The sequence below is a fragment of the Choloepus didactylus genome, chromosome 16 (assembly GCF_015220235.1).
Source record: "Choloepus didactylus isolate mChoDid1 chromosome 16, mChoDid1.pri, whole genome shotgun sequence".
NCBI lineage: Eukaryota > Metazoa > Chordata > Mammalia > Pilosa > Megalonychidae > Choloepus > Choloepus didactylus.
Genome location: NC_051322.1, coordinates 85688585 through 85759612, shown reverse-complemented (window position 1 = coordinate 85759612; position 71028 = coordinate 85688585). Strand labels below are relative to the sequence as shown.

The 71028-nt window shown below is 53.0% G+C and overlaps 1 protein-coding gene across 12 annotated transcripts; it reads right to left on the bottom strand.

Annotated features, from left to right (window-relative positions):
* Positions 1–11141: 11141 nt before the first annotated feature.
* On the bottom strand, positions 11142–61777 carry LOC119511160 (serine/threonine-protein phosphatase 2A regulatory subunit B'' subunit beta-like). 12 transcript variants are annotated; one of them, XM_037805621.1, is made up of 13 exons: positions 61332–61777; positions 44910–45024; positions 25569–25672; positions 25223–25325; positions 24654–24894; positions 22292–22378; positions 21413–21569; positions 18373–18421; positions 17976–18025; positions 16955–17130; positions 16566–16684; positions 16327–16433; positions 11142–11401 (listed from the first exon to the last, which is right to left on the bottom strand). In XM_037805621.1, the coding sequence occupies exons 1-13, from the start codon at positions 61760–61762 to the stop codon at positions 11254–11256; spliced, it is 1887 nt and encodes a 628-aa protein (XP_037661549.1). In that variant the 5' UTR covers positions 61763–61777; the 3' UTR covers positions 11142–11253. The 12 variants fall into 12 exon arrangements, with proteins under 12 accessions (XP_037661549.1, XP_037661550.1, XP_037661548.1 ...); XM_037805622.1 differs by having other exon boundaries at positions 24672–24894; XM_037805620.1 differs by having other exon boundaries at positions 17888–17977; positions 24685–24894.
* Positions 61778–71028: the final 9251 nt, after the last annotated feature.

Below are 71028 nucleotides of genomic sequence, written 5' to 3'. Positions count from 1 at the left end.
AGGTAACCTGGGGGTGGAGAACCACCAGCCTTGGGGGGCTGTCCACCTGTGATTCCCTCCCACTCCCTCGGTGTCCACTGGGGCTCCCTGCAGGAACCCCCTTTTCTGTCCATCAAGCCGTGGGGAGGCAGCGCATCCTCCCTGTGGGTGTCGGCCCCGGGGTAGGGGTCCCGGGGCTCCTGAGCATGGGTGGACCTGCAGTGCCCAGCCCAGCCCCAGCCCAGCCCCAGCCCAGCCCCAGCCCAGCCCAGCCCAGCCCAGCCCAGCCCCAGCCCAGCCCCAGCCCAGCCCAGCCCAGCCCAGCCCCGCCCCAGCCCCAGCCCCAGCCCCAGCCCCAGCCCCAGCCCCAGCCCCAGCCCCAGCCCCAGCCCAGCCCCAGCCCAGCCCCAGTCAAGCCCCGTGTCCCTGCTGACCAGCCAGATCCACACGTCCAGCCTCTGGCCCCTGCCCGCCCCCTGCCCGCCCCCTGCCCTGCCCTGCCCTGCCCTGCCCTGCCCTGCCCTGCCCTGCCCTGCTGGACTTTCGGCTGCCTCTCCAGGCCCCAGCCCTCAGTGTGGGTTCGTGGGCTCATGGAGGCAGTGGCCTGGCCGGCCAAGCACCCCTGGCTCGTCCTGGATGGTCGTCACAGCAGCTCTTGGAGTGGGGGAGGGGTCTGTCATGTCTCCAAGACCATCACTGGGTGTCGGGGCCGGGCGTTGGGCTGGGGCCTCTGTCGCCCTGCGGGCCATGCACGTGCTCTTCCCACGCTGCTCACTCACATGCTGTGCAGCCGCCCTGCACACACCTGCACATGGGCTGTGGGCTCAGCTGGTACAGATGAGCGGGTCAGGGCATGTGGAGACACACATGTACTCAGGGCACGTGGACACAGACACAGGAACAGTCATGTACGTGGACATGCCAGGTGCACTTGCACACACAAGGATGTGCAGGTTGCACTTGCACACCACACCCAGGTGTGTGCACAGGTCACACGGCTGCGTGTGCACTGCCGAGGAGGTGCCTGGGTCAGTGTGCTGCCAGCACGACTGTCTGGAGCCCCGAGTAGCAGAGACGTGTCCCAGAGCCAGGCCACCGCCCCCAGGTCCCAGGAGTAGCAAGGAGGAGGACATGGAGCAGCAGAGTCCCCTGAGTCCCCTGAGTCCCCTGAGTCCCCTGTCTGGAGCAGGAGCGCGCTGCCGTGTTCTGCCAGCTGAGCGTCTGCAGCGTGCTGGGGGCTCCCATGGCAGCCGCCATCCACCAGCTCCATGTAAAGGTCTCCACGTCTCTCTCCCTTTGAGAATGGAATTCACGCCGCTACCTACTCGTTTGTTTTTGTGGTTTGTATTTTCCTGCATAAGATATACAGACTTGCAGTAGAAGCAATTTCCAAAGTACAGGAAATGTAGAAAGGAAGTATAGAAGTACGGAAAGCCGTGGTCTCACAGCCTCCTGTCGTCTGTGTGTTCTTTGTTGTCTTTCGTGTTGATGGAAGGTCTTGCTCATTGTGAACTATGTTTCCCCAATACTGTTTTTATAAGCACGTTTGTGTCTTTGAAAACGCTACCCAAGCCTGACTTTCGGTGCATGCTGTTTTCACTCATGGCATCACCTGCTGTCACTTGCACATGCTTACTTTTTCAGTGAAAAATGTTACTTGCGTTCTTTCATTGCTACTGAGATTGATCAGAGAGAAGGGTGATTTCACTGGTCTGATTTGATCACTGCTGCACCCCCAGTGCTTAGACCAGTGTGTGATACTAGGCAGTGCTTGGGAAAGCTCTGCAGGATGGAAGGACGAGTGGGTGGACAGGCGGGTGGGCATGTGGGTAGATGGATGGATGGATGGACAGATTCATGGATGGGTGGGTAGATGTTTGTCTGGATGGATGGAAAGATAGATGTATGGATGGACAGACAAGTGGGTCGCTGGGTACATGGACAGATGGCATGGTGGTCAGGAGGTCGGCTCTATTATCTTTTTTCCTCGATTGTGAACTGGCTTTTATGGAATTTCTTCTGGTGTCTTTTCCTGTACTATAACGAGGACATTACCCCTTTGTTTTCTACTCATGTGTTGATGGACACTTGTATTGTTTCTGCCTTTTGGGCCACTGTGCATGCTGCTTCTGCTTGGTGAGCAAGTATCCATGTCTCTGCTTTCAGATCTTTTGGGAAACACCCACGAGCACAATTGCTGGGTCATATGGGGATTCTATGTTTGTTTTCTGAGGAACTGCTGCACCACTTCACAGTCCCATCAGCAATGTACGAGGGTTCCTGTTTCTCCACGTACTTGCCAACGCTTGTTTTAAGTTTTCTAAACAAAAGCCATCCTAGTGGGTATGATGTGGTGTCTCACCATAGCTTTAGTTTGCATTTCTCTAGTTGCTCATGAAACTGAGCGTCTTTCATGGACTTATTGGCTATTTGACTATCACTGGAGAAGTGTCTGTTCAAATCCTTGACCTATGTTTTAATTGGACTCTTTGTCTTTTTGATGTTGAGTTGTAGGTCTTTATATATTCTAAATATTAAGCCCCTTTTTGTTCTACTTTTTCCAAATATTTTCTCCCATTCTGTAGGTAGTTTTTTCACTTTCTTGGTAATGTCCTTTGTACAAAGTTTTAAATTTTGATGAAGACTGATTTATCTACTTTTTCTTCTGTTGCCTGTGCTTTTGGTGTAAAACCTAAAAATCCATTGCTTACTTCAAGGTCAACGTTTCCCTGTGTTTTCTTGTAAGAGTCTAATGGCATTTCTTCTTATATTTAGGTCATTGATCCATTTTAAGTTAGTTTTTGTGGGTAGTGAGAGTTGGTCCACATGCTTCCTTCTGCAGGTGGATTTCCAGGCATCCCAGCACCATTTGTTGAAGACTCTATTCTTTCCCCATTGAGTGGACTTATCACCCTCGTCGAAAATCAGCCAGGTATAGATGTGTGGATTTAATTCTGGACTCTCAATACTGTTCCGTTGGTCTGTATGTCTAACCTTATGCCAATGCCACACTGTTTTGATTACTGTAGCTTTGTAGTAACTTTTGAAATCAGGAAGTATGAGTCCAACAGCTTTGTTCTTTTTCAGGATTGTTTATCTTTTCGTGGCTCTTTGTGGTTACTTAGGAATTTGCGAATCAGCTTTAACAAGGCTGCTGGAATTTTGATAGAGATGGTGTTGAATTTGCAGATCACTTAACACAGAATTGACATCTTAATAATGTTAAGTTTTCCAGTCCATGAACACGGGTTGTCTTTCCATTTATTTAGGTCTTTATTTTCTTTCACCAATGTTTTGAAGTTTCAGTGGATGAGTCTTGCAGCTCCTTGGTTAAATTGGTTCCAAGGTATTTTACTCTTTTTGATGCTGTTGTAAATGGAACTGTTTCTTGATTTCCTTTTCAGATGGTTCATTACTGGCTTATAGGAACTCAACTGACTTCTGTGTGTTTGTCTAGTATCCTGCTACTTTGCTGAGTTACTAGTTCTGGTAGCTTTGTTGTAGATTGTTTGGAATTTTCTCTATATAGGACCATGTTATCTACGTACAGGGATAATTTTTCATTTCTTTCTTTTTTTCCACTGTGGATACCTTTTATTTTCTTTCTCACCTGTCTGCTCTGGCTAGAACTTCTAGCACATTTAGTAACAGTGGTGACAGTGGCATCCTTGTCTTCTTCCTGATGTTAGGGGGAAAGTGTTCAGTCTTTCCCCCACTGAGTAAGATGTTAGCTGTGGGTTTTTCATAAATGCCTTTTATCACGTTGAGAAAGTTCCCTTCTATTCCTAGTTTCCTGAGTGTTTTCATCATGAAAAGGATGTTGGATTTGTCAAATGCCTTTTCTATGTCAACTGAGAAGATTGCTTGGATCTTTTCTTTGTTTTGTTTGTCTGATGTTTGACGTTGATGGAGTTTCTAATGATGAACTGTCCTTGCATTCCTGGAATAAATCCCACTTGGCTATGGTCCATAACTCCTTTAATGTGCTTTGGATTCCATTTGCCAGTGTGTTGTTGAGGATCTTTGCAAATGTGTTCATACAGAATGTGGGTCTGTAATTTTCTTTTCTTGACTTTGACTTTATCTGACACTGGCTGCATTGAGCAAGTTAGGAAGCAATTCCTCTTTTCCTATCTTTTGGAAGAGTGTGAGAAGGACTGATGTAAATCTTTAAATGGTTGGTAGAATTCAGCAGTGAAACTATCTGGTCCTGGATTTTCTTTGTTGGGAAGTTTTTGATGACTGAGTCAATAAATATTGAGATTTCCTAATTGTTCTTGTGTCAGATTATAATTTCCATGTTTCTAGAAATTTGTTCATTTTATCTAGCTTTTCTAATTTGTTGGCATATAACTGTACAAAGTATGCTTTTATAATCGTTATTTCTGTAAGGCTGGTAGTAATAGCCATACTTTCATTTCTGATTTTTCTTATTTGTGTCCTCTCTTTTTTTGTCATTCTGGCTAAACATCAGTTGATTTTATTGATCTTTTTTTTTTAAAAAACAAAACAAAACAGCTTTTGGTTTTGTGGCGATAGATGAGAAATAATAGAATCTTTTCTAATATTTAATCTTTCCTTGTTTCTACTAACTTTGGGTTTAGTTTGCTCTTCTTGTTCTAGTTTCTTCAGTGTGAAACTGTTACTGGTTTGTGATCTTTCTTCTTTTTTTAATATAGATATTTAGAGCTAATAATTTCCCTCTGAGCACTACCTTAGCCACATCCTGTAAGTTTCGGTATGTTATGTTCTCTTTTTCAATTGTCTCAGTTGATGCTTCCCAGTTTCCCTCATGATTTCTTTGATCCATTGGTGGTTTCATAGTGTGTTGTTTAATTTCCAAACATTTTTAAAGTTTCCAGTTTTCCTTCTGCTACTGATTTCTAATTTTATTCCATTATAATCTGAAAAGATATTTTGTATGATTTCAATCTATTTAGTTTTATTAACATTGGGTCTTTTGTTGTCATTTGTTGCAAATACTTTCCCTAGAATGCTTTTTTTGGGGGTGGTGGTGGTGGTTTCCATTCATTTATTTTTATCAGAGAATTTGTGGGTTTTCACAACAGTCCTGCATAAAATACAGGATTCCAATATACCACCCTACTATTAACACCTTGCGTTTGTGTGGAACACTTGTTACAATGAAAACATTTTTATCCTTGTACTATTAACTGCAGTCCGTGGTTCAACTTAGGGTTCACTATCTATGTACAGAAGTTCCATGGATTTTATTTTTAAATTTTTATTCTGTTATCATATATACAATCTAAGATTTCCCCTTTTAACCACATTCAAATATGTACTTCAGTGCTGTTAATTACATTCACAATGTTGTGCTACCATCACCACCAGCCATTACCAAAACTTTTCCATCACCCCACATAGAAACTACAATTTAAGCTTGAACTCCCTACTCCCCATCCCCACCGCATCCCCTGGTAACCTGTATTCTAGATTCTGACTTGATGAGTTTGCTTATTCTAATTATTTCATATCAGTGAGATCGTATAGTATTTTTCCTTTTGTGTCTGGCTTATTTCACTCAACATTTCCTCAACTTCCATCCATTTCGTTGCATGAATCACAACTTCCTTTTTATGGCTGAATAATATTCCAATGAATGTTACCACATTTTGTTTCTCCAGTCACCGGTTGATGGACACTTGGGTTGCTTCCATCTTTTGGCAATAGTGAATAATTCCACTCTGAACATTGGTGTGCAAATATCGGAGGCCCTGCTTTCAATTCTTTTGGGTATGTACATAGAAGTGGGATTGCTGGGTCCCATGGTAATTCTATACCTAACTTTCTGAGGTACTTCCCAACTGTCTTCCACAGCAGCTGCACCATTTCACATTACCATAAGCAATGAATGAGTGTTCCTATTTCTCTACATCCTCTCCAACACCTAGTTTCTATCTTTTTTTTTAAATAGCAGCCATTCTAGTGGCTGTGAAATGGTACCTCATTGTGGTTTTGATTTGCATTTCCCTAATGGCTAATGATGTTGAGCATCTTTTCATATGCTAATTGGCCATTTGTATGTCTTCTTTGGAGAAATGTCTATTCAAGTCTCTTTCCCATTTTTTAATTGGATTGTTTATCTTTTTGTTGTTCAGTTGGAGGATTTCGTATATATTCTGGATAGTAATCCTTTATCAGATATGTGGTTTCTAAATATTTCCTCTCATTGTGTAGGTGGTTGTTTTACTTTCATGATAAAGTCCTCTGAGGCACAGAAGTTTTTAATTTTGATGAGCTCCCATTTATCCTTTTTTCTTTTATTGCTTGTGCTTTGGATGCAAAGTTTAAGAAACCATTGCCTAACACAAGCTCCTGCAGATGCTTCCCTATGTTTTCTTCTAGGAGTTTTATATTCTGGTTCTTATTAGGTCTTTGGTCTATTTTGAGTTGATTTCTGTGTATAGTGTAAGGTAGGGTTCCTTCTTTTTTTTCCACAAATGGAAATCAGGTTTTCTCAGCACCATTTGTTGAGAGACTATTCTTTCCCAGTTGAGTGGTCTTTGCCACCTTGTCAAAAACCAGTTGGCCATAAATGTGAGGGTTGATTTCTGAGCCCTCAATTCAGTTCTACTGGTCTACATGTGTCCCTGACCCAGTGCCATGCTGCTTTGATTACTGTGGCTTTGTAATAAATTTCAAGATCAGGAAGTGTGAGTCCTCAGACTTCATTCTTTTTGAAGGTGTTTTTGCTCTTTGGAGCCCCTTACCCTTCCATATAAATTTGATAAATGGTTTTTCCATTTCTGCAAAGGTTGTTGGAATTTTGAATGGGATTGCACTGAATCTGTAAACTGCCCTGGGTAGAACTGACATATTAGCAATATTTAGTCTTTCAATCCACAAATGTGGAACATCCCTCCATTTATTTAGGTCTTTGATGTCTTCCAGCAATGTTTTGTAGCACTGTCAAGGCTGCTTTTTAATTTTGAGCTTTTATTTTTGTGAAGGCTGTTCTCTTGTATCAGCCTGAGACCCACCTGATATTCTTTGGTGTGGGTGTCAGGGGAAGCCCCCCGGTCTCTCTGCCAGCCCCCGTGGGCTGGGTTGGGCCCCGTCTCTGTATTGACCCCCTGTGGACTGGGCTGGGCCCCCTGTCTCTGTGTTGACCCCTGTGGGCTGGGCTGGGCCCTCCTGTGGCAGTTACCTCCACAGGGCAATGCTCAGGGCCTGAGCCCTGGAGCCAGTGTCTGGACGTCTTTTTTGCTTCTGAGAAGCTGCCTGGCCTTGGCTGGAGACTGCGCAGATGGGCCTTTCCCACCGTGGGAGTGTTTCAGTGCAGGGTGGCCCAAGCCTCATCCATAATTGCTGCCAGGTGCGCCCCGTGGAGGCAGGGTCCTCCCGACTTGAGGGGGTGGACACGGGGGTCCCGGCTCAGTTGTGTTGCAGGTAAAGCCAGCCTGTCCACGAGGAGGTGGGCTCACGCCCCCAGCATGTCCCCAGGGGCTGTTGGCACACAGACCTGGTGGCCCAGAGCCAAGCCCCCCAACCTGGGGGCCCACGCCCCAGCTGTCCCCCAACCCTAGTTTGTCTCTGAGCACACACCGGCTGGGATGATCTCAAGCGAAGATGATGGTGCTGGGTTAGGGTTAGGGTTGGACTTGGAGTCGTCACTTCTCAGTGTTGACAACAGTGTGCTGACACATCTCGCTGTGTTTCAACGAAAGTGTTACCACAATTTTGGAGACATCATCAAGGAAACCATGGCCAGGACAAGGCAGACTGACCCACTGTGCAACGTGGCCTCCCTGCTCCTGTGCTGCGGCGGGTGAGCAGGGGGCCCCCAGCCCTGACCTCCCACCCTAGGGGCAGCAAGCTCCTACCCCTTCAACTCACAGGCAGTGAACCCCCCTTCCTTTCACCCCATGGGCACTGGACTCTGACCTTTCACCTCAAGGCACCAAACCTCTGACCTTACACCCCATGGACACAAAGCACCTGACCTTTTACTCCATGGGCACTGAGCCCCAATCCTTACACCACAGGCCCTGGGCCCTGACCTTTCACCCCAAGCTACTGAACCCCATGACCTTTCATCCTACAGGCTCCAAGCCCCATGACCTTTCACCCCGGGGTCCATTCCAGTAGGGTCACCCCATCCCCAGGGTCTCTCCTTGTCCCTTGGGGTCCCGCCTGCTCCCTTCGCCCAGTGTCCCAGGCACTCCCCTCCCCACCGGTGGTCTGCGCCCTCAGACCTCAGCTGCTGGGTCTCGGGGAAGCCCTCAGCCCCATGTGTCTCTGGCTCCGTCTCCCTGAGCTGCTGCAAGTACCCAGGCCCGGGCCATCCATGCTGTGGGTTGGGTCAGGGGACGTTGGCAGCTAGGCCTGCAGCTCGGAGGTCCCCATGTTCCCTCATCTCTCTAGACCCCCCTTTCCCTCATGGAGAAACGAGAGGAGTAAGTGAGGTGCCGGCCGGTCCTCCGCAGGTAAAGGGGGGCGGCAGCTCCGTGAGCCTGTGGGGCCTCCACCATCCCATGTGGTATCCAGGTACCACGGGGGCTGCCGGCTGTGTCTGGGGCCGGGGCTCAGTGGAGTGGCTCCTCCTTGGCCTGCGGGGAGCTGGGGGCCCAGGCACCCCCGACACCGGCCCTGGGCTGCCTCGGGGCTCGTTCTGGGCTGGTCTGTCGCGGGGTGGACACATGCCCCAAAGCTTTGCCTCCAGCAAGGGGTGGCTGAGGGTGACCTGCCCCTCACTCCAGCCCTGGGGGCTGCATCTGGCTGAGCTGTAGCTGGCGTTTTCCGCTGCTGGACACGTTTCCATCTCAGGTTTGCACTTTGGGGGCCTGTGTGAGTTTTCTGGGGGCTTCTGTCACAAGTCACCCAAACTGGGTGTCTCAAAACAGAATCTGTTCTCCTGCTCTTCTGGGGCCAGGAGTGTGACATCAGCGGGGTTGTTCCCCAGGGGAGGGGGGCTGAGGGAGGGTCCGCCCGGCCTCTTCCAGCCCTGGGGGCCCCGGGGAGCCGCTGCCTGTGGCTGTCCCGTCTCTGCTGTGGCTTCACGCAGTCCCCTCCCCCGCATCTCTCCTCTGTGTCCCTTTTTTCATCACCCCCGTTGGGGTCCACCCCTCCCCACCCCTCCCCACCCCAGTCCTCTCTTCCTTTAACACACACCATCATAGAGGATTTAGGGTGCACCCTGAGCCAGTTTGGCCTCGTCTTAACTAGGAACGTCTTCTGAGACCCTCTTTTAAATAGAGTCCGTTTGTGGGTTAGGGGTTCAGCAGACGGAGATGTGTCTTCCCAGGGGTCTGCCAGGGCCCAGGTGGTGAAGGGCCAGCAGGTGAGGTCCTGGGAGGGCCTCGGGGGCAGCGGAGCCCTGGGCAGGACCTGGGGGCCCCACTGCACGTGTGCTCTCTCTGGGGGGCTGCCCACCACCCCAGGGACATGGAAAGTGTGTGTGGGCCTGTGGGGGACCCTGCACAGGACACGGGGCTTCCCAGATGCAGGTGTAAGCTGGGGTGGGGTTGGGGATGGACTGGTCCAGGGAGGAGGCTGAGCTTGGGGCCCCTGAGGTTTCCAGGGAAGCGGGTCCTGTGCCCTGGTCCGTGAGCTGCCCAGGGACAGGGGAGACAGACGGCGAGTGTGCAGCAAAGTGGGTCCTTCTGCTGACGCAGGGTGAGTCAGCCAGGGCGTCTGTGTGTTCACGTGTGCGGACGGGTCCAGAGCACGGTGCGGGGCATAGACACGAGCATGGGGGGGCAACTCCCACGGGGCAGATCACGGGGGCGGGCGGGGCGCACGCACTGTGCATGGTGGAGATGCTCCCCACGCTCGGGGCGCACGCACTGTGCATGGTGGAGATGCTCCCCACGCTCGGGGCGCACGCACTGTGCATGGTGGAGATGCTCCCCACGCTCGGGGCGCACGCACTGTGCATGGTGGAGATGCTCCCTACGCTCGGGGCTGAGCTCCTGGAGGGGACGGGGCCGGGCCAGGCCCTCGAGGGCATGTGGCCCGTGTGTCCTGGGCTGTGGGCTCTAGGGGCCCAGTCTCAGCCGCGTCCAGAGGTGCCCGTGCTGGGCCTCGGAAACCCCGCGATGGAGCGGCTGCTTCACCAGAAGTGTGTTTCCTCTGCTTTTACCCCCAACGAGGGAGGGACCTCTGGTGGGGAGTGGCCCCAGGGGTGGGGGATGTGGTGATGCACCAGCACTGAGCCTGCAACCTGCAGACGGCTCCCTCCACTGTGGGGGCCCAGGTGCCTGGACGCATACTGGGCTCCCTCGAGGTCTTGGACCTGAGGCTCCGGGTCCTGTCCACCGCCCCGCCCCCGCGTCCACCCCCCCCCCGACCCCGTGTCCACCCCCACCCCCACCCCCGACCCCGTGTCCACCCTCCATGTGGCATGCTGAGCAGACAGCTGAGTGCCCGGCGGCTCCTGGGGCAGCTGATGCTGCGTGTCCAGGTGCAAACTTGCTGAGTTGCTGCCCCTTGCCTGGGCAGCTCCCCGGGCCCGGTGTGAGTATCACAACATGTAGAGGCCACGAGGCAGGGAGGTTGCAGTGTCAGCACTGATGATTCGGGAAGTGGCTGGTGATGAGGGGTCCAGGCACGTGTGCCCCCATCGTGTCACCACCAGGCAGACGCTGGCTCATCCCTCTCCTGTCTGTCCATCCATCCTTGTGGGTCCAGGCGCCCTGTGGCATCTGCTCTGAGCCCCTTCACTGTAACCGTGGCTGCCCCACATCCTGTGACTTGCCCATGTCGGCCTGTCACCGAGCACGTCCTCCTTGCTCCCAGGAGACCCAGCAGCCCATGGAAGAGCTTCAGATGTGATCTCATAAAGCATGTTTCAATTATGTGTTTTTGCACGTTTACGTAAAACACTGCAATGAACTGTGGTGAGGACACCCTGTGCCCCCTTTCGAGCATGAAAGCGCCAACGCCCCCAGGGCCTGGGAGGCTCGGGGCAGAGTGCTCTGAGGGGTGGGGCTCAGCACTGGGAGCGACTGGGCTCAGCACGGCCCGGGAGGCAGCTGCCGGCTCCCCGTGGGGGAAGCAGCCACACTCAGGCAAGAGGGCAGCACTGCAGGCTGCAGCCCCTCGGGGTCCTGGGCCCAGCACATCTCTGAGGAAGTGGCCGCCCGGACTGGGGGTCTCAGAGCACAGACATCCACCATCAATGAACGGCCCTGGCCAGCTCCCGAGGTGAATAAATAATAAAAATTTATCATTCCATACAAACATGGTTCCCACTCACAAACGCAGTGACTAAATATAGTCTTTACAAGGCCCTGCTGTCTGCACACGGCCTCACAGCAGCTGCAGCTCATCCTCGCACTCGTAGTCGAACAAGTCAACAGCACCCAGGGCAGATGGAGCCTCCAGGAACGGCCGTGGGTCCAGCTGCAGATGCCGCCCGCTCAGCTTGGCGTCCACAGGGCTGAGCTCGGCCTCGAACCTATAAGGAGAGTGGCCACATGAGGGGTTGCCAGGGCCGGCCGGGGCTGAGGAGTGTCTGGAAAGCTCCGCCCCAGCGCAGCCTCTCAGTGAGCATCATCATCTCTCCAACAGCTGGAGTGAAGTCGGGTGCAAGCTCTGAGCACAGAAAACTCCGCCCGAGCAAGACACACTCGTGGACCCGAGACCCCCGAGCAAGACGCACTCATGAACCCGAAACCCCCAGGGTAAGGTGCACTCGGGAACCTGAAATGCATGGGCAGCTCCCAGGTGCCTCAGGTCAGGAGCGTGTACAGGAGGGAGGGCCCAGCGCTGTGGGCACCCAGAGGCCACGTCCTGGGGGGCTCTGCAGCTCATGCACCGACCCGGCTGAAGAGGCGTCTCCCTCAGATAACCCTGACCTCTCAGGAGAAACCCAGGACCCACCCCAGTCGGGATTCAGGATGAAAGGACTCTGGCTGCTCTTCTGCAAAGCCCGTTTGCTTCTGTCCCAGCCATGCCACCTAGAGCAAACCTCTCCGGTGGTGGGTGAGGCCGAGCACACTGCGTCTTCCTGCGACACGGGGACAAGGCCAGTGCACCTTCCTAGTTGGGTGTCGTAAAACCCCACAGTCATCCATGTGAGGCTGAGCAGGGAGGAGAGTACCGCATGCACAGATGGCCGACGGCACACGTGGGACAGTGTCGGCCCAAGCAGACCCCTCTGGTCACTCAGAAGACGAGCTACTGTGAGGCACCGCCACGACTGGGACAGAAGGTCACAGCGAGAGCTCACGTGCCCTTTTCTGTTAAAATTCTGGGGACCCATCGCACACTTGCTGACGTCCTACCCTAGAAGCAAACGATGCCCAGGTGTCCTGGAAAGTAACGGAAACTGCTCTCAAGTCTGTTGGCTGCTGTGTGGCTTCTCCTCTGTGCCTGTCTCCTCCAGTGGTAGGCAAGCCTGGACGTGGGCGCAGACAACCCCTGGGGGAGCAGGGCCACGTGGGGGCCGTCGGCAGGATGAGGGTACTGAGTGTTCAGGGACGAGGTGAGGCTTTATCTCCAGGACCCCGGGCAGCTGGGGGTTGGTTCCACCCTCTGCCCGGTGGAGAGAGAAGCACCACGTGCGGCCGGCACTCAGTGGGATGGCCGTCGCCCGCTCCTGCCCCTTCTCTGTCCTTTGCCACCACCCCGGGCGTCTCTCTGAAGGACCGGAGCGTAAACCCGCAGCCACGCACCATCCTCGCCCCCAAAGCACATCCTCCCACCGCAGGCGCCCTGCGGACCAGCACCAGGCGGCACCCAAACGAGGACAAGGGCGAGCACTGGCTTCCCAGCCTGGAAGGGGAGGAAGCAACGGAACCGGGCCTGGTGGACTCTGGGGTCCGATCGCAGGCAGCAAACCTCCCGCCACGTGGCTGCAGCTGCCCCCCCCGGGAACGTGGCAGTCAGGAGGGACAGAAAGCAAAGCTCCCTCCAGAGGAAGGAGTGACCCGGGCTGCCCAAATCTGCCGAAGCCTCCGAATGTGGAGTCAAAAACCCACTCAGGTGGCCTCCCTGGGAAATCCTACCAAACACATGCAATTCTAGAAAATGCAAACTAATTTTCCACTGTCAGAGAAGCAGACCTGTGGGGCGGTGGACAGGTTTGTTTTCCTGTTTGTGGAGGTGGTTTTTCTTGGGTGCCTGTGTGTGCATGTGTTAAACATTTGCATTTCATTGCACACCAATTATAATTCACTGAAGCTAAAAACCCTCCCTACCTAGGCGGCATTACTGGTGAATTTACAAAACGTTTCAGGAAGAAGCATCACTTCTACACGAACTCCTTCCGGACGTGTCCACAGCTGGCATTACCCTGGGCTCAGGTACAGACGAGGACATCACAGGAAAAGAACCCACGCAGCTGGGCCCTCCCTAACCGGACTCAGGGGGCACAGCTGGGCCTCCTCAACCCAGACTCGGGGGGCACAGCCGGGCCCTCCTGAACCAGACTTGGGACCCGCACAGCCAGGCTGTCCTCAACCAGACTCGGGAATTTCTGAGAAAACCTCGGCACGTGGACTCCACCATCTCGTACGGAACCCCAGGAACCAAGGGCAGTGGACAAGCTTCGCTGCAGCAGTGTGAACATCAGAAATGATGGCACCTGTGTATAGTGCACTGACTCCAATCAAGCTGCCACAAGGAAAAGACACCTTTTTCAAACAAGGGCGCTGGGACACCTGGACATCCAGGCAACAAAATGAACCTCCACCCCCATCTCACAGAAGCACTTCCTCAAACAGATCGTGGACATGAATGTACACTCTGAAACACAACTTCTAGTAAAATGTCTGTGGCTTTTCATTAGGCAAAGTAAAGGGTAAAAAAAAAAGTGATAAACACTTCATCAAAATTAAGAACATCTCTTTTTTGAAAATGTTAGAGAAGATGAAAAGACTTGCCACAATTTGGAGAAAACATTAACAAATTACGTGTCCGAGAAAGGACTTGTATCCTCAAGATATAAACAACCCTTAAAACAGTAACAGGAAAATAAACCACCCCAAATGAGCCTGAGACGTGGATGGGCACTTCCCACAGGACACAAGGCTGGTCAACAGGCACATGGACGAGTCAAGCCACCGTGAGATGCCACTGCACACTTGTTACAAAAATGACTGAGATCTAGGAAACAAGCCAACCCTGACCACGGAGTGCTGTCGGGAATGTGGAAACCTCACATGGGGCCCGTGAGAACTCCTGGGCACTGCGGGGCGAGCAGCTGGATGATGAGCCACAGACTGCAGGGTGGATTCCTCTGATGTTCAGGAGAAGCAGAACCACAGGGCAGGCAGTGTGAGCAGGCACCGGGGCCTGGGTGGGGGCGCGGCTGCTGTAGACGAGCCCCTGAGCCCTTTACAAACCTTGTGAGGGAGTGTCTAAAACTCCCCCGAGCAGGAAGCACCACTGGTGCCAGCTTGGGGTCCCATGTGGACACCCCCAGAGGTGGCTGGCGAGGGCTGCGTGACTCGACAGCCCTTGAACCCCACCAATCCCCATGTATACGGGCCCCCATGCCATCCGTGTAGATGTGTCCCCGTGCCGAATGCTTTCTGTGGAACCCCGTGCCGTCCATGTAGACGGTCCTCGTGCCATCCGTGTAGATGTGTCCCTGTGCTGAATGCTTTCTGTGGACCCCCGTGCTGTCTGGGTAGAAAGCCCCCCATGCTGTCCATGTTGACGGGCCCCTCACCATCTGCTCTCTGCCGGCGAAGCTGACCTTCCCAGCGCAGACCTCCCCCAAGGACACCTGCTGTCCGTGACTTGGAGGCCCCGTCTTTGCTCTCCAGGGTGATGGCTCATGAGAGCCTGGGGCTGGCCCTGGTCTGAAGGACCCCAGCCCGGGATGGGTGTATGGGGTGGAGGTCACAGGGGACCCTGGTGTCCCCGAGGTTCTGCCTGTCAGAGGCCCTGGCTCAGGAGCCGGCACCCGACTACAGGGGTCTATTCTCATGCCTGAAAACACGGTGACCTCCACCCTGGGCTAGGAAGCAGCTTCTCCCAGGTCCTGGAGGCAGAAGTGTGGGTGTGAGGCCCTGCGAGACGGTGGTGCTTGCCTGCCGTGTTCCTGTTGTAAAAAGGCAGGTGCTGCTGGCAACTATGCCGCATTTGGGCCTCCCTGCTCCCCCGCCTGCCGTGCCAGCTATCCAGCACCATCCACAAGCCTAGGCTGCAGCTAAACCCAACACGGAACTCACCAGGCCCCGGGCCTGTGGTGGGCTCTCCAGCCCTCGTTTCCAGCACCGGGACCCTTGCCCCATGTGGGGCCTGCTCTGCCCTCCCCCAGATCCCACGCCGTCTCCCTCCTGAGGACACAAGCTGCTGCGTCAGAGCCTCAGGACACACCACACAGCCAGCCAGCTGGATGGACATGCTGCAAAGACGCTGTACAGGTGGACGGCCACAGCAGTATGGCCGGATGGACATGCATATAGACGGCCAGAGACGGGGGGCAGGATAGGGTGTTGGGAGGAGGAGGCAGACAGTGGCTTGGCTCCCCAATCACCCTCGAGCCCTGTGGGCGTTCCTGGGGCCCTGGTGAGCAGCTCTCGGGTGGAAAGTCACCCTCGACCATGCTCGGTCTTCTGGTACCCGGCCAGGGGCCACCATGAACCTGATGCTGCAAGTTCAGTCAAAAAGGTTTAAAAAGCCTTGACATTGGCCTAAGGCTGTGACTTGGGCTCAGGAGCACAGCCCTCGTCAGTTCCCTCCAGAAAGCCCAGTCACCCTTGAGGCCAGTGCCCCCCCGGCAGGTAGGGGCATGGCCCCCACAAAACCCCTCTTCTGGCAGGGCCAACCCTGTACCCTGCTCAGGGGACTCGGCGTCCCTGGAAACGAGCCACGCTCCTGACTCACTCTGCAGATTGGAAATACACCCACCCTCAGCTGGGCATCCCTGTCCGCAAGAGAAAAGCCTTGAAGATTGAGAACGAACGGAGCTGAATCAGGGAGCACAACACGTGGAGAGGAGCCAAGGCACCCACAATACCCAGAGGAGTTCCCGGAGCTGGGGTTGGTGAAAGGAAAGCGCACCTGGGAATGCACAGATACACACACATGCACACGCACACCCCACGTGCACACGCACATGTGCACACACGCCCAGACACACGGGGTCAGGTCTGTCCCAGAAGCTTCCAGGTCCGTGTGGGCAGCCCCCGAGGCAGGGACCCCTCGGGAGTGGCCGGGCAGGGCCTGGCTGAGCTGAGTGTCGTCGTGGCCACACCCTGCGGTTCCAGTCGAAGTGACGAGGACGGAAACCTGAACGCATGTGGACCCGACGAAACGCGGGACGCCCAGGGCTCTGCCTGGTGAGTCTCTCTCCCCAGGTCCCAGCCTGCACCAATGGGCCCCCGCCAGCCCCCTGCCCCACGTCCCGAGGAGGCCCCTCCACCTCACCCGTCGTCCCAGGAGTCTCCGGCGGCCTCCTCGGCCACGAGGATGTCGTACTCCTCGGCAGCGTACTTCTCCCAGTCGGAGAGCTCGGGCCCGTCGCTGTCGCCCTCCTGGGTGAGAAACACACACGTCAGCCCCGGGGGATGGGGAGGGTGGAGCAGGAGGGACGCTCAGGCCTGGGGGCAGGGCCGGGAGGGCACGGGGCCAGCTGAGGACAGGCCCACGTGGCCGGGGACACTCACGCGCAGCAGGGACATCTGCTCTTTTTGCTCGTGGTCGAGGTACTTCTCGATGTTGAAAAATGTATCAAAAAACACATTTGCTTGTTTACATTTCTTTAGGTCCTGGAGAGTGATCTTCCCTGCAGGAAAATAAACACTTCAAAGATGAGTCGTGACTGGTTGGCACTTTTAGAGGACCACATCATGAGTGTTTACGATAACGTATTTGAAAACTCCCAATTCTCTGTCTCCTGACAAAACCAGCCCGACGAGGGCAGTGCACACGACATGGGGACGACGGTTCGTGGATGAGCAAGGCCTGTGAGGAAGCTGTGCGCCCTCACGCGTCGTGTGCGCCCTCACTGTCGCGCCCACCCCGTGTCTCCGTCCCCACCCTGCCGCAGCCACACCTTCGCTCTGGGGCCTGACCAGGTCCAGCATCTGGCAGAGGCAGTCCTCAAAGGGCAGCGCCTCGATGGCCATACTGTCCAGCCGGCGGCTCTGCTCCTCGTAGAAGAACTCGAGCTCGTACATGGACAGCGTCCCGTCACCGTCCAGGTCCATGCAACGGAACCAGTACTCGATGCTGTGGTGGGACCGGGCCGTGAGGCGCAGGGGGACACAGATGTGCACAGAAGCACACGGGAGCACATGCACGGCTTCATACACACCACACGGGAGCACATGCACCACACAGAAGCACACACACTACATGGGAACACGTACCACACAGGAGCACACGCACATGGGAGCACACATACCACACAGGAGCACATGCACGGCTTCATACACACCACACAGGTGCACACACACCACATGGGAGCACATGTACCACACGGGAGCACACACCACACAGAAGCACACGCACCACACGGGAGCACACACACCACACAGAAGCACACGCACCACACGGGAGCACACCCACCACACGGGAGTACACACATGGCCACATGCACACATCTGTACAGAACCCACACGTGCTGCTGCAGTGCTAACCCAGGAAGTACTGACCATCCCTGAGCATGCAGGAGCACGTGCACACACGTGAGTATACAACAGGCCCTGCCAACCCATCCATGCAGCAAAATGAGGACTCGGCTCAGTGGGAACATCGGGCAAAGGGCTGCATCAGGTCATGGGTCAGCACAGAGCACACGGGAACATGTGTGGCAGACGAACATGCAACCACAAGTGTCACCAACACAACTAGCATGGCTGTCCCCACAGCTGTCACGGTGGGTACCCCACCCCGGGATCTGCTGGCACTGGGGGAAGCCACTGCTGTTGCACGTGCTGCTAAAGTTTTGTGCCGTGTGATCCTCTGTGAAACAATCAACACCTACCTGGTTGGCGTTTTCTTGTCTTCTTCGGAGATCAAAAACCAGACAAAATCTGCATAGCTCAGTTTTCCCTCTTTCTGTACACGTTTACCTCTGAGATTCGGGGCCAGAACGAAGGAAAACAGGAAACGTCAGCCAGTGCTGCAGTTGACACCAAACATGAAGCATTTAGTCACTTTCACATCCTCGTCTCTCGCACACTGGGTCCCACTGGACGTGGCCAGGCCCGCACGTTGCTTCTGAACTGGGGGAGGCTAGACGGTGGGCACTGAGGACCCTCCCCTGCTGCGAGGAGGTTTGGAGACAGCAGCCCGGGCCAGCCCGTGTCCCACCAGGCCCCACGTGAGCTGCCACAGGCTGCTGCCTGCACACGGCAGAGGCTCCACCAGCAGGACCTGCACTGGACACTTCAGGCGTGTGTTAGCCTGGGACCCACGAGGGCTGATGGGAGAGTGTGAAAGGGGACAGTGCTGGCACCAGAGACTCACCGCGTCACCGCCCCCGAGAATATTCTGTCGATCATCTTTGTGGAGATGGCTGCAAACAAATGATCCAGTCAGTGGTGGTGTCCACACTCAGCGCCATGCCCCTCACTTGGCACTGTGCTCCCCCACTTGGCCCTGCACCCCCCATTCGGCCCCACACAGCCTCTTCTCAGCCACGCATCCTCAGCTGGGTGGATGCACACAACTGTGTCTGTAGCCGAGACCCTGGGGCCCACCCACCCCCTCCCTGCACGCGGCCTGCCCCACCCGGTGCTGCAGCTCCTTTCCGTCCTGAGACCTAGGCCAGGGCTCCTTCTGACCCTGAAAACTGTGAACATGGAGAGAAGTGCTGACTGTGGGCTCAGCAATAAGTGAAAAGCAGAACTAATTCATGCCTCCGCCAGGAGGAGCTCCACCACCAAACCCTCCGAGGCTGCTCAAGGCGACAGGAACAAACACACTTCACAGTTTCACCATCAGAAGGTGGGAGTGGAAAGCATGATTCCCACAAGGCTGGACCAGACCCCATGAAAACCGCGGGGTCATCATATCGCAGACACAGCCACAGAAACGCAGAAGCTGGTGGAGGAGGAAGGCTGCAACTCCAAGGCGGTTTCTGTCCCGTGGAACACACAGGGCTCAGCTCATCCTCACTGAGCTTTTGTTCCTGGGGCGAGAGCTCCGGCAGAGCGTCGAGTCCAGGGCCAGAAGCACCACGCACCCCATGTGTTCCCAGGAGCCCATCCTCAGGGAGCTCAGGCCGTCTGTCTGCGGCCGCCTGGGGCTGAGGCCTGAGGACACAGAGGTTCAGGTCGCAGCTGTCCACAGCCATCCAGCATCTGAGGCCGTCCACAGTCTGTAGTCTGAGACCTTCCATGTGTCCGTGGTCTGTAGGGGCCACGAGCCCGTCCATGCTTCTGTGACCATCTGTGCGTCCGTGGTCTGTGGCCCGAGGCCGTCTATCATCGGGCCATCTGAGACCATCCGTGCATCTGTGGTCTGTGGCCATGAGTCCGTCTGTGTGTCTGTCATCTGTGGCCATCTAAGTCCGTCCGTGTGTCTGTGGTCTGTGACCATCTGTGTATCTGTGGTCTGTGTATCCATGGTGTGTGGCTGTGAGTCCATCTGTGTGTCGGTGGTCTGGCTGTGAGTCCATTCATGCAGCCGTTGTCTGTGGCTGTCTGAGACCATCCGTGTGTCTGTGGTCATGAGTCCGTCCATGAGTCCGTGGTCTGTGACCATCTGTGCATCTGTGGTCTGAGTCCGTGTGTGACTGTCAGAGCTGCAGGGTCTGCGCCCGGGACGGCGGTGCAGAGCAGAGCAGAGCAGTGGGCTGGGCCCCAGAGCAGACGTGAGCTCCCTGCAGCTGCCTGGCACCCTCCCCAGCGTGAAGGCTACAAATATAATCTCCTTGTGAGGACTGTTTGAGATGGAGGAAGCTGTAGAGAACTACAACCCCGCAGCAGTGCTCACAGAGAGCCTGCACCCCAGGAAGCTGACTTCTCACGGGTGACGTGAGCACTGGCCGTCTGCTTTTGCAGTGTCCACCACGGGTTCCTTCTCACCGCCCTGAAACTGGGGCCCACCCTCCAGTGGGGGTCGGGGGCTCCTGAAGACTCGCAGGGCTCAGTCTCAAGGGTGGTAGTGAAAACTGCCTGAGGAAGACGCGCTCTGCTGCGTGTTTCAAGAGCAAGGTTGCTGGGACGGCCTTCTGCCATCAAGGCCTGCCCTAAACGCATGCCTGCCTCTGGGGCCTCTTCACGACCCTCCTTCATTGGCCCCAGATTCCACGTGCAGAGGCTCAGAATAGAGGAGCAGCCCTGAGCCTCCGGGGCCGGAGGCAGACCCTGGTGACTAGCTCAGTCCCCATGGGGCTGGGATGGGGGAGGAGCAGACGGGGCGCGGAGACCCCAGAGAGTGGCGACGGGCACCCCAGAGGGAGAGGGAGACCTCAGAGCAGCGGAATAGAACCCCGAGGGGCGATGGAGACCCCAGAGAGGGGCGACGGGCACCCCAGAGGAAGAGGGAGACCCCAGAGCAGCGGAAGAGAACCCAGAGGGGCGATGGAGACCCCAGAGAGTGGCGACGGGTACCCCAGAGGAAGAGGGAGACCCCAGAGCAGCGGAAGAGAACCCCGAGGGGCGATGGAGACCCCAGAGAGTGGCGACGGGCACCCCAGAGGCAGAGGGAGACCCCAGAGCAGCGGAAGAGAACCCAGAGGGGCGATGGAGACCCCAGAGAGGGGCGACGGGCACCCCAGAGGGAGAGAGAGACCTCAGAGCAGCGGAAGAGAACCCCGAGGGGCGATGGAGACACCAGAAAGGGGCGATGGGTACTCCAGAGCAGCAAAAGAGACCCCCTAGGGGTAATGGAGACCCAAGAAAGGGCATTGGGACCCCCAAGTGGGGAAGGAACCCCAGACAGGGGCAATGGGCACCCCAGAGGAGAGTGATAGAGACCTCAGAGTAGCAAGAGACCCGTGAGTGGTGATGGAGACCCCAAAGGGGGTGATGGGACCCCAGACGGGAGTGATGGAGATGTCTGTTGAGGGGTCCTGGGGTGGGTGAGGCAGGGCTCACCCCAGCGGACTTGCTGTGTCCCTGATGGCGATGGGAGCCCACAGCTCTGTGGGGAGCCCCGAGCCAATGGGCGAGGAAACATGGGGCAGGTGAAGATGGGCCGGCTGCCCTGAGAGCCGCTGCCCCACGCCCGGGATGCCGTGGAGGCCGTGGACACCCACTCCCTCCTGACAGCCAGTGCCAGGACCAGCACAGGTCAGGCCTGGTGGATGGGCCAGAGCACCGGGGGCTGCACGTCTCTGCTCCGTGGTCTGTCCTGTGGGGTCTGTGGGGCCTGTGCATCCAGCCTCTCGTCTGGCTCAGGTCTCGGCTCTGTGGGCCTGTGGGGCCTGTAGGGTCTCTGGGGCCCCTGATACTGGGATTCATAGGGTTTGTGGGCTGTCTGGGCCTGAAGTGTGGGCTCTGTGAGGTCAGCAGGGCCCCTGGCTCTCAGGGCCCGGCTGTGGCCCCACTGTGGTGCTCACCGTGGTCGTTGTGCCGCGCCAGGTCCTTGGAGTCTATGAACAGGTCGTGGTCTGTGTCCAGCTCCCAGAACTTGCAGTAGATGACATAGAAGTGCTCGTAGGAGAAGAACTCTGTCAGCTGGTTGATGTCGGCTTCCTCCTCCAGCAGCGCCACGTTCTGCCGGAGGATACCGTGACCACGGCGGCTTGAGCGGGGAGTGGCAGCTGGGGCTCTGAACACAGGCTTTGGGGGACAGCCTGGTCTCCCTGAGGTACCATCGGTACCATGCAAGCACCAACGGCCCAGAGCATGTGGGGCCATGGTGGGTGCCCACAGGGGGTCAGGTCTGTGCCCCAGGAACCCTCGGGGGTCAGGGTGGGGGCTGCATCTGCTCCCCAGGAACCCTCGGGGGTCAGGGCTGCGTTTGCACCCCAGGAATCCTCGGGCGTCAGGGTGGGAGCTGTGTCTGCGCCCCAGGAACCCTCGGGCGTCAGGGTCAGGGTTGGGGGCTGAGTCTTCGCCCCAGGAACCCTCAGGGGTCAGGGTGAGGGCTGCGTCTGCACCCCAGAAACCCTCAGGGGTAAAGGTCAAGGTGGGGGCTGCATCTACTCCTTATACTTCCTACCTCTCCTGACACCGCGTAACTCTCAGGGATGCGTGGAGCACCCTGGAAGAGCGCAGACAGCCTTGGGCTGGGGTCCCCAGGCTAGCATCACCCTCCTCGACCTGCTTAGTTTCAGAACCTGCACGGGCCGGGAATGGGGGGTCAGGAGTGGAAGGAGAGGTGTGGGGTCCAGAAGGGGTGGGGCCCGGAGCGTGGTGTGCGGGGTCCAGGAAAGGTGGGGCCCAGAGCGCAGTGTGCGCTCAGCCAATGTTCTGGCTGCTGGGTGGCTGCACACCTGCAGGAAGGAGCTTTTCCTCAGCTCTGTGCATGTGATCCTCCCCGACCAGGACCGGTTCACGGTGTAGAAGATCCGCTGAATGACCTGCAGGACGGAGAGCTGGGCTGCTCAGAGGGGTTACACAGGAGGGGGGCTGCAGAGTTTACAGCCCAGGGGCCTGGGGCTCCCCACAAGTGAAAACAACCTGGGCCCCGCCATGAGCCTGACCCGGGAGTCCCTGTGAGCCCGGAGCACCCGACCTGCCAGCAGAGGGTGCTTGTGCTGCAGGAACCAACAGGGAGGGTCCCAGCACGAGGGACAATCGGTAGGGACAGAGGATCGGCAGGGACAGACCGAAGGTCCCGCTTCTGGAGACGCGGGACTGGGGTGTCATGGAAAGGATGGGCCCCCAACCCCCGTCCGCGGGAGTTCAACGTGCACTGTGGGTGAGCCTGGGAGGGGGCGTCACACTCCCAGGTGGGGGGAACCTTCCGGGCCGCACAGTGGCTTGTTCCCAATACCCACAGAGACTGCCCAACAGTGAACAGCAAGTCCCAGGGCAGGGCGGCTGTGGGACAGCAGCAACGTGACAGTATCTGGAAACGGCCTCTGGGCATCCCCCACCCCCCACGCTGGGACGGGCTGTCCTCCCTGCACAGAGCACGGATGTGTACTCAGACCCCCAGTGCAGAGACTGCTCTACCTGACCACTCAGCTCATCCTTTCGATGGGAAATCTACCACCGTGACAGCCTGCAGGGCTCACGCTGCCCGACAACTGAGCTAACCCACGGCCACGACCAGCTCTGGGGACTCTCCTGGACTTGGAGTCCTTGCCAAGCAAAGAGCTCCACGGATTCTCATCCCGTGTTTCTGAGAACATCAGCATCAACTAGTACAATAGCCGTCCACACTCAAAAAATGTGTGCGCGTGTGAACCCAAGTTTCCCCCAGTCTCCAGGAACCTCGGGATAGAGACTCCGGACCCAGCGCGGAGGAGGTGCTCGGGGGACTGAAGAAACCCCACGCCACACAGGAACCTCTCTCCCCAAGCCCCTCCGCCCCGGCCAGTGGGTCCTGGAGGAGGCAGCTCCGGGCTGCTCCCAGGCCCTGCCTGAGTCCGGATGCCAGAGCCATGTGGGTGCAGCACCGAGGATGAGGCCACCCAGAAGAGCTGAGACCTGCGGCGCTCGGTCAGGGCCCACGTGGAGGTCATCTATCCCCACGATGGCTTTTGGAGGGAGGGGACACAACGCTGACGGTGAAACAACCAGCACCGTGATCTACCACAGGCCGTTGCGTGTGTGTCCTTTACAAATGTTCATGCATCTGGCAAAAATCTCTGGGCCACGTATCCTGTTGTCGGGTTGTCTGAGAGCTGGTGTGATGGAGTTTTTATCTGACTCTCAGGATTTCCTAATCTCTCTGCAATCAGCTGCTACTTGTTATTAAAGCGGGAACAGGGTTCCAGGGCTGTGCCAAATGGGCATGAAAGCTGTCAGCCACGGGGACACCACCTCGGGGATGCCCACGAGCTCTAGATGGACGTCTCCCCAGGACGGGCCTCTGCTCTGGTCCAGAAACCAGACTGGCCATCTCAAAGCCACGGAATCCCTCGAAGTCACCACAGCAGCAGCTTGAGAGAGACCCTGAGGACACCGCAGCTGCCTCCAGAGGCCCACCATGTACATTCCCTAAACTGGAAAATCCTGGGCTGCCAAGAAAATCCTGGACTAAGAAGAACTCGCCTGAAGTGAGGATTCACGTTCTCAGCAACGCGGCACAGTCGTCTTGCTCCTATCTGCTTCCTGTGACCGCAGAGGGCCCTGAACTGCGTCTGGATCCCCCGGAACTCTTCCCACTCGTGGTTCTGCGTCAGGTATTCACTGCCTGTCCTTTCGCTTAGAACACCCCGCCTCCCAGGGGCAGGGCTGCACCTCCAGTGACCACACTGTGTCCTGGGGCAGCACCCCTGGGGCCTGCCCTCACCTAGGACGTGATGCTCAAAATGGCCTGCTTTCACCTAAAGCGAAGGAAACGTCCTCACTCTGAGCAACCCGAAGCTTGTCCTTCCCTGCTGAGGGGGCTCAGGACACACTCAACACACTTGCCTTTCGGAAAACAGCCTTAGCAGCACCTGCCTGTAGCTGAGCTCTGAACTGGGACAGCCGGCCTTTCTGGGGGGCCTGCTGAGTTTCATCTTGCTCGATCCCACAGGAACCGATGAAGCTGGACTGACTGCTCTCTCGCGGATGAGAAACACAGGCTGTGTAAGGCTGGGAGCATGTGGACCGTGGATTTTTGTTTACACTGACAGGCTCTGAACCTGGCCTGACTGAAAGGAAACCTCTTGCGAGGGTGACGACAATTGTGCCACGCACCCCTGGGAGGTGACTCACGGTGGTGATGTACCGAGAGTGGAACTCCGGAGCGTCCTTCAGGAAGGCCAGGCCCGGGTGTGTGTTCACGACGTCCTGGGTGCAGAGGGAGAGGAGAAGGCTGGGGGCTCGCGCACGTGGGCAGGCATCGCCCACAAGCTCCTGAGGACGCTGTGCTGGTCGGGACGCAGCACACATTCAGCTGCACAGGTGCGTCACAAACATGCAGCCAGCTGAAGGCGAGCTGAAAGAGCACACAGCAGGTTTAAGGAAAGGGCAGCACAGTGTCATTGGACAAGCTTCCATCTGTAAGGATCCACTGAGTCGGAAAGAAGAAAATCATTCTGCCGAGAATTCCAATCGCACAAGCCTCCCGAGGACTTGTGTGACTGGATGTTCTGGAAACGCGGGTGCTCGCAGCGTCTGAAAGCAGTGCCTGCAGGTTGTGCCTGTGAGCCCTGTGTCTCGTGCAGCAGGTAAAGTCACACCCACATGGTGCTGGAGTCGCTGCAATGACTGTTCTGTGAGTAAAGCGCTTGTGCAGGTGGCCTCTGCCCACCCCCGGCACGGACCTGCACAAACGGGACGAAGTCCTCCTGCACCAGGTGCTCACTCCCAGGGCTCACGAGCAGACGGGTGAACCTGGCGGCATCATCGTGGCAGCTCTGCAGGACCCTGAAAGGACACAGGGCCCGCGGGTGAGGACAGGACGTGGACGGCTCGGGGGTGGGCTCAGCCCCAATGGCCCGGGCAAACAAGGGAGGCGCCCCAGGGCTCTGCACAGACAGTCCGTAGTCGCCTGCTTGTGCTGCTGTGGTGGTAGGACGGCAAAGCCCACAACAAACGAACATTCACATGGAGGGAGCCCTAGGCCCTTGGCATCCCCAGACCCGCCCGCTGCCCAGGAAGGGGACTTACTTCCTCCACATGGCGATGAACCTGTGGACGGAGACGTGGCCGGTGCGCTCGCCCCCAGCGCTGTAGAACAGCGGCCCCTTCCAGTACAGCGGGCAGCCACAGGCCTGCAACACAGATTCGGACAGGAGGGGACCCTCAGCAACGCAGGGGCACCCCGTTCTCCACCGAGCACCCTGAGCTTGGGCAGGACGGGGACACTGAGCAACGCGGGGGCCCCCGGCCTCCACTGAGTACCCCAAGCCTGCACAGAGTTGTCCATGAGAAACGAAAGGCAGGATGTGACCTTCAGCATCTTTGTGCAGCCTAAGAGGAGCCGCACTGCGTAAACCATGTCCTCGCCTGAAGAGAGCTGAGAGGATGGGAGGCCAGGCCCAGGGGCCCCTGAGCCTCGGTCTCCCTAGCTGGAAAGGGGGTGCAGGCATCACCCCACAGCCACCCTGAGGGTGGCGGGTCAGGGCCCACCATGTGGTCTCCTTGTGAATGGCAGCCGTCGCCAGCATCCTGGGGCCACAAACCACATACTGTTCAGTCAGACAAACGTGCTGCTTTGGACAGTCAACAACTCTAGCATATCCTGTAAATAAACACTGAAAGGCCCCTGATGTTTTTAAGACACGGTTGGTCCTACAAGTCGCCCACCTGTGCCCCCCAGTCTGAGATGTCCTGGGGCGAAGGGGCAGGGTACATGGACGACCAGTGCCTGCTCCAGGGGCAGCTCCGCCTGGGCACCCATCTCCACTGAGCAGCCGAGGAAGCCCCAGGTCCCCTGGCCTCCGGGCCCTTCTCGGCCCTTCACGGACCCTCTCAGACTGAGCCACACGCTCAGGGTCTTTGAGGCCTGTGACTACAGAGGGATGAGGACAGAGCAGCACAAGGAGCTGGAGAGCTCCCACCAAAGGCCAGAGCTGGCCCCAGGAAAAGCCTGGCCGAGGGGCCTGAGGGGCGGGCGGTAGCAGGGGTCTGTGAAGGGAGCATCGCATGGCAGCTCCCCCAGGCAAAGTCCCGCCGACTTCCCACTCCTGAGTGGGCAGGAGAATCCCTGCAGAAGGGGCAGACTCGCCACCCAAGAGCAGGGGTAGAGTCAGGCCCATCAAAGCACCAGCCCTGTGGGGCCCCTGCCAGGGAGGAAGCAGCCACGGAGACCAGGGTGGAAAATGGGAGGGCAAGGGCCTCTCAAGTGACCAGAATGTGCTCAAGGCCAGGCCGTGGGAGCCTGCGGAAAAGCAGCCAGACCCTGGCAGAGGGGGGTCCAGGATGGGGTCGGGTCAGGAGTTGTGGGGGACAGAGGGTGGGTTTGGGTCAGCAGCTGCGAGGGGTCAGAAGTCAAGGTAGGGCTGTGGGGTGCAGAGGGTGGGTTTGGGTCAGGAGTTGTGAGGGGCAGAGGGTGGGATTGGGTCAGCAGCTGCGAGGGGTCAGAGGTCAAGGTAGGGCCATGGGGGGCAGGTGAGGAGGCTCAGCAGTGCGAGGGGTCAGAGGTCAAGGTAGGGCCGTGGAGGGCAGAAGGTGAAGAGGCTCAGCAGCGTTGAGGGGCTGGAGGCTGAGCTGGGCTCCTGCTGCCCAGCTCGGGGACCTCAGCCAGGAGGCAGGTGCCCAGCAGAGACCCATGCGGGCTCCGCAGCATCAGACCCCACGGCGAGGAGTCCAGGCTTTGGGGCCACAAGGCTCTGTCACAGTTGCGGTGGGATCCACACAACGAAGAGCTGACCACTGTACGGGGGATGGTTCAAGGCCTTTAGCCACCCAGGCTGCGCCACCATCACCTCTGCGGCCTTGCAGAATTCCACCACCCCGAGAGGAGGCCTGTCCCCTCAGCAGCGCCCCCAGCCCGGGCACCCGCTGCCTTAGATGAAAGGAACATTCCAGTTAAAAGTTAAACATGGTCAAATAGGATGAAACAACAACAAAACACCAAGAGATGTCCTCCTGATATCAGGAATAGTAAGGCTGATTAAAGAAAACAATAGAGCAAACACTAACCCAAGGTAAACTGGTGGACCTATGTTAACATCCAACAAAGAAGGTTTTAAACCAAGAAACAAATTACCAGAAATGAAGAATATACCATAATTCATTTGGAAGATGCATTTGGAAGATACAAAAAATCCTAAATTTATACGTATGTAATTAAAAAATTACATGGTAAAATTGACAACACTAAAAGCAAAAATAAATGTACAGAGTTGCAGATTTTAACCCACCTCTCAAGTAATAAGAGAAGAGCTAAAACTTAGTTAACGTGGAAAATGTGAATACAACTGATCAACTGGACCTAACTGATACACACAGAATGCTGCTCTAAACAAATGCAAAATCACATATTCTAGAATATAAAGCAAGTCTTCAAAGATTTCAAAGAACTGAACTCACACAGACTATCTCCTCTAACCACACTGAAGGTGAATTAGAAATCTATAACAAAGGGTAACCAGCAAATCTCCAAATGTTTGGAAATTAGGCAACATATGCCTAAATTGCGCCCAATAATGAAAGAATAAATGCCAATGGGAATTAGAAAATAAGCTGAATGCAACAATAATGAAAATATCACACATTAAAATTCACAGCATGCAGCTAAAGCTGTAACTACAGACAAACTTACAGCTTGAAATACATATACCACAAAAGAGGTTGAAATCAATTATCTACGCTTCCATCTCAAAAATGTAAAAAAATAAAAAGAAATGATAAAGCAAATATTCAATAATCAACAAACGCAAATGTCAATTATTTGAAAAGATTTGTAAAAATTGATAAAGCTATATAAAGACTTTTCAAGAATAAAACAAAGAAAACACAAATTACCAAGGTGAGAAATGAGGGAATATCACTACAGATGCAGAACATCAGCAAAACTAAGCGGATATTACAAATAATTTTATACCAAAAATTTGACAACTTAGATGAAATGGACTGATTAGGTGAAATGGACTGATCAACATATCTCACCAAAACTGACACAAGAATACAAAATCTGAACAATTCCGTATTTCTTCGAAAACTGAATCCATGCCTTAAAAACTTTTGCACCAAGAAAATTCCAGCCCCGGAAGGCTTCACGAGTGAATTCTTCCACACATGTAAGGAAGACATGGTATCAATCCTCTACAGGCTCTTCTGAAGAATAAAGAAGACATTTCCCACCTCTTGTTATGAGGACACGTGACCTGGATGTTGAAGCCTGTGATGGTCACAAGGAAGTTGACAGGCCAGTATCTCTCAGCAACACACACACATATTAAAGGGCACGACTAGAAAAAACAAACACACCCTGAAACTAATCCTAGAAAGCAGCACCCTTCCCATCGGGGCTATCTACAGAAACCTTACGTCCAGCATCACACTTGGTGGTGGAATACTGAACGCTCCCTCCGTGAGGCCGCGGACAAGGAAAGGAATCGACTCCAACCAGAGTCCCAACCAGTACAGTAAGGCAAGAAAAAGAGGTGACGTTTACAAGATTGGAAAGGAAGAGGCAAAATGGTCATAATGTGCAAATCACATGATGTGATTTATAGAAAACCCAAAGATTTATAAAAGAATTAGTAAATGAATACGGCAAGGTTGCTAGGTCAAAATACAATATTCAAAAATGAATTACGTTTTAATATAACAGTAACAAACAAGGAGAAAATGAACATTTTAAAAGCACCATCTACTAAGAGCATAAAAATTAACTTAAATCTAACAAAATTTATGTAAGGACTCACAAAGAAAACAAGATACTGCTGGGAGAAATGAAAGAAAACCCAAATAAATGGATTTGAAACCATCCCACTTGATTTGAAGACACAATATGGTTAAAATATCAATTGTTCCCAAAATGCTCTATAAATCCAATGCTATCCCAGCAAACATCAGTGGGGATTTTTTGGTGAGAAATTGACAAGCTGCTTCTAAAACCTACACAAAAAGATGAAGGCTTGTGAGGTGGGGGAGCAAATGTGAAGGACACAACATCAGATTTCAAGGCCATCTGTACCAGGATAGGACAGAGCCTGACGGAGGAGAGTGTGGGAGGAGGAGCACGGATGGGACAGGACAGCGGGTGACCAGGACAGGGCCCGATGGAGAGTGTGGGAGGAGGAGCACGGACGGGACAGGACAGCGGGTGACCAGGACAGGGCCCGACGGGGAGGAGAGTGTGGGAGGAGGAGCACGGACGGGACAGGACAGCGGGTGACCAGGACAGGGCCCGACGGAGAGGAGAGTGTGGGAGGAGGAGCACGGACGGGACAGGACAGCGGGTGATCAGGACAGGGCCCGACGGAGAGGAGAGTGTGGGAGGAGGAGCACAGACGGGACAAGACAGCGGGTGACCAGGACAGGGCCCGATGGAGAGGACTGTCTGGAAGGAGCATAGACACTCACTGGTGTCCCAGGAGACGGGCACGGCTGCCCTGCAGGAGGAAAATGGAGCGTGCCCACTGCTGGGCCCACGGAGTTCCCACCCGAGGAAACCAGCAGCCCCGAGTTCCTCATACACAGAAACTGAAACATGGCTCACAGTCCTGACATGAAAGACCAAATAGCGAACTCCAAGAAGGAAACATAGAACCTGTTCATGCTTTGGAGTGAACTAAAGGTTTAGCAAGCAGGGCAGAAAACCTGATAACCATAAGGGAAAAAGAACATGTGTGACCCACAGGCAGAAGAACATGAGAATGACCAAAAGGCAGTGGAAACGCACTCCACGTCAACCCAGGAGGGAGACGTAAATGAAAAGCCTAACAAGACGCCAACAATAACACTCTCAGAAACGGCTAAACGCACAACACGTAAGAATACCAAGTGTTGACAGAACATCAAGCTACAGGGCCTCTTGCCCAGTGCTGGGGGGACAGTGAAGTGGGCACCACATGAGACAGCGGTTCCCATGTCCTGTCGCCCACCTGTCAACCCTGGGACTCGTGCCTGCTCCTCCCTGGAGAAAACGTACAGAAGGGCGTGCAGGGCCCACAAGACACGAGCAGAAATGATCGCAGCAGGGGCAGCTGTAATGGCCCCCAGGCTGAAAAAGCCCAGTGTCCTGGGCAGTCGAGTGAGAAACTCACAGAGGAGTAAAATTCAGCAAAGAGCAGAACCCAACACAACATGCAAGCATGGATGCCCAAAGGGAATCCTGAGCTGCAGAAGCCCACAGAAGGGAGCATAAGCGCCTTAGAACCAACCCCCAGGTGCAGGACAGGGCAGACTGGAGGGCACGGCGGGGAGAGGGCAGAGGGCAATTGAGTGGATGCTGGAGACACTGGCGTCCTGCTCTGAGTGTGGGCACGTGGGTCACAGGACTTGAGAGCTGGGGTGACAGCTCTGCTCTAATTGCCACCTGCTGCGAGACATGAGGCACATCTGGGAACACCCAGATCTGTGCACCTGACCGGGGCAGAGCAGGAGAATGTAAGGGCCGGAGCTCCAGCACTGCTCAGGCCACAGACCAGGGACCAGCAGCCATTCCAGTCCATTCCAGAGCTCACCGGGAGAGCTGCCTTCAACGGAAAGTCTGACTCAGGGTGACTGCTGGTATTCCAAACTGACTGGGAGCAATTGGCTCTAAACACTAAAGATGCAGCTTTAAAAGACACTTTAAAATGGTCACTCAAAAGGAAAGGATACATCACATTACATCACATGATTTCACTTCTTAGAAACATTTATACTTATTTTACTTGCAGTAAGAGTCATGCTTTGTGTTGTACAGACAAATGCAGTCGTGACCCAGAAGGGGGCCTTCACCCATAGTTCCCTGTGTACCCCATTACACGGTGACAGGCACAGGCCCCGCCCACAGTTCCCCGTGCACCCCATTGCACGGTGACAGGCACAGGCCCCGCCCACAGTTCCCCGTGCACCCCATTACACGGTGACAGGCACAGGCCCCGCCCACAGTTCCCCGTGCACCCCATTACACGGTGACAGGCACAGGCCCCACCCACACTTCCCCGTGCACCCCATTACACGGTGACAGGACAGGCCCCGCCCACACTTCCCCGTGCACCCCATTACACGGTGACAGGACAGGCCCCGCCCACACTTCCCCGTGCACCCCATTACACGGTGACAGGACAGGCCCCGCCCACAGTTCCCCATGCACCCCATTACACGGTGACAAGGACAGGCCTCACCCACAGTTCCCCGTGTACCCCATTACACGGTGACAAGTACAGGCCTCACCTACAGTTCCCGGTGCACCCCTTTAGTCGCCACACCCCACACTAATCTGTTCACCACCCTAAGTTTTTATAGTTTTCTGCCCATCCAGAATGGCTCATCAATGGACTGTGCCCGTGTGTGACCTCACAGACCCTACTTTTCCCCAGCACAGTCCGTGTGACTGTCCCACGTCCGTCTGAGTTGCCACTTGGCTCTGTCTGAGCACTTTCTTCTCTGCTGAGACTATTTCATTGTGGACATGCTGATCGCAGATGAAGCAGCTTTCAGAGCAGGGACTACTGCCAGGGTTACAATGGTGCGAAGGACACGCAAGTCCTAATTGTGCTGCACAACCTCGGGCTTCAACTACACGAAGCAGAAACTGATACATGAAAGGACAAGTACAGAATTCCTAAATATACTGGTGGATTTGATAGCACTTTCTCAATAACTGAGAGAATAAGTATACTGAAAGTGTCTAAAAATGAAAAAGATGTGAAAACGCTATCGACAAATTGTGCAAATTGACATTTGAGAGCAGAATGTTCACTTCTTTACAAAGCAATGTGAAATGTTTACCAAGATACACTTTCTTCTGGCTCATTAAATAATCTAAATAAAATTTAAAGGACTGGAATCATACAGACAATGTCCCCTGAGCACAAAAGGAGTAAATTATAAATCATGAACAAAATTGTCTCAAAAACCTGTAATTTCAAAAATTAAGCAAAATTCTAGAGCTCACTGCCAAGGAGAAAGTACAAGACAAATCAGAAGCTTTTTGGACCTGAATGAAACTGAAAACAACAATGTATCAATTTGTGGGATGTAGGTAAAGCAGTGCTCAGAAGGAAATGTATAGCTTCAAATGCTTGCACCAGAAAACAAGAACAGTTTAACGATCAAAGCTTCCAGATTAAGAAACTGGAAAAAGAACAAATTAAACCTACAGCAACCAGAAGGAAACAGTAAATATCAGGAAGTAATGTAATAGTAGAAAAATCAGTAGATAAAAATCATCAAAAATATAAGCAGATTCTTGGAAAAGATCCAGAAAATTGACAAATTCTGGCCAAACTGATTAAGAACAGAAGAGAGAAGACACGAATGCCAATTCAGAAATGAGAGAAGGAACCTCACTACACAGCCCACCAGCAGCACAGGGGAAAACGAGGGAACCTTAGAGCAACTTGACACCGACAGCTTCACAGCCTAAATGAACTGGGCAAATACTCTGACAGATACAAACCCAAAGCTCACTCAAGAAACTGTAAATAACCGGCGTTTACTAAGGAAATGGAAACTGTGGTTAAAAGTCTTCCCATAAAGGAAAACCTCCGGTTCCAACTGGTTTAACTGGTGAATTCTACTGAAATTTAAATAAAAAGTAACACTGACTCTAAACAAATGGCTTCAGAAAAGAAACACTTTCCAATCAACTCCATGAGGACAGAATTACCCTGATACCAAACCAGACGAAAGTTACAAGATTTGTAAGAAAGGAAAATTACAGGCCAATTATCCTTCATGAACGTGTATAAGCCCTAACAAGGTGTTAGCAATGAGGATCCAAAATCAGAGAGAGGACCATACTTCACCATCAAATGGGGTGTATCCAGAGACAAGGGATTCAAGGCTGCTTTAATATTGGAATGTCAATTTAATTCACTTCATTACCAAACTAAAAAAGAAAAACACATGATCATCTCAATACATGCAGAAATAGCATTTGAGATTCCAACATACATTCAAAATTTAAAAATAATACTAAAAGAGTCCTCAGGAAACCGGAAACAGAAGGGAACCCCTGACCTGATAGGGGCATCTACGGACAACTAATTACATCCCTCCTTGTGGTGGGCAGCTGGAGACTTTCAGCCCAAGCTGGAGAAATGGTTGGGATGTCTGCTCTCAGCTCTTCTCCTGAACCCTGCACTGGAGACGCTAGCCAGAGCAGTAAGTTAAGAAAAGGCAAGACGCACAGGTCAGAAAGGAGAATGTTAAATTGCCTTTCATTATTTGAAGATCATGTCATCTAACAGAACATTAGAAACTGTTAGTGAACCTAAAGCTAGGATACAAGATACACAGTCAATATATAAAAATCAATAGTATTTCCATATATTTACACAGAACAATCACAAGTTGAAGGAAAAAAATGCCGTTTACAATATCGTAAAAAACACAAAACACTTGGATACAAAGCTGATAAAATATGAGCAAGACTATACACTAAAAACTACAAAATAGTTGTGAGAGAAATTAAAGGAAGTTAAATAAAGGGAGAAGTATTCTGTGCTCATGAGTCAGAATACTCACAATTGTAAAGATGTTGATTCCCCCCAAATTGATCTATGGAGTCCAGAAGTAGACTCACACATACACGATCAATATATTTTTGAAAAAGATGCCAAGTTAATTCCATGGGAAAAGGATAAACTTGTTAACAAATGGGGCTGGAAGAACTGGAAGAACTGAACAGCCACCTGCAAAAAGAAAAAAAAAAGTACCTTGACTCATACCAAGAGCCACATAAAAAACTAACTCCAATTGAGCACACTGTGTCTGTAAGAGAACTTTCAACCTTCCAGAAGAATATAAAAGAAAATCTCAGTGACCTTAGGTTTGGTAAGATTTCTTAAACAGGATACAGATTCATAAACTATATAAAAAACTTTGTTTACCACTTCATTAAAACAAACAAACAAAACTTTTGAATTCCAAAGACACTGTTAATAGACTGAAAGACAAGCTACAGATTGGGAAAAAAAGATTTGCAAAACATGTATCTGACAAAGAACTTGTATCTAGAACATACAAAAAAACCCACATAACTCAAGGGTGAGAATAGCAGTAACCTGATTTTCAACATGGCAATGAGCGAACAGCACATGATCAAAGCAGATCTACGGACAGCAAATGCACACGGAAGCTGTTCGTCATCAGTTCATGAGGGAACTGCAGTTACAAGGCACCCCGACACCCCACTAGAGGGGTCACCATGAGAGAGCGGCCAGTGAGGCGGTGAGGTCGCGGAGCCTGGAGCCGTGCCCCACTGGAGCAGAGCAGGCCGGTGCCCTTGGAGAGCAGCGGCAGTTCCCTAAAGCCACCCGTGCACGACTGCAGGAACCAGGCGCCCACTGCAAGGCCCTGACCTGGGAAAACCGAGGTGGACGCACACACGACATGGCACGGCACAGATGGCACTAGGAAGGGGCCGGGAAGCTACTTGTGGGAGTGAACACACTCAGTATCTGGACTGCAATGGTCTCACACAGTACACACACCAGAGCTTAGTACATTACACACTTCAAACATGTACTATTTATTGCACCTCTCAAGAAAGTGGCCAAAAAAGGAAAAGAAAAAAAAAAAGATAGGGATGAAAAAACCATAAAGAAGTACTGGACATAACCATCAGGGAAATGAAAAAGGAAGCCCCAGTCATGTCACCACACACCCATAAGAATGGCTAAAATGAGCCAAGCCACGTGTCAGCAGATTGGAAAAGTGGCCTTCTCCTCCGTGGCAGGCTGGACATGCAGCATGCACAGCCAGTCTGGAAGACATCGTGCAGTTTCTTACAAAATTAAACACAATCACCAGATGAGCCGGTAATTCAACGCCTCAGCTGAGAAAAAGGCAAACGTCTCCACCAATCCTGCGTCCAAATACGTACTGCAGCTTCACTCAAAGAGACAAGGACTGAAACCAAGCACACATTTCATCCACGAAGGAGCAGACAGACGAACTGACTGACTGTGGTCCAGCCACACGACTGAATGCCACCACAACGCTACCAGAACAAAAAGGAATCGGCCACTGACCCCAACGCGGCGAGGCCCGGCGCAGACAGCAACACACTGTTACCCTCCTCATGAGACACTTAATAGAGCAAAGTAACAGCGAGCAGTTGTCCAAGGAAGGGGGACAGCAGGTGACCACAGAGGGGCACAAGGGAAAGTTCTGGGGTGATGAAAATATTCCATGTCTCAACTGTGGTGGAGGATACACAGGGCTATGCATTTATCGAGTGTATCAAACCGTATACTGAACATTTGTGAACTTTATTGTATGTAAATTTTATCCCAATAAAGCAGAGCACCCCCCCAAAAGAAAGAATTAAGTGTTCAACTAAAGAAGCTAGAAACAGAATGACAAAATAAAGAAAGGAGTGTAAGAAAATAATCACGATGAGAGCAAAAGTTCATGAAAGAGATAAACAAAAAATGACAGAAATAATCCACAGGGCTGAAAGATGCGCTGGGGGCGGAACCAGGCCCCCAGGCCCGGCCCTGTTCCTGTGGTGGGAGCCCACCTGCGGATGGGACTCGGAAGACGCTCCCCCTCACTGGAGGAGGGGCCTTGGTCCAAAGGGCAGATCCTCACAAGCCAAGGGAAGTGGACACAAAAATGCGGCCATGGAGCAGCCGGACACTGGAAGTCAGCGGACTCAGGAGGGAAAGGAGACACCGCCATGTGCATCGCCATGTGACGGGAAAGCCAAGGACCATGGATGGCCACAGCCAGAAGACAGAGACCCCGGAGGAAGCCAGCCCTCCAGCCTCTGCCACTGTGAGCCCGTAAGTTCCTGTTGTTAAGACAACCTGTGTGTCCTTTTAGCAACCAGAAACTAAAACAGATGTTTATTTGAAAAAAGAATTACAAATTAGTCTCTAATATGACTAATCAAGGGAACAAAGCAGAAATAAACTATCCTATATAGAAAAAGGGTCATATATACAGATATGATATAAATTTTAAAAAATCATACAAGAAAATGAAATGCTTTAGCATACTTTTTACACGTTATGCAAAAAATTGTTTAGAAAAAATATGAATGATCAAAATTGACTCAAGAAATGAAAAACTTGAATAAACCAACAGCACTTAAAGGAAATTAGGAGTTACGGAGAGAGCAGGCCCAGTAGTGTATTAGTTAGGGTTCTCTAGGGAAACAGAACCTACAGGAGATATCAGTAAACACGAGATTTTATACAAGCGTCTCATGCAACTGTGGGGATGCATGAGTCCAAATTCCATAGGGCAGGCAGTGAGCTAGCAACTCTGATGAAGGTCTTCGATAATCTCCCCAGGAGAGAATGGCCGGCTGAAGAAGTGAAGGTTCTCTCTTCTCCCTTAAAAGTTGTCAAGTGCTTGGATTAAAACCAGCTGATTGCATTCTCTCATTTGGAAGACACACCCTTTGTTGATGTCATCAGCCACAGCTGCAGCCAACTGACTGATGATTTAATAAACCAGCCTTCTGGCTTATTAACCAGCCACAAATGTCCTTGCAGTAATGGTTAGGCCAGTGCTTGCTTGACCAGACACCTGGGCACCATCCCCTGGCAAACTGGACACAGGAACCCAACAACCCAACTGTCACAGGTTGATAGTCCTCTCTTTCTCAAACTGTCTCAGAGAAAACAATGAAAGAAACGACTTGGCCCATTCAGTCAGCCTTGACTGACAAACTGGACAAGACCAGTCAGAGGAACACGGAGCGCACACCATCTCACCTGCCAAGAGTGGCTAAGCTTTCACCCTACAGTATCAGCGAATCAGCAAACTCCTTCAGCGCAAGGAACGCAAAGTGCTGAGACACGAATTGTCAGCAGCTGGTCAGGGCCAGCAGGAACCCTGGCCGCCTCCTGGTTCAGCGATGCAGGTCAGCCAGGCCAGGCCATCCTCCCCGGACAGTGAGAACTCAGGGCAGCGCCATCCTCAGGGAGGGGAATCCGAGAGTCTCTAGCAAAACCACACACGCCCTGACCGAAAGACACATGGACAAAAAATGGGGGAGGACACCTGCCCCGGCCACGGACTGCAGTGTGGCTGTGACCACCCAGTGGGGCTGGACATTACTCTCCAGTTCGGACCAGCTAAGGTGAAACCAAGGCTCACCACATGGTGGAGAGCAAGAGGAAGGAGGAGGAGTGTGTGTGCACACGCAGTGCTGGCTCTGTGTGCCTCAGCAGCATCCCTGGGAAGGGAGGGAGTGTGTGTGTAAGGACAGTGTCCCTGGAAGAGGAGTGTGTGTGCACACGCAGTGCTGGCTCTGTGTGCCTCGGCAGCATCCCTGGGAAGGGAGGGAGTGTGTGTGTAAGGACAGTGTCCTGGAAGAGGACGAGTGTGTGTGCACATGCAGTGCTGGCTCTCTGCCTTGGCCTGGTGCCATGACGCCACAGCGGTCTCCTGCCAGCATGGCTCACCTCAGTCACCACGGTAGAGCATGAGTGGCCGCCGACTCTTTAGACAGCAAGCTGTGAGCAGTGACCGAGCTCCACGGCTTCCAGGGTCTCTGGACTCTGGCTGCTGCGCTCTGCTGCCCATCCTCACGTGGCACACGGCAGAAAGCACATAGCTCTGCTCCCCATCTCTGCAGGGGCAGACACTGCAAGCCCCAGCATTCAGCTTTTAAAGTTAACCCCAGTACACCTGGGTTCTCTTAGGGACTCGAGTGCAAGGCAAAAGTGTGCTATCTACCACCAAACAGAACCTCACTAATCCAGCCAGCAGGCCAAGGAATTGCTTCAACTTTTTAAAGCCTATTATCTAAGACAGAATGTCAGACAGGACCCTGACGCTACAACCGAAGGGGATGCAAATTTGTTAGCTGAGATGTGCAAGAAATAGGCCGTAAAGCACACAACAGAAATTCAAGCCGCGCGACAGCAAGTGGCAGCAAGGAAGGTGTGTGGAGGCTCTCACCACACTGCACGTTACTTCCAGGGCTCCGAGGGAACATAAATGGCATCCAAAAAAACCACTGACTGTGGGGAGGCTGAGTGAGGTTGTAGCAAAAGGATGACATGTCCCATAGGAATTGACACTGGTCAAACAACTTCACCCTAAAGGGACACTCAGAGATGTTTCACAGCACAAAGCTGCTGAAAGCTGGTCAAAACAGAGAGAGAAGTGTGACACTGTGCACAGAAAAGATGCTTGCTCAGACTGCTAACTTATAGAAGAAAGCAAGCACCGCTCAACCATTCTTGGTAAGATTTTCAAAATAAACAAAACACTTTAATTCTCCATATTTCCAATGTTTTAAATTACAGCATAGTAAATAAACAATATCTTAAGTTGTTTCTTCATTTCCCTATACAGTTATAATCAACAATCACAGGAGTTTTCAACATCTTGAGAAAAAATTTTGTTAGGTTCAGAGCCGTTCAAGAATCCACACAAACGCAGCAAGTCATGGTTTAAGTAGAGAGTTTAAGGTTTATTAGACGAAGAAAGCAGAAGAAAGCAGGTGGGAGCCATCAGAAAAGAAAGAAAGGAAAAATGGCTCCAGCCCTCTATCTGAGAGCAGCATTTTTAAAAGGAAAAACCCACATGGGGAGGGAAGGGTGTTGGGGGAGAAGGGTCCTGCTGAGTGTGTTCTGGGCCTCGATTGGGTGGGTGTCTGTCAACTTCTAGGCTGACAGGTTGTTAGGATTCTAGCCCATTATTCTTCTCAGAAAAGCAGCTACATTATCTATCTAGGGAGAGCAAGCCTTTTCAGTTGTTTGTCCTACAGAAATATCTGATCTTGCTTTTACCCACCTTTTGGGGTTGGGGCACCACTGTGGCGGGGACAGCCTTAAACAGCCTTCATTCTTTAGTTTATGGGGAGCCTGTTTTCTGTGAGATAACCTGCGGGGCCTCTGCGTTAGAAACTCCTTCTAAATGTTAGTTCCTTTCTTTCTGGGATCTAAGAAATTTAAAGGCTGCAAAACAATCTAACTTTCCACATGGGTTATTAAGCTCCCTCTGCACAGTCTTGGCTCAGTTGTTTTATGCTCCCACATGTCCTGCAGAGACAACTGCCTGAGGGCTGTGGAGTGACTTCCAAGACACACTGCTTACTGGAAAAAGAGCCATGGGTACAATGGCTGTGCCACTTCTGACCCAAGAGGGGGAGAAATTAAACATGCAGGTGGGAGTGTGTGTGTGTGCATATATATATATGTATTTGCTCATATCAAAGAGTGAAATGACACAAAAGGGAAAGCCAAAGCTATGGAGATGTATTACTACAGAGGTGGGGAGGGGTCAAAGCAGAACAGACAGGGATGACCTCTTATCTGAACGTATCCAGTTTTTCAGTTTTGACCAAAGAACCACATATAGGTTTGCACGTAACTGTAAAACAGTATCTAAAAGATACTTTAAAAAAGGAATCCCAAATAGAAGAAATGGGAACACTTCCCAAGGCCAGACAAACCAAACTCAGACAAAATGACAAGAAGAGAAAACTACAGAGCAATGCTTCTGATGAATGCAGGTGCAGTAACCACCAACAAAACACTAGTAAACTGAATAAAGCATATTTAAAAAGGATCATATGTCATTACCATGTGGGGTTTATTCCAAGAATGCAAGCTTAGCTAAATATCCAATCCTCAATACACTGTACTGGCAGTATCAAAAACGGAAACCGCATGATCATCTCAATACGCCCAGTGAATGCACTTGACAAAATGCAGCACCTTCCAGGATAGAAGCTCTCAGCAAACTAGGAATAGGAGGGAACCTCCTCAACCTGATAAACGGCATCTACGAACACCCACAGCTAACATCCTGCTTAATGGGGAAGGGCTAGAAGACTGGAAACTTTATACCCTACGACTGGGAAGTGAGCGCAGCACTGCTCTTCAACATTATACCAGAGGTTCTATTAAGGAAAATGAGGCAAGAAAATGAAATAAAAGGCATCCAGTTAAAAAGAAAGAAACTATTATCTATTTGCAGATAATATCTTGTATGTAAAAAATCCCAATGAATACACTAAAAAACAATTAGAACTAACAAAAGAGTTCAAGGCTGAAGGATACAAGATCAAAATATCAATTGTATTTCTATTCACTTGCAATAAGGAAACCAAAAATAAAATTAAGAAACCGATTCCATTTACCAGAGCATTAAAAGGAAGAAACTAGGAATAAATTTAACTAAAAAGGGGCAAAACATTCTGAAAACTATAAAACATTCTTGAAAGAAATTAAGCAAGATCTAAACAGATGCAGAGACAACGCGTGTTCCGAGGTGAGGACAGTTAACACGTTTAGGTGCACATTCCCAAGCTGGTGTACCGAGCCAGCGCACCCAGCTGGCCTGACTGTAGAAACCGAAATGCTGATGCTAAAGCACAGACGGAAACTCAAGGGGCCCCGAACAGCCAAAGGGGGCCTGAAAAAGAGGGACCCGGATGGAGGAGTCACACCTCCCGATTCCAAACTTGGTGGGGAGCAGCAGTGGTGGCTTCTGTACGGTTAGACACAGAGCAGCGGGATGCAACTCAGAATCCAGAAACGAGCGCTCACAATCACGGCAACTCCTTTTTGACCAGGATGCCAAGCAATTCAACGGGAAAGAACAGCCTTTAAAATATTTTTTCGAAAGAGAAACATCCACGTTCAAGCAGGAAATTATACAACATGTAGGATTTGTGTTAAGAGACAAGGCTGCTGGGTGAGGAAGGAAGTAGAGGAAAAGGGATGACAAAAGTTCAGCCACATGTCAATAATTATTGATGTTCAGTGTCAGGTACATGAACATGGAGGTCTGTTACACCATTCTCTCCAGTTTTATGTGGGCTTGAAATTTTAAAAGGAAAATTAAATGAAATCTGACTGTATATAAAAATTGAGCATGACTAAACACAATTGATCCTGGGAATTCAAAGAAATTCAGCATCAAAAAATGTATCAACAAAAGTCACTAAGTAACCGGAACAAAGGAGACCATCTTACATGCATCTCAATACGTGGAGGGATCATAAAATGAGTCTTGATAAAATGTTCCTCCAGGATAAACGTGGAATGAGAAGGCACCAGGAAGAGAGGGCTTTCCTCAGCCAGGAGGGACACCTGCCTGTCTCTGCAGCAAACCCCACGCAAGCAAAGACACCAGTGGGGCCTGCTGCCAGTCAGAGTGAGACCCAGGGGGATGCAGTGTGCCAGGCTTGGAAGAGACCCCAAATGTCACTCCAGACCACACAACTTCCCAGAAAATCTGAGAGAACTTCAGACATAGGGTTAGAACCCATAACAAAGCAGCATGTTTGTGAACACAAGATCAACCTGCAGGAATCAGAATGCTCCCTCACAGCAGTTAGGAATCGGGGTGCTCCCACACACAATTAGGAATCAGAGTGCTCCCACAGGGTGGTTAGGAATTGGGGTGCTCCCACACACAGTTAGGAATAAGGTGGTCCCACAGGGCAGTTAGGAATCAGAGTGCTCCCACATGGCAGTTAGGAATCGGGGTGCTCCCACATGGCGGTTAGGAATCGGGGTGCTCCCACACACAGTTAGGAATCGCGGTGCTCCCTCACAGCAGTTAGGAATCAGGTGCTCCCACAGGGCAGTTAGGAATCAGGGTGCTCCCACACGGCAGTTAGGAGTTGGGGTGCTCCCACACACAGGAATCAGAGTGATCACACAAGGCGGTTAGGAATCGGGGTGCTCCCACAGGGTGGTTAGGAATTGGAGTGCTCCCATAGGGCGGTTAGGAATCAGAATGCTCCCACAGGTGGTTAGGAATCGGGGTGCTCCCATACAGGAACAGAGGCAGCCTGAAGGAGGACTTCATGGGGAAGAGAGTCAGGGGCCAGGGGGACCCAAGGGAAGACTGCACGAGGGAGAGTGGGTCTGAAGGGGGAGGCAGGAGCAGGGCCTGCTGTGAGCACGAGGTGCATGTCTTGGAGCTGCGGGAGCCCCAACTACGGGGGCTGGACAGACACGCAGAGGCTGGCAGACACAGAGATGTCCTGGGATGCAGAGACGTGGCCTCTGACAAAGGCCACTTTGCGCATCACTGAGGAATAACGTCTGTTTCATAAATGGTGATGTGACCACAGCAACTGATATACAAAAAATTAAACTGAATGCCTACTTCCCATCATGAGCAAAAATGAATTCATCATGGATGGAAGGAAACTGAAAAGCAAACAAGCTTTGAGAAGAAAAGAGAAACCACCTCTCTGATAGCAACGTAGGAGGAAACAATGCATAAAACTCAAAAAGACTGACAAACTTGACATCTTAAAATTTAAAATGTCTTTAAAAATGACACAATGGAGTACAAGTATGAGCTACAGACCAGGAGAACCTTCCCTAATGCACACAGCACACAGCGGTGTCCAGAAGGGGAGAAACGTCCCTTCACGCATAAAACGGACGGAGGGACAGGGTCCACACAGCAGGGCTTTCCTCAAGACACATGGAAAAAGGGTTAGAAACCACAGGCTGAGAGGGGGAAGAGGGAAGGTGAGGAGGACAGGGTGGGGAGGGGAAAAGGGTTAAGGAGGAGGGGAAGAGGGACAGAGGAAGAGGGGAAGAGGGATAAGGAGGAGAGGAAGAGGGACAGAGGAGGAGGGAGAGGGAGGAGGGAGGAAGAGGGACGACAGACAGAGGGACGAGAAGAGAACCAAAGAACCATGCCAAGAGCACAAGAGGCCAAGGAGAGGAAGCAGCAGACCCAGACAAAGCCTCAAAGTTCCACTCTGAGGATGCAAACCCCAACAGCGAGAGCAAGCGGACACTGAGCTAACCCCAACACCTGGCACAGGGCAGGGCTGGACACATGAGTACCCCAGCACAAAGGGCTCATGTGTGTATACGATGCTGGGGTCTGCAGGTGCTGTCCCGTTGAGGGGAGTGGGAGAATGTCCCGTGACTCCGCAATTCCACTTCTAGGGGACGTGTCCCGTGACTCCGCAATTCCACTTCTAGGGGACGTGTCCCGTGACCCCACAATTCCACTTCTAGGTGGATGTGTCCCGTGACCCTGTAATTCCACTTCTAGGGGACGTGTCCTGTGACCCTGTAATTCCATTTCCAGGTGACACGTGGGGGTAAGCTGGCAGGGAGCTTGAGGCAACGGGTCCCTCCCCCACTCCAGGCCCATCCACAGGGAAATGTTAAGTAAGTCGTGATAGAGGATTGATACAGAAACGAAACAGGATGTATTAAGTCTACAGCGATCAACATGATAAATCCTGAAAGCACAGAGTACAGAGAGGAGCCCCAAGTGCAAAGTGTCTGGTTAGCTCTGCTGACCATGTTTCCTACAGCCTGTGAACCGATGCTGCATCTTCTAAAGCGGGCCCCAGGTGGCCATACCACACCTCGGCTTCTGCTACTCCCGGAGAGCACGGCCGGTCTGAGAGGAAACACCCTCACACTTACGGGGCACCACTCAATCATGGCCAGCCAGCCCCACGACGCCCCGGCCTCATCCTCACCCGCTCCCATGGAGACAGAGGACACAGGAGCTTCTGCTCTCGCTCACTCTGCCCTATGACCACCTGGTGTCCCCGCACGGCCCTGCGTGAAGGCGAGCTCCCCCTGGACACGGGGATACACTGCAGACTCTCCCTGGTCTCCTCCCTCTCCATCTGCGCTGGGCCCTCCCAGACCCCATGCCCGGAAATGGAAGCAAAAGGGGTGCAGAGGCACGATGCCCAAAGGGCGGGTCTAAAGGCTCGCGGCAACACAATGGGGCACAAGGACTCAGGGCCTGTGGGGGCAGCCTCAGAAGAGCAGCCACCCCGTGCAGGGGGACGAGAACAGAGGTCGCACACGTTCTGCGCGGATGTTGGGGTTCACATCCACTACCCCTCCAGGTCAGCACACACACGGATGTCGGGGTTCACATCCACTACCCCTGCAGGTCGGCACACACACCAATGTGGGAGTTCATGTCTGTTACCCCTGCAGGTCGGCAAGCGCACGGATGTCAGGGTTCACATCTGCTACCCCTGCAGGTCGGCACACACACAGATGTGGGAGTTCATGTCTGCTACCCCTGCAGGTCGGCACGCGCACGGATGTCAGGGTTCACATCTGCTACCCCTGCAGGTCGGCACACGCATGGATGTCAGGGTTCATGTCTGCTGCCCCTGCAGTTAGAACATATGCAGGTGTTGGGGTTCAGGTCTGCTACCCCTGCAGCCGACATACACGCAGATGTCTGGGTTTGCACCCGCTGCCCCTGCAGGTCGGCACGCGCACGGATGTCAGGGTTCACATCCACTACCCCTGCAGGTCGGTACACAGACACTTCTGTGTCCTCACAGCATTTCATGGGAAGCATCAGTATAAAATCCCGCCCATGTATAGAATTTCCGGCAGTGAAAGCAGGCAGAGACTGGTCACTGAAGGTGACACCAACTGCCGTGGCCCAGCTGGGGACACCCACCTTGGCCACCTGGCCCATGTCGTCCATCGTGGCTCTCTCGTGCGGGAACTGAGAGAAGGTCGCCTCCACCCGGGAGATGACAGCGTCGACATCCACGGCGTCCTTCGGACATCCTCTAGAAAAATAAAAGGTTGGAATTCTTTGGCTTGTGGCGGGTGGCAGAGGGTCTTCTTTCTTTGTCTGAACCTAAGAAGTAAAACAGGTGACACTCAGTTACAGTGTGGGAACGTTAGATACCCTTCAAAACCAGCGAGATTCAATCACCACGGCTATCGCAGCCAAGCCTGGGGTACCAGGCCACAGAGGTCCCTGACTGGGACACGAAGCTGCCAAACATGGAAGCAAACCCTGCCAGGCGACTACCATGCTAGTAACAAATCCCCAGTGACTGACTGTCACAGAAAGCACGACCCCGTCAGGCCAACATAATTTTAACGACACAACTCCACCGAGCTGCCTGTGGTGGTCAGTGGGATCCAAAAGGAGTGAGGCAGGCCAGATCTCCCTCTGTGGCTCAACAGATGTGCCTGCCCTGCCCTGCAGGCGCCGGTTACAGCACAGACCCTGCCCCCGCCCTCCCCTGGAGCAGAGACCCTGCCCCTGCCCTCCACAGGGGCCTGCGCCCCAATTCAGGAGGGAATCTGCGATGGCCTGGGACCAACGTGTCACCTGAACTGTGCTATGTCGCTGTGAAGGGTGCATTGGTGCCCACCCCACCCAGCATGGCCTGTTCCTCCGCACGTTTCGGGGTCTGAATTCCCAAGCCCCGATGGGCAGAGCTGCCGAGCAGCATGCAGCCAAGAGAACACGCGAGGGGCAGGGCTCAGCCTGTGTGCAACACGGGGGTTCTCAACACCAAGCTGCTGCAGCAACGGAGCAGTGCCCAGCTACCTGGGAAGCCCAGTGCTGCTCTAAGAAAAATGAAGCCTTTTCTGATTTCTTTACCAACTAGTGAGCCTTGATTTTAATTCCTTTCTGTGTTTATTCAGTTATCCAAGTCTTGAGTTTTCTTTTGGTGACACAGAGTTAATTACCTGCAGATGCCTCGAGCCACCGGGTGGCTGGGGCACCTGTGCACTGGTGGAGAAAGGCGCGGGGTCCCGGGAACTCAGGGGATCCTCCAGGGCGACTGCACAGCCCCTCACATTCAGAGCAGCCTGCGACCATGGCAGACGGGGAAACCGAGACTGAGGATGCCAGGACCCCGGAAGACGGCCACGAAAGGCCACCCTGGGCCTCGCCTGCTCCCTCCTAGACTTGAACAGCCCTGAGCTGCACACTGTGCTGCTCATGCCACTCTGAGCTCAGGGCTGGACAAAAACACAGAAAACCGTGTCACTCCACAACATGGGCTCTTTCCTCCACTACTCAAGAGGGTCTAACAAACCAGGGAGACGGGAGGAGGGAGGGGATGTCTGACCACCCACCTAGTTCAGAAGCAGGGAGGGGAGGAGGGAAGGGAGGAGGGAGGGGACATCTGACCACCCCCCTAGTTTAGGAGGAGGGAGGAGGGAGGGGTCCATGGCAGGACTGCCATGTGCTCTCTCAGAGGCTTTAATTTCCTTGTGCAGACAGTTTCTCTCAAGTCACTGTTCGTGCCGTCCGTGTCTCAGGGCCAACCTTGGGGCTGGTCCTAGGAGAGCTCAGCACTGACAAAACCAACATATGGCACAGAGAACTCCTGACTGGGGCGAGTGTCCTGAAGCAGCCAAGGCCAGCTCGTCCTCCCCACACCAAGGTCAGGCCAGATCCACGCCCCCGGGCAGTTCAGCCTCTCCCCGCCTCCACAGCCACCAGCAAAGCTGAGCTGGCCACATGTCACATAGGAGGGCTGTTTCCGCCCGTCACACCCTAAAAATACCTAAAAGCCACTTTTCTCAGCCCGTTGCGTCACCCTCCTCATGCAGAGACTCAAGCTGCCATCCATCCTCTCGTGTGGACCCCTATGGAGACCCTTCCCATGACGGGGCGTCCTGCAATAACACCCCACGCCCAGCTCAGCCTTCCAATCATGAAGCCAGGGTGCGTGACGCTCCGGGACCTCAGGCACTGCTGGGTGCACACTTCCTTCCCAGACAGAGCCTGTGAAGTGTGTGGATGGGAGTGCTGCCCCTTGGGTGCAGGGTCCGCCTGGGAGGGGTGCAGTCCCTGTGCCTCAGTATCCCTGTGGGCAGGCCTGCCCCTCACACACAGCTAGGAGGAGGGTGAGCACCGGAGGGGTGCAGTCCCTGTGCCTTGGTATCCCTGTGGGCAGGCCTGCGCCTCACACACAGCTAGGAGGAGGGTGAGCACCGGAGGGGGGCAGTCCTTGTGCCTCGGTATTCCCACAGGCAGGGCCAGGAGGAGGGTGAGCACAGGAGGGGCGCAGTCCCTGTGCCTCAGTATCCCCATCGGCAAAGACAAGGCACAGGGGTGGGACCATGCCCCCCACAAAAGGCATATTTGGGTCCCAGCCCCAAACTGTGGGTGGGAGCCCATTTGTAACAGGACCTTGGAAGAGGTTCTTAGTTCAGGTGCCCGAAGCGAACAGCGTGGCCTTATCCCACCATGGCAGAAGTCCCTGGAAGCAAAGGAAAACGGACATGAAGGAGAAGCCAGGGGAGCCATGAGCAGCTGAAAGCCAGTGGAACTCAGAGAGCACAGAGAAAATGCCGCCATGTGCTCGGCCATGGGACAGAGGAGCCAAAGGACTCCAATGACTGTTGCTGCCAGACGACAGTGACCCCAGGGGGAAGCCAGCCTTCCAGTCCCTGAACCCGGGGGGAGGCCAGCCTTTCAGTCCTGACACTGTCAGTCAGTCAATTCCTGTTATTAGACCAACCCACTACGTAATGTGAATTTTAACTCATTTTCAAAACCGAGGCAACAACAGCAGTATATAAGGCAAAGAGGGACTAGAACTGAAGTGCTGGAGGATTTGTCAAATGAAGGACAAAGATACTGATTCATTTTGGACTTGGAAAAACTGTTTTTTGACAATTCTAGGAGAAGCACTAAGCTAACACAAAGGGTAGACTCCAAACCATTGGATGCGTAAAAAGGAATGAAAAAAAAAGAGAAAGGATCAGATAAAAAGAAATGCAAAATAAGATGGTAAAAATAAATAAAAATCTATTAAAAAGTCACAGATTTGATATTCCAGTTAAAACACAAGATTAGACTGAAAAAACGAGATATTTATTTATAAGAGGTACATATAAAACTTAAAGCACAGGAAGGTCAAAAATTTCAAAAAGGATGTCAAAGCTGTACAGGCCACAGGGACCAAGAGAATGCTGGGCGCCTATTTTAAAACCCGCAAGGCCGGCAGGAGGTGACAGACAAGAGACCCGGGCGCTGCTGCGGGACACGGGAAGGCTCGGGCTGAGGAGAACAGGATCCTGGATTCACCTGCCTGGGACCCCCACAAGCCCAGCAGTGAGGGGACAGGATCCCAGATTCACCTGCCTGGGACCCCCACAAGCCCAGCAGCGCGGAGGGGCTGCCACGGCCCCTGCAATGGGGAATGGAGCCAAGCCCTCAGCAGTGACAGGGGCATTCGTGCAGACGCAGGAACTCACCAGCTTAATCACGTGGACATGAACAGATGGCGTCCCCACTCCCAGCTACTTAGCACACCCCAGCGCAGACAGGAAAGTACACCGAGCCCAGGAGCCGGCCCAGGGCTCTGGAGGATGGCGACAGCACCATCTCCTACCTCAACACGGTCAGCTTGGACACGCCATGAAACCCAACCGGAAAAATGGGTCTGCACCAGGGAGGAATTCTAAAGCAGGGCTGAGTCCTCTGAAAAAACTAAAGTGAAGGGTTTCCTTTGTTTCCCAATCATCCTCCTCCATCCAACAGACGCAGAGCATGCCTCAGTGAGCATCCACCACCCGGGCCTCTGGTTCTTAGAGGCTCTGGGACAGCACACGGATGCTCTGGGACAGCGCACAGACGCTCTGGGACAGCGCACGGACGCTCTGGGACAGCACATGGACGCTGGCAGCCCCACAGTTACGGGTACATGCGTTGGCCTGGCACCACGCAAGTATTTCCACAAAACACCCCCAAATGTGCATAATAGTTGCAGCTGGTCATAAAGCCCACATCAGCTCTTTGGGTGGAAGCGTCCTCTCTGCTGATGGCACCACGAGAAAACCATCCAGTGTCTGCCTAACTGGTTACGTGTTCTGAGACCACTCACCTCAGAGTTGGGTGGTGAAACGCGCAGAGAAGGCACAGAAGGGAGGCTGGTCATGGGTACTCCCTGCTCCAACTCTAGTACAGGGGCTATGAAGGCCCCGGGACCAGACACAGAGCTGCAAGCGCACCCCAGGCCAAGGGGGTCTGGGAGGAGCAGTGGCCGGACCTCCCCTTGGAGCAGGCCCAAGGAGGCTACAAGGAGGCCCAAGGAAGCACAGGTGCTCCATGGCTCCGGATTCCTGAGTATCCACAGGGCACCCAATCCAGAAAGGAGCACTACATGGGCACTGATGGACCAGCGGGTGCCCATTGCACGGACACCAACGGATGAGCATGCAGACACTGTGTGGATACTGACAGAGGAGCGTGTAGACACCGCATGGACACCAATAGAGGAGCGTGTAGACACCACGCGGGCACTGTCAGATGAGCGTGCAGACACTGTCAGATGAGCATGCAGACACCACACAGGCACTGACAAACAAGTGTGTGCCCACTGCGCAGACATCAGGGGATGAGTGTGCAGATACCACATAGGCACTGACAGACAAGCCTGCAGACACCATATGGGCACCAATGGAGGAGCGTGCAGACACAATGCGGGCACTGGACAAGTGTGCAGGAAGCACGCAAGCACCAGTGGAGGAGCGTGCAGACACCACGCGGGCACTGATGGATGAGTGTGTGCCCACTGTGAAGACACTGACGGATGAGCGTGCAGACACCACATGGGCACTGATGGACGAGCGTGCAGACACCACGTGGGCACTGACGGATGAGCCTGCAGAAACCACGTGGGCACTGACGGATGAGCGTGTGCCCACTGAGCGGATACTGATGGATGAGCGTGCAGACACAGCGCAGGCACTGATCGACACCACGCGGGCACTGACGGACGAGTGTGTACCACTGCATGGACTCCGACGGATGTGCATAGACACTGCACGGGCAGCAATGGGCGAGCGTGTGGACTCTGATGGATCAATGTATGCCCACCATATGGGCACTAGATGAACGTGTGTCCACCATGCGGACACTGACGGATGAACGTGCCCACCGCTCAGGCACCAGCATGGGTCTCAACAGAGCGGGAAGGCATGTGCTGGCCACCTCAGAGGAGCCGCAAGCACGGAGCACCCCACACCCTAACCCTCCGTGCCGGTTTGGATGTATCATGTCCCCCAAAACGCCATTATCTTTGATGCAATCTTGTGGAGGCTGACGTATTAGTGTTGATTAGATTGGAATCCTTTGATTGTCTGCATGAAGATGTGACTCAATCAACTGTGAGTGAAACATTTGGATAATTTCCATGGAGGTGTTACCCGCTCATTCAGGGTGGGTCTGAATTAAATCACTGGAACCATATAAAAAGCTCAGACAGAAGGAGACCGTGCTGCAACTTAGACATTTTGAAGACAGCCATTGAAAGCAGAGTTTTGCTGATCATTTGGAGGTAATAGCCCAGAGTTTGCCCCGAGAAGCTGACCCAGAGACATTTTGGAGAACAACATTTTGAAATGCAACCTGGGAGCAAGCAGACGCCAGCCACGTGCCTTTCCAGCTAACAGAGGTTTTCCAGATGCCATTGACCTTTCTCCAGTGAATCCTATTCCAGATGCCTTACCTTGGATACTTTATGGTCTTAAGACTGTAACTGTCTAACCAAATAAACCCCCTTTATAAAAGCCGATCCATTTCCTGGTATTTTGCAAAGGGCAGATCAGCAAACCGGAACACCCTCCCATGAGCTGACGCCTGCTTCACATGCCAAGACCCCGGACTTCCTGAGGTGAAGCCCAGCCTACGCGCCAAGACCCCAACCCTCCTGGCCCCCACCCCCCAGCTGTAGTGGCCAGAGGGACTAGTGGAACATCCCACCCTCCCAGGCATGCACGCTGGAATTCCCTCCAAGGCGTCAGGTTTAGAAAGGGTGACAGGGTGCTGAGGCTGGAGGGGAAACCACAGCAAATGAGGGACAGATATGGGGGCTTGGATTTTACCTTATGGGCAGATGCAACACAGGGACAGAAAGGAGGCTGCCAGAAGGTGGGGACAGTGCTGCGTTTGTCTGGGGCTCACTGGGCAAGAAAGACAACTGCTATGATACTGGCCATGAAAGTGGGTGCCAGCTGTGAAAGGGTGTACTGCTATGAAAGGGGGAGTTGGCCATGAAAGGGGGTGCTGGCCATGAAAGGGGGTGCCAGCCGCAGGACTGTAGAAGCGAATCTCTGCCCCTGCCCCAGGCCCCCAGCACCCCCGGAGGTGGCTGGGGCCGCACCCCACCCCAAAGCCCAGCACAAATGCCAGCAGATGTCTCGCTTGCCCCCCACCCCCACAATTCCCTGCTGCCCCAGAACACACACTGCCAACAACGTACATTCTCATTGCAAGAAACTGTCAAAACATGTTTTCTGCAGATTCATCCAACTTTTTGTTGGCAGAATTCATGAAGTGTGCTTTCCAACAAGTGACTCCTATAAAATAGTCTTAGCGCCATGCAGATTTTCAGGAACGGGTTCTGCCGGTGTAGGGGCCCTGGAGGCTCCCAGCTCACACAGCCCACATGGAAGAGGAGGTGGTGCTGCTGGGAAGAAAGGGCACCCGAGATCCAGCAAAACCCCCACATCACCACTTAGGAGAAACACCAGCAAATACCTATTTTCCTGTTACCTACAGACAAGTCAGTCATGCAGTTTAATTTCACTCTTGGAGCCTCAAGATAATTTTAAGGAGACTTTCCTTAAAAAGAGAGAACTAATTTATAACTATCACCCCCTTGTGCAGGAAAATTTTGAAATGTGTAAGATGGGGTCAGGCAGAAAAAAGTTCAGAATACTTAGGAAAAATCCAATTAAAATACCAGATTAGGCCCTTTCATTATTTTCAAAATAGCACAATTTTCTAACCACTGCATGGCACAAATTACTCTGACAGGGAGGAGATGCATGTGTTCAACAGCCCCGATGCCCCGAACCCAGATGCAGTTTCCTCACAGGGGTGGGTGGGGTGCTGGCCTTCCCTGCCCTCCCTGCTGGATGGGTGGGCACCCTCCTCCCCACGGTCCTCCCTGACCCCTGCCAGCTGGGTGGGCACCCTCCTCCCCACAGTCCTCCCTGACCCCTGCCAGCCGTGCGGCCACCCTTCTCTCCCCACAGTCCTCCCTGATCCTACCAGCTGGGTGGGCACCCTCCTCCCCATGGTCCTCCCTGACCCCTGCCAGCTGTGCAGCTGCCCTCTCCTCCCCACAGTCCTTCGGACCCCACGCCCTAACACCAAAGGGTGAGCTAAGGACAAGGCAGGCCGACAGCCATGCCAGGGTGAGTTAGAGAAGGAAGACGGGACTGTTGGGGAAAGGCCTGGAACTTTAACTCCAGTTACTGCTGAACTAATTCATAACAAACACACAAGTAGAGGAACCAACACAAACTTTAGTCCTCTCAGCACTTGTGACCAGACAGATCTGAAAAGCAGCGGGTTCCTGAAAACCATCCAGCCGGACGTTTTTGATGGGCGCGCTGTGGCGGGGGTGTGCATGAGCAACAGCTGGAGAAAGCCTCAAAAACAACAAGCGGCTGGAAGGTTGCCTGCTTGGCCAAGGATGGCAAAGTTTCATTTAATGCTTTAAGGCGAGTAAAGCTTCCCCGTGGATCTATTTGCATGTACAGCCTCTCTGCACACACCCTCCTTGAAAAAGATGCACCTAAATTTCTACAGTTTCAACCTCTCCTACGGCCTGGGAGACGTGCACTGAAACCACAGTGAAAGGAAAGGGAGAAACTTCTTTAGAAAAAGGAGAGACCAAAGCCTCTCTCTGGAAAGGACAGGCCGACACCTCCCTAGAAAGGAAAGGCTGAAGCCTCTCTAGAAAGAAAGAGGGAAACCTCTTTAGAAAAAGGAAAGACTGAAGCCTCTCTTTAAGTACCTGTCTTCCTAACGCAGTCACTCAGTGCTCCGGAGGAATGCCTGGTTCCGCGGGGCAGCGTAGAAACCCCCGGGGGCTCTTCCCAGGCAGAACCGGGTCAAAGCTGCCCCTGCACCCACCAGACCGGGCACCTGACCAGGTCACAATTGCAATGGCCGCTCACGAAGCCCACAGGCAGCACCGCGAGCACCCGCAATCCTCCCGCCCTGGGAAGGGCTGCACCTGCACCTGCCGGAAGGCCTTCAGCCTCTTCTTGAACCGCGAGGGCAGCACGAAGTCGCAGCCCCGGGCCAGCAGGGCCAGCTCCTGCCTCAGGTCGGGGTCCTGCCGCAGGGAAAGCTCCCTGATCCTCATGCTCTTGGCTCTCATGGGCGGCCACATGGGGCTGGGGGCTGGGGCGGAGCAGGGGCTGGCAGCAGCTGCCCGGGAGGGTGGGGCGGCCGGGGGGGCCTCCACAGGCTGCAGCCAGCTGGCCTGGTGACCACCCGGGCTGTGTGCATTCCACAGGCTGGGGGCATGGCCGTGGAGGCGGTGGGGGGGGGGGCACACGGGTGCCTGGACTGCGGGGTGGCCCTGGGCCCCTGGACAGCCTCAAAGCAGCCCCTGCCCCATAGAGCGGCCCCCCAGAAGGGCCCGTGCCTCATGGAGTGTCCTCCCAGAGCAACCCCTGACCCATGGAGCATCCTCCCAGAGTGGCCCCTGCCCCATGGAGCGACCCCTAGAGAGGCCCCTGCCCCAGAGCATCCCCTACCCCACAAGCGGCCCCGGTTCCCCAGAGCAGCCTTGTGGAGCAACCCCCTCCCCACAGAGCGGCCCCTAGAGAGGCCCTTGCCCCCAAGAGAGGCCTCTGCCCCAGAGCATCCCCTACCCCACTGGTTCCCCAGAGCAGCCTTGTGGAGCAGCCCCCACCCCAAGGAGCGGCCCCTAGTGAGGCCCTTGCTCCCCAGCAGCCTGGGGTAACAGCCCCTCCATGGAATGTTCCCACTCAGCAGCCAGCAGAGGAGAGCTGACTCCAGGCCCGGACCTGCTTTTCCTGCAGGAGGGACGCGCCAGCTGCTCTGTCAGGAAGGCCCCTGTCCCAGGGCCTCTGAGGACTAACTGGGCTGAGCAGCCCCCTGACGGGCCCAGCCCCCTTAGGCGGCCCGCTGCTCACAAAAGAGGGAGGAAAGAGACTGCAGGGAGGAGTGCGTGGCTTCAACTCCTAGAAGGAGAGAGAACAAACGCTTTCTCCAAAGGAATCAGATCCATGCAGGTGAGACACAGGGTAGGAGACAAGGGAGAACCAGGCAAGCAGCTCATGCAGGGAGCTGCCCGGGCTCCGAGGGGGGCAGCTGCCGCGTCCAGAAAGGCCGCCAGCTTGGCGTCCCACAGCAGCTGCCAAAACCAACAACCCGGGTCTGCTTCACAGGCACAAGCTCAAAAGACACGCTTAAGCTGAAGCTTACAGGTTTTCTTTTCAAAAACGGGGAAAACAGTATGCAGAATTTTAGCTTTTATACCATTTTACATTTGGGTAAGTTGACTTTATGAGGTCATATTTAAAACAAGAAAAGGCAGCAGGGGGATGGTGAAAACCAGCTGGCCTGGGGACTTTTAAACAAGGCACAGGAGCCTCTCCTTCCCCTACTGTGCTTGGGAAGAGGAGCTGTGAGGAGTGCTTGGCTCCACAGCATTCCCTGTAGCACCAAAGGCCCCGTGTGAAGAACGTGGAACGGTTTGGGAAGATCACCCTGGTCGGGATCAACAGTAACACAGCACCAACACGTGCCCCAAGGCAGAATGGGGTGCAGGGACCAGCCCACACCCATCCCACAGAACGAAACATCCTCACAGATCAAGGGCAGGTGTTAGAACACGGGAAATTTAAGACATTTCATCAGGAAACCTTCCAGATCGGAACATGAAACCTGAGAGTCCGGCTGTGTTCTGGTTAACAATGACTTCCTCTGCCAGAGTGCCCCGCGCCAGGACAAAAACACTATTAAATTAGTGTTACACTCAGGACAAAGAGCCAGAGAGAAAAACCTCCCTCACAAGGGAGCAGTCTCGGGATGCGGCTCTTTTTTTTTTTTTTATTCATTTTATTGAGATATAGTCACATACCACGCAGTCATACAAAACAAAGCGTACATTCAGTCGTTTACAGTACCATTATATAGTTGTGCATTCATCGCCAAAATTAACTTTTGACATTTTCATTGCTACACACACATAAATAATAAGAATAAAAATTAAAGTGAAAAAGAACAATTGAAGTACAAAAGAAATCTGGGTGCCTTTTTTTTTTTTCTTCCCCCATTTTTCTACTCATCCATCCAAAAACTAGACAAAGGGGGGTGTGGTTCATATGGCTTTCCCAATCACACTGTTACCTCTCATAAGATACATTTTTATACAATCGTCTTCAAGATTCATGGGTTCTGGGTTGTAGTTTGATAGTTTCAGGTATTTACTGCTAGCTATTCCAATTCATTAGAACCTAAAAAGGGTTGTCTATATTATGCGTAAGAGTGCCTCCAGAGTGACCTCTCAGCTCCTTTTGGAATCTCTCTGCCACTGAAGCTTATTTCATTTCCTTTCACATCTCCCTTTTGGGAACGGGGCTCTTTCCATGAAGAAAAATGAGGCAGACACACTGTTCAGAGCATGCAGAGAACTTGCAGAGAGTGTGGTGAGAACGTGGAGGAAGCAGGCAGGAAGTGTGCAGAGAACGTGCAAGGGTGTGCAGAGAGCATGCAGGGAATGTGCAGGGAGCGTGCAGAGAATGTGCAGGGATGTGCAGAGAACACGCAGAGAATGTGTAGGGCGCACAGAGAACATGAAGGGAACATGCAGACAGCATGCAGAAAAGAGAATGCACAGGGACAGGCAAGGAGCATGTAATGAATGTGCAGGGAGTACACAGAGAACACGCAGGGGTGTGCAGAGAACATGCAGAGAAGGAGCATGGAACAGACAGGAAGCATTCAGAGAATGCACAGGGAATGTGCAGGGAGCAGGTAGGAAGCATGCAGAAAACATGTAGGGATGTACAAAGAACTTGCAGAGAAGGTGCAGGGAGTGTGCAAAGAAGGTGCAGGGAGCATATAGGGAGCACACACAGAATGTGCAGAGAGCACACAGAAAACATGCAGGGAGCAGGCAAATAAGAGAAGGCGCAGGGGCGGGCAGGGAGCATGCAGAGCATGTGCAGAGAATGTGCAGGGAGTGGGCAGAGAAGAGAATGCACAGGGGTGGACAGGGAGCATGCAGAGACGTGCAGAGAAAAGAAGGCACAGGGGCGGGCAGGGAACATGCAGAGAACACGCAGGGAGTACACAGAGAACACACGGGTGTGCAGAGAATGTGCAGGGAGTGGGCAGAGAAGAGAATGCACAGGGGTGGGCAGGGAGCATGCAGAGACGTGCAGAGAAAAGAAGGCGCAGGGGCGGACAGGGACCACGCAGAGAACACGCAGGGAGTGCACAGAGAACGTGCAGGGGTGTGCAGAGAATGTGCAGGGAGTGAGCAGAGAAGAGAATGCATAGGGGTGGGCAGGGAGCATGCAGAGATGTGCAGAAAAAAGAAGGCGTAGGGGCGGGCAGGGAACATGTAGAGAACACGCAGGGAGTGCACAGAGAACATGCAGGGGTGTGCAGAGAATGTGCAGGGAGTGAGTAAAGAAGAGAATGCACAGGGGCAGGCAGGGGGCATGCAGAGAATGTGCAGGGGTGTGCAGAGAATGTACAGGCAGCACACAGAGAATGTGCAGGGAACATGCAGGACATGTGCAGAGAATGCTTAGGGGTGTGCAGAGAATGTGCAGGGAGCACACGAGGAATGTGCAGGAGTGTGCAGCGAGTGTGCAGGGATGTGCAGGGAGCGAGCAGAGAACACGCAGGGCTGAGCAGGGGCGAGCAGGAGTCTGGGGCAGCCCACCTGTGAGCCCACAATGGTCCATGGCCCCAGGACACAGATGTGGGGAGCCTGCCTCACCCCGCCTTTCCTCCAGCCCTCACCCCCTGCCTCCCGCCATCACACCACAAGCTCCCCTCACCTGAGCATTAGAACATAAGCCCACCGTCTGGAGTCCACCCCACAGCCCAGCCCGCCTCCTTCTATTTCCACTTCCAGTCTGGGTCCCACAGAGAGACCAAGGGCTTCTCCAGGACCCATCACTCCCCGACCTCTCGGCACCTTTCACTGCTTCACACCAGCCCTCCTACATGGCAACGGTGGGCCAGGACCACGCGGGGGGCAAGTACAGTCCTCAGGTCTCAGGGGACACCAACAGGTACAATACACCATCCCCATCCTGAGGAGCAACCAGTAACCTCGTGCCCCATCCAGAACAAAGTGGTCAAAGAAGCCAAGGAAATGACCCCAGGTCATGATAGAGCGCCTGTTCAAACTGCAGAAACTTGGGTCCACCTTTCCTCGACTTCCCCTTCTCCTGACCCTGAGCCCATCTCTCCCTCCTGACTCCCTCCCCTGATGCTGACCCTGAGCCCATCTCTCCCTCCTGACTCCCTCCCCTGACCCTGACCCTGAGTCCATCTCTCCCTCCTGACTCCCTCCCCTGACCCTGACCCTGAGTCCATCTTTCCCTCCTGACTCCCTCCCCTGACACTGACCCTGAGTCCATCTCTCCCTCCTGACTCCCTCCCCTGATGGTGACCCTGAGCCCATCTCTCCCTCCCCTGATGGTGACCCTGAGCCCATCTCTCCCTCCTGACTCCCTCCCCTAACCCTGAGTCCATCTCTCCCTCCTGACTCCCTCCCCTGACCCTGAGCCCATCTCTCCCTCCTGACTCCCTCCCCTGATGCTGAACCTGAGTCCATCTCTCCCTCCTGTCTCCCTCCCCTGATGCTGAATCTGAGCCCATCTCTCCCTCCTGACTCCCTCCCCTGACCCTGAGTCCCTCTCTCCCTCCCCTGATGCTGACCCTGATTCCATCTCTCCCTCCCCTGACCCTGACCCTGAGTCCATCTCTCCCTCCTGTCTCCCTCCCCTGACCCTGAGCCCATCTCTCCCAAGGGATCAGCCCCCAGCCCCAGCACTCTTTTTAAGGACCCAGGATCCACTCCTTTCTTTCTCTTTTATTTTTATCCCTATTCTAAGCTTCCATTTGGGGTCCAAGGTCTGCCATGTTGTCTCTCTAATCTTCCAAACAGGAGGTACTTTGAAAACACAACTGGGGAAAAGGTTTCAAACCACAGGTGTCCAAAAAATACCATGAGGTGCATTTCGGACAGGAATGAGAAGCCCTGCGTGTTTAGTTCTGAGTCAGACACAGCAGGGAGGTCATCCAAACACAGAACTTGTGGGACGAATTGGGAGCAAATCTCTTCTGAAATCATCACATTAAGGAAATCACTTAATAATTCACTGCAAACATACCGCTTTCATCAAATAATTTATAAAGAGAAAAAAAGCAAATAGAATTCAGCAGCTTATAAAAAATGGATTAACCATGTCCCAGTGGGGTTCATCCAGGGAAAACAAGAACATTGGTTTAATGACTAAAAGTCAGTTAACAGAGCACTACGTTAACAATCATATGCTCGTCAAGGACAATGAAATCCAACAGGCATTCATGTTAAGAATGCTCAACAAACTAGGAACAGAAAGAACCTTCCTCCAATGAGATAAAGGACATCCACAAAACAAAACCCTGAAATTGATAGATTCTTAGTGATAAAACTGAAGCTTTCCACCTAAAAGTGGGAAATAGGGAAGGAGGTCTGTTCTCACCACTTCTCTTGAGTGTAGTACTGGAGGTGCTAATCAGTGCAATCGGGTAAGAAAAAGAAATTAAAGGCAAACAGATTGGTGGGAAGAAGTAAAAGTTTTTACTCACAAACTACATGATCTTGTGTGCAGAAAATCCTAATGAATCTCTCAATAATTACAAAAGCTAATAAGCAAATTTAGTGGGTTCACAGGATACAAGATCATAGCATTTCCATATGCTACCAATGAACGTTCATAAATAAAATTAAGAAAATGATTCCATTCACAACAGCATCAAAAGAATAAAGCACTCAGGAATCAGTTAAAGGAATCTTAAGACCTGAACACCAAAACTACAAAACTGCTGAGAAAAACCAAGGAAGACCGTAAATGGTCACTAAAATTTCCTTAAACAAAATCAACTGCTTATATAGCCTGTGAGAGCTGGCAGTCTTGAAAGCATGATCTGTACTTCTTCACTGAATCCGACCACTGTCTCTTGCAGCCCATACCAACCCATGTCTTTGCTCAAGATTTTCTTCTGCCTGAATGAGAGAACCAGATTCTGCCTCTCTCCCAGGGCCCCGTCAGACACCTCCTCTCACTAGACAGACCAACTTCCCTGGACAGACAGACGGAAGCCCTGTCTCCCAAGGCCCCATTCAGACACCGCTTCTTACCCAGACAGACTCCCCTGGATGGACAGACAGAAGCCAGGGTCTCCGAGGGCCTTGTTCAGATACCTCCTATCACCAGACAGACTGACTCCCCTGGACAGACAGATGGTCAGAAATCCATGTATCCCAGGGCCCCGTTCAAACACTGCCTATCACCCAGATAGACTCCCTCGGACGGACGGATGGGCGCAAGCCAGCGTCTCCCAGGGTTCAGACACCTCCTCTCACCAGAGAGAACAGGACTCGTCTTCCACTTCCATCTTGGGGCTCCCCCGATTGCTCACATGGCTCCAGCCTTATCATTTCAAGCAGGAGCCTCTCCTGATAGCCCACCCCAATGACGCCACAGCACGGTGGCCTTGTTCATCTTGCGGAGACGTGGCACCCACCAGGCTTCCGGCTCCTCAGAAGGCACGGAAAATCGGCAGAGAACAGATGAAAGAAGCCTCAGCCTGGAAGTCGGAGTCCTGCCCAATCCAGCCCTCGGACCCCTGGCCCAGGCTTCTCTCCCCACAGCCCCGGCTGTTGGCCTGCTCCGGCTGCAGCTCAGGTTTCCAGACCCCCACCTTCACCTTCTGCTCTTCATCTGATCCTGAAATGCCTTCCCTTCATGCCCCTCACCCTCCCACCCCCAGACAAGGCAGCCCCCAGGTGCCAGCCCACAACTCACCCTGCGTGAATCTCCTCCAAGTCCCCCACTGGAAATGACCACGGTCTACTGTGCACACCTAAGGAACCTCATTTCCAATCACTTGAGGGTTACTGACTGCTTTGCATGCTACACATTCTTTTCACATGCATCCTATTTGCCCTCCTTGCACAGAGCACACCTTCTGTGAATATTTCCAGTCGGAAGTGGATTCACGTGAACTCACAGGCTCACCAAGTACAGGAATTCACCTCGGACTGCAGTCTGGTTTCTGTCATTCAGACATGTTTACTAACCCCCATGAGTAGGAATATCATCGAGAGGAGGGAGAAAATGTCATTACTAGAGAAAGCCTTCTGAGGCCTGGTCCTCCTCACACAACCTGTTTCATCAACAAAACGAGGGATTCAGGTAAGGCTTTCTAAGGTGCCAAGGTTCTGCAGTTTAGCAGGAACCTGTGTGGGCCAGAAGCTGAGAGGAGGGCCCTGGGGCCCAGCAGGGCTTTTTCTAGACCCATCTGCAGAATCCAAGATAGATGTCGCCAAGGTTTCCATCAGCCCTGCAACCTCATTCAGTTCACGTTCCCCTCGGAGACTTGTCTCGGGAAAATTTCCTAGATCTATCACCACATGTTAGACAACCATCAGTAACTTAAAACCAACAAGTTCTCTTTGGATGGACAGCCACCTCTCCTCGCCCAGCAGCAGCAGGTAAATTTTGGCTGCAAACTGTAAACCATGTAAACACCACCTATGACATGTTTAGTGCTAATGCTAGGAAAAGACTTGGACTGAAAACGTCTTATCGTTATAAATAAGTTGGAACAGTACCCTTCATGTTTCAGGCCTGATAAATATTATAGGTACACAATACGAGCAAAACACACCCTCTCCTAGCACACCTGGAGGTTAATGACCGTAACCGACACGGGGGGAAGGAAAGAACTTGCCCCGCTTTTTCCAAATGCATTGTTGCCCAGCTCTCAGTGCTGCCGACACACCAGCAAACAAGTCAGGGAGAAACCCCTATAAGCCCAGGGGGAGAAACTGCTGAGAAGCGGGTAGCCGACCAAGGAAAGGCTGAGACCGGACCACGGGAGTGAAACCGTGACGGTCACTTTGTCAGCACCGAAGACTCCCGCGGCGGGGCAGAGCCCGAAGGCCTGCCGCAGCCTGTCCCCAGCCTGTCCCCAGCCTCGGCCCCCACCAAGCGAGCGTGGAGGGTGCGGCCGAAGTTACCTGTGGACGTGCTAGAAGGAAGAGGGACTTACTCCTCGGGTGCCTTACTCCGCTGGACGCGGCGCCCAGGGGCAGCGCGGGGACCGTCGGCTTCTGGGGCGCGTGCGGCTTGGGGGCGGCAGCCGAGGGGCCGGGGCGCCCCGCGTCCCCGCCGCCCAGGAGGGCCCCGGCGGGCGCGCGGACGCTGCGCAGGCAGTCCCGGAGGATGGCCTGCGTGCTGGCCTCGCTGAGCCAGCGCAGGAACAGCTCGTCCACCTTCATCTTCAGCACCGGCTGCAGCACCTTGCCGGGCGGCATGGCCGCGGCCTCGCTGCCTCCCGCCCGGGGCCTCCGCGCCCCTCCCGGGGTCCGGCGGCGGCGGGACGGGTCCGCGAGGCCCGCGACTGCCCCGGGCAGCTTCAAAACCGGCACGCCGGCCGCGCTCCCACACGCTGTCGCCGACGTCGTGCGTCACCACGCTCATGGCGTCGTCGCGGCGACGCGCACGGCCCCACCGCGGAGGGTAGCGCGGCTGCGCGAGGCGGGTCCGGGCCTCGGACGGGGAAATCTAGGGGCTTGCGGGGCTGGGACGACGGGGACGGGGGTGGCGGGCCGAATCCTCAGGTTTTGCCGTCCTTTGGCTCCCCAGCGGGGCGGCCCCACGGATGACGCAACCTTAGGGCCGCGGAGGTGTGGGCATGCGCTGTGCGTGGCTGCCGGGAGCGAGCGGGAGGCTGGCCGACTGAGCATGCGCAGTGCATGCCCGCAGCGGACGGCGGCGAGCACTCGCGGGGCTGAGCACTCGCGGGGCCTGCGGCTGCAGATTCTCTCTGAAGTGGGGCAACCTCAGGGTTCTGCAAAGCACAGTATGCGCTGGCGTGCAGACGTTGTTGATAGAATGTTGGGGGAAATGAGCTGGGTCCTTTAAAGTTTAAAGTCAGTGGAAAAACCTCTATGCAACTGCAGCGCATTGCTTGCGAACGAAGCAGGCTGCCTGAGAATTTACTCTGGAGACCCTTAATCTGGTGGGGGATGGGGACGCTGATGTTTAAAATGAAAGATTAAAGGAGATTATGGGAGTTTCTCTGAGCAGTTGATGACTCATGCATTGGGCAGCAGCAGAACCGCGCGTGCAGATGTGGGGAGGGGTCTCTGCAAAATCCTTCCTGGGAAAGGGTCTTCATTTTACCGTGAGCATGAACTGTTTTTGCAGTTGCCAAAAAACAATAAATCTAATTTGTGAGCGGTTAAGTTGGTTACTTAAATCGCCTTTTGTCCTAGTATTAGCTTATTTCACTGTATACTTTTATTTTTAATTGTCACCTAATCAGAATAAAGTTGACATCACCTTTTCCACTGCAGAAATATGCCCTCTCTCCTTCTTAGATCTTTTATTTTGTGAGGTTTTTTCTTTTTCTTATGCATTGCTAGACAGACATAACTTTACAAAAAGTTTTAACCTGGTCTTCCCCCTTCTAAAGGGTTTTATTTAAACTGGGTTTTCCTACTTTGGGGCAGTAGTCATCAGACCCCCTCAGTAACTCTTGAAAGTACTGGTTTTATTTTGTGTGACAGTGATTTAAAGCCAGAGTTATGTTTTATGATTGGAGTAAAAATCCACACATATTTGGTCATGAGAGAGTTGGGAGTAGGGATTCTGTGCAGCTTTTTTACTAATTGGGCAGCACATGTTTGAGCGCACAAAGCCGTGATTCCGGAGGGAAGCGTCAACAGAGATCGCTATTTGAGTTTATCACATACAGAGATCTTTTCAGGGAACAAATCTGCTTTTCACTCTGGGCTGACGAGTAAGCTGTAAGCCACTGTTAAACTCTTCAGTGTGGTTTTTTAGGAAAAGGCCTTTTTGAGCCCTGCACAAGACAGCTTTATACGTCTGGGGCATTCGTGAGGCCAAGGCAGGGCTTGTGGTGCTGCCCACAGGCCAGAAATAGGCCGGGGAGAGAAACAGAAGCCCCTTCAGCCCACGCTGCTGCCTCGAAGGACACAGATACTCAACCTTGGAGGACAAAGAGCTGCTGTGGACCGAAGGCCTGGCCGGCAGAGCCAGGGATGGACACAGCTGCCCCCAAACAGCAGTGGGGTCCGGCTCACTGCACCCCTCCAGGCTGAAGCGAGCAGGTGGGAGGCTCTGCCTTGCCCGTCTGCCACCCAGGCTGTCCCTGAAGCATGGACGAGGCTGGGCCGGCCAGGAGGGGAGGGCTGCAGGTGGGAGAGAAGGATTCTGGAGCATGCCGCCTGAGGAGTGGGCCCAGGGCTGAGTCTGTTTTCTGTCTGTTCTCCTGTGGACGTGGGAGAGGACAGTGACTGCTCCATTCTCTGCCCACCTGAGCCCAGGTGCCTTCCAGGCCACAGCGCCCTGGAAACACAAACCCGCACCTGCAGCACAGCCCACCCCAGCAGCTTAGAAATGTACACCCGCAGGCCCCACCCAGCCCCTGGATCCTAACCTGCCTTTTAACAAGGGCCCAGAGCACACCTGAGTTCTCACAGCTGACAAGGTGTCCTGCGGGTCAGAGCTCTGTCCTGGCCTGGCCAGAGTGTCAACTGTTTTCGTTTGCGCAGCTTGAGATCAAAGAGTGATTGAATTTACAGTTGCCACGTTATGGTCAACCAAATCCAGTTTTTCTTTTGTTCATCTCTGTTTCTCCCATTAAAACAGAGCTCCTGAATAGCTGCAAATATGTGTTTGATCTCAAGTCAGGTTCTCCCAAAATAGCTGACGAGGCATTCAGTAAAGTCGTGTGTTAAGGTTCTTCTCTGATGGACTTATCCTGACAATATTTATGAAATCTAGCTCTGGCTTTCCCTTCCTCATTTTTATTTCCTTCCCTTTGCTTTTTTTTTTTAATTTCTTTTCCGTATTTGGTTTCATTTGCCACTCAATAAAACTTCCTTTGGTAAGACTTTGAAGCTGTGGAACGTCTTCCTTCCCCCGTCGTTGCCTGTCTATTCCCTGAAGGTGGAGCGGAGCGGGGAGCCGACCGTGGCTGCACTCCGTTCCCTGTCGCGGGCGCGTTTCCTCGTCCTGGTCCTGGGGAACCCTCTCCCGTGTCCTTCCGGCCTCGAAACCAGGACCTGCCCAACCGTGTTTCCCTTCGTGGAAGGCAGGGTCGCTTTCGGCGATACTTGGCGACAGACGGAAAGACGGATCAAGAGGCCTTTGAAGGCCTTGCCAGCAGATAACGTTTTGTGGTCATTACTTCCATCCCATGTTCCTCTGCAACCAGGACAGAGAGCAAAAAATCCCTTAAAGGCTTCCTGTCTAAGCAGTAGCGTTCCAGTAAAATGCCAGGTTGACCTGGAAATTTTACAGAACTAATTTATATTGTTAGCATTTGTTTTGATAAGCTTTAAAAGAAAGATAAGCGTTTTGAACAACAGAGGGAAAATGAAACTGATTCATAGCCATTCTAACCAAACTAAGAGGGCTCAAAAATCCCAAATGCTAAAACCAATTTGCCCTCACACTTTCATTAACAAGGAAAGAGTTTTTAAAGAAATGGTGTGTGTGTGTGTCATTTTTTTACTATTTTCTATAAACTTTTTCAGATGTTCACTTTCTTTCTTGATTCCATGTCACTGATTAAACCCTGGTTTTCAGGTCCCAGAGGGCCGGGGCTGTGTAGCTCCCGCGACCCTTTTCTAAAGGAGCTGTTGAACGGTGCCTTTTCAGTCCCTGGGTCTGGTTTTCAGTGCTCGTGCACAGACAGCAGCCTTAGTGCTTCTCAGTAGATGTGACTCTTGCTACCAGCTGGCCTGGTCTCTCAGTGTTTACTCTTTTAGTTTATTTACAGACTGGAACAAAGCACAATTAACTCATCAGGATTCTGTCTTAGGAGCATGTATGACAAGCCAGTGACATAAATAAATAAATCACAGCTCATCACCTCAAAGACAGAGTTTAAGGAGTGGGTAATTAAATAATGCAATATTGTGATTATATAATGCAATACAGAATTGCACAAAGCAATGCTGATGTTTTAATAGAAAAATTAACACAGAAGAAGAAACTTGCTAGGAGGGAGAGAAGGGACGCTTCATTAGGGCAGCTGTTTATGCTGAGCTTTTAGGGATAATTGACACTGGAAAGTGACATGTATGAAACGGAAAGACAAGAAATGGAAGTAGACAGGGTCTTTGGTATTCCATCATGAAGGGTTGTACCCAGCAAAGAAGTCTGGGCATTCTCATGTACAGTAAGTTAAATTAGGAGGCTGGAAAACAGTGATCCTTATTATGTTGTTTAGTGGTGAAACACTTGGTAACACCACGGGTTGAATAACCTCATCAGTGGGACTTCAACACCCTTTTTATTAAGAGCTCTTTAAGAATTAAGTTGGACAAAAAAAGATTAAGAAAGCCCTTGCAGCCAGGGTGCAGATGGACAATGAGAATAAGTGATTTTTATTTAAACTACTGAGTTTGGGGGTGATTGTTACACAGCAATAGCCGACTGATACATGAAATGCTGGGCCACAGAAGGTTTTCAAGCCTGGCTTTGAAATGATGACATACATTTGAGGCATTTCACTCTGGCAGTGAAGGGGAAGATCAGATAGAGTGGTGAGAGCCTAGAAAGAAATTAGGAAGTAGTTGGGGTGTTAGGAGATGTGTTGGCCTCCTGTGGCTGCTTAGCAAACAGCACTTAGTGGTTTACAACAACACAGATTTACTCCCTGTCAGTTCTGGAGGTCACAGTTCCAGAATCAGCTTCATCGGGCTAAAGTCACGGTACTGGCAGGGCGGGTTCCTCCAGAGCCTCCAGAGAGAATGTGTCCTCGCCCTCTGTGGCTTGCAGAGGTGCCACCGTCCTTGCTCGTGACCCCCTCCTCCATCTTCCAGGGCGCCACTCCGGCCTCTACTTCTGTCCTCTCACTGCCATATCCCCTTGGTCATCACATCTCCCTCTCCTTCCTCTCCTAAGGACACTGGTGGTGGCACTCAGAGCTAACCTGGGTAATCTCCCCATCCCGACAACCCCCCTGCAGCGTCCCTTTGCCACATGCAGTTGCGTTCACAGGTACCCGGGGTCCCGACCCAGCGTCTTAAGGGGCCCTCACTGGCCGGCTGCAGGGGTCTGTGACCAACTCGTCTCTGTCCCTCCGCCAATGCTGGAAGCAAGTGAAGGTATGTGCAGGAGGCAGAGAGAAGGACCGATTTACACTGCTAGGGCTAAAGTGGGGAATGCAGTGGGACTTAAGACGTGTCGGAGGCAGCCCCCAAAATGGACTTCCCTCCCCCTGCAGGGGGAATGCCCCAGTGTGCCAGTTTGGATGTATTATGTCCCCCCAAATGCCATTATCTTTAATGCAATCTTGTGGGACTAGACGTATTAGTGTTGAGTAGGTTGGAATCTTTGGATTAGGCTGTTTCCATGGAGATGTGACCCACCCAGCTGTGGGTAATACCTTTGATTAGACTATTTCCGTGGAGGTGTGGCCCCAACCATTCAGCTTGGGTCTTGATTAGTTTACTGGAGCCCTGTAAGAGCTCAGACAGAGGAACTCACATGAGCTGCAGCTTAGAGAGACATTTTGAAGATGGCCTTTGAAAGCAGACTTTTACTGACATTTTGGGGATGCTAGCCCAGTGTTTGCTCTGGAGAAGCTAAGAGAGGACAAAACACCCCAAGAGCAACATTTGGGAGAACGCCATTTTGAAATGCAACCTGGGAGCAAGCAGATGCCAGCCACATGCCTTCCCAGCTGACAGAGGTTTTCTGGACACCATTGGCCATCCTCCAGTGAAGGTATCCAATTGCTAATGTGTTACCTTAGACACTTTATGGCCTTAAGACTGTAACTGTGTAAGCAAATAAACCCCTTTTATAAAAGCCAATCCATTTCTGGTGTTTTGCAAAATGGCAGCATTAGCAAACTGGAACACCCAGGAAACAGACCTCAGAGAACCTCGAGATGCTGAGGGGGTGAGGCACCAGGTGGAGACACACAAAGGGCCACCGTGGGGTCCATGGGCTGCTTGGGGTCCCAGAGAAGGGTACAAAGCTTGAGGGAGGCTGGGGGTGCCCAGCTGTGTGCATGGACAGTGTGTGGCTGTGAGCAAGCAACGGCCCTCTCCGTGCCTCAGTTTCCCTTTCTGTACAGTGCGTTCACAGTTGTCAAGTGCTTAGAGCCAGGTGAGTGCGACATGAATGGGCTTGGGGCACCCTCATGCAGCTCTACTACACTGGGCTCTGATTTCCTGGGGTCCCCGGAATGGCCCCTCTTGACACCCCAACACCGGGGGCCTGTTTCTCATGACTAAAGGTCAGTGGGATTGCAGGGGAGGGTTGGAGATGACCCGGCTTGTGTTTGCACTGCTGCCGGAGCCCCAGCGATGCCCCCACTGGGGAGTGTGGGAAAGGGCACGTCTGCCTGGTGGGGGGTGGAGGGCCACCTGGAAGGGCTTCTGGGGAGGGGTCCACAGCAGCCAGAAGTGGGGGCTCCCATTCAGTGGAGGGGCCTCCTGCAATAGGCTGGGAGCTCCTCCACAAGGGACAGGAGGCCCACAAGGAGGGGCCCTGGGGAGGAGCTTGGCTACATGAACATTAGTGATGAGAATTTCTCAGAAACCACAACTCCACGAAGCAGCCAAGATTCAGCAGCAGAGAAAAAGCTCTGAGACCCAAAATGGAAACCACAAAGTTCACAATATGCTGCGTTAGGCATGGAGCATAGCTTTCTGTTGCTGGAGAGGAAGCCCCCGGCTTTCACAGCATCTGTGTCCTGGAAAGGTTATGAAGCACTTAGGGCTTGGCATTTCCTTGGCAAGTTAAATCTAGAGTTGCTTTATGTTCCAGCACCTCTGCTCCTAGGTTATTTACCAAAATAACTGACAACAGGCAGTCAAATAAATACAGGTGCAGACGTGTTCATGGCAGAGGCCAAAAGTGGGAGCCCCAGGAGCCTGTCCACAGATGAATAGAGCAAAGTGCTGTCCGTCTGTGCAGTGGGTTGTGGTTCTGCTTGGAAAGGAGGGGCGTTCTCAGACACCTGAGGGACCCTGCAAACATTGTGCTCAGTGGAAGGAGCCAGAAAAGGACAAATGCACGATTCCATTTTATTGAGGGTGCAGATGAGGCAAATCTGTAGACATGGAACACAGATCAGATTACCAGGCTTGGGGAGTGGCTGCTGATGGGGACGGGTTTCCTTGGGGGTGAAGAAAATGTGTGGGAACTGGACAGTGGGGTGGTTGCATGGCCTTGCGAAGGTACTAAATGCCTTGAATTGTTCACTTAAAAACGGTTAATTTTGTTATGTCAACTTCACCTTGATTTTAAAAATGCAAAAAAAAAAAAAAGAAAAGATAAAAGCAAATAAAAGGAGCACTTCAGTAGAGAAAAAGGAAGCAGCAGCCAAGAAGGAAACCTGAGTGGGAACCAGAATCAGGAAACACAGCCAAGAGGAAGAGTCCGGAGGGTGTTGGCAGAGGCTGTTGGAGCCGAACCCCACAATCGGGCAGATGTACTCCGTGGAAGATGGAATTATTAACCCCGACAAACACGCAGTTCACCTTGATGTGCGTTCCTGAGGGTGTGAGTTTATCTGTAATGTGCCCACCTGAAGGTGCTGTTTTGGTTAAGGTGTGGCCACCTGATGGGTGTGGTCGTAATCCATGTGACTCGAAGCCTTGGGAAGAAAAGACACCGGAAGCCAGAGGTAGGGAGAGGTCGGTGTCAACAGAAGAACATACGCAAGGATGGGGAGAAAGAGAGAGAGAGAAAGGGAGAGAGCGCCATGTGAGGGGCAGGGATGCAAGGAAGAGAGCCCGTGGACCGGGGAGAGTCAGCGCCTGCACGCCACAGAGTCCGGGGAGAAAGCCTGTCCTGTTGAGGCTGATTTGGGACATCTAGCCTAGAAACCGGGAGCTGATGAGCTCTGACTCTTTAAGCCAACCCGTCGGGTGGCATACTTCATAGCAGCCTGGCAAACTAAGATGAGCTTTCTCACAACTAACTGCACAGGATGCTATGATTCTTGTTTTGGGTGCACGGAACATCTTGATTCTTGTTTTGGGTGCACACAGCATTGTGATTCTCGTTTTGAGCGCACAGAGCCTTTTTTCTGCTTCTGGCTTCTCTAGTGCCTTTTGGATATTTGCGGTTTTGGAGTAATACACATCAGTGCTGTTCATGTGCTCCAGGGTTTGTGTGTCATTTTGCCCTCAGTCTCTAAAACAACTTGGTGATGTTGACCTGATCAGGCAACCCCATTTTCTGATGAGGAAACCAAGGCCTTTGAGGAAAGCCAACAGGTGTCTCAATGGGGCTTTGCATGAGGTGAGCGTAAAGCTGTCCTGAGCCACCCCGGCCAAGCCCAGAGGCTCCTGTCAAGAGTGAAAATTGTTCTCAGGGAGCCGACTCTTTCCTGCTTCCTGCACCACCCCTGGATTGGCCCTACAAGATCTGTCCTTGTGCTGGAGCTGCCAACGGGACTCATCTGGGGAAGGGGTGTTTTGGGTGTGATTGAGTCAAGGATCCCCAGACGAGATGATCTGAATAACCTGGGTGGGCTCTAATCCAGGACAAGGGTCCTTGTAACAGACGCTCAGAGGAGGCAGAGAAGGAGCTCGTGGGAAGGGGGAGCCGAGACTGGGGAGATGCAGGCACAAGCCAAGGATGCCCGAGGCCCCCAGGATCTGGGAGAGGCAGGAAGGGGCCCCAGAGGGAGAGTGGCCCTGACCACACTTTGATTTCTGACTTCTGGCCTCCAGAATGGCGAGAGAACAAACTTCTGTTGTCTCCAGCCACTGGGTAGTGGAACTTTGCTTCGGCAGCCACTGGAAACTCATGCTCCAGGTGCTTTTTATACTTGGGGGTCCTGTCGGGGTGAGGCTCAGGGATCTGAACATTCGTCCAGCCTGGTGGAAGGGGGCCTCCAAGGATGCTCTGAGAAACTCTGCCTAACAAGCGTGTTTTGTAAACTGTTTATTTTAAAAGCTGGGCACAGGTACAAAGAGGATTAACCCTTCTACCAAAGTAACAAAGAATATCTCACACCTGAGCCCCTAAGAGAGGACAGAGTTTAAATCTCTAAAAAGTAGTTCTGGGTCTGCACTTTGCAGAGAAGAAGCCCTCCACGTGATGTATGTCTTCTTTGAAAGGTAGTTCCATAAGCTGACAAGCGAATATTTGAGTTGCGAGGAGCTGGGAACAAAGGCAAGCAACGTGCTCGTTTACGGCACTAATTGTGGCGGGAACGGGCAATGCGCGTCTGAGAACCCCAGAGGGAAGGGTCTCAGCGGTCAGCTTTACCTGGTGTTCCTGGGTTTCCATGAGCTCCCCGGAGTGAGGGAGCAGCCTGGCCTCTGAAGCACTCGGCCCCGTACACGTTTTACTGACTCTTTTTAACGCGTCGAGACTGCTGCCTGCTCCATCTGGAAGACACTGATAGCCCCTGACAAATACCGCTTTGTCCCATGTGCTCGTTGCTGCTTCTTGTTTGGAAAAATAAAAGGTGAGTTGAAAAATGCACCTTTTCCATTTTCATCTCTAATTGAATTCTCTCCTGACCCCCTTTTCCCCCAAGGCTCTGCCTCACATTTTGATGATAAGGAAAAGAAGTTTGTATTTGGATAATACAATTTTCTTACTTGCCTTCAGCAACCTTCAACTCAATTTTCTTTCCCTGGAGACACTGTATATTATAGAATAGAATCAAATTCCTTATTCATAGGGAAAAAATTCCAATTTAATCTGAATATTCAGCATTTTACAGTGGTCAGGGT

Coding starts and splice junctions, on each gene's coding strand:
- LOC119511160 (XM_037805620.1), bottom strand. CDS start 61,762: ATGAGCGTGGTGACGCACGACGTCGGCGACAGCGTGTGGGAGCGCGGC. Junction 25,326..25,568: donor TTCATCGCCATGTGGAGGAA/GTAAGTCCCCTT, acceptor GTGTCCTTTCAG/GGTCCTGCAGAGCTGCCACG. Junction 16,685..16,954: donor GGTCAGGCCCCAGAGCGAAG/GTGTGGCTGCGG, acceptor ATTTTCCTGCAG/GGAAGATCACTCTCCAGGAC.